Source organism: Oncorhynchus keta, chromosome 18 (assembly GCF_023373465.1).
Source record: "Oncorhynchus keta strain PuntledgeMale-10-30-2019 chromosome 18, Oket_V2, whole genome shotgun sequence".
In the NCBI taxonomy this organism is placed as follows: Eukaryota; Metazoa; Chordata; class Actinopteri; order Salmoniformes; family Salmonidae; genus Oncorhynchus; species Oncorhynchus keta.
Genome location: NC_068438.1, coordinates 2,125,311 through 2,188,763, shown reverse-complemented (window position 1 = coordinate 2,188,763; position 63,453 = coordinate 2,125,311). Strand labels below are relative to the sequence as shown.

Below are 63,453 nucleotides of genomic sequence, written 5' to 3'. Positions count from 1 at the left end.
AAACCCTCTTAGGCCTCACCCCCCCTATCTGAGATATCTACTGCAGCCCTCATTCTCCACATACAACACCCGTTCTGCCAGTCACATTTTGTTAAAGGTCCCCAAAGCACATATATCCCTGGGTCGCTCCTCTTTTCAGTTCGCTGCAGCTAGCGACTGGCACGAGCTGCAACAAACACTCAAACTGACAGTTTTATCTCCATCTCTTCATTCAAAGACTCAATCATGGACACTCTTACTGACAGTTGGGGCTGCTTCGTATGATGTAATGTTGTCTCTACCTTCTTGTCCTTTGTGCTGTTGACTATGCCCAATAATGTTTGTACCATGTTTTTGTGCTGCTACCATGTTGTGTTGCTACCATGTTGTTGTCATGTGGTGTTGCTTCCATGCTGTGTTGTCATGTTTTGTTATTATGTTGTTGTCTTAGGTCTCTCTTTATGTAGTGTTGTGTCTCTCTTGTTGTGATGTTTGTTTTGTCCTATATTTATATTGTATTTTTGTTTTTATTTTATCCCAGGCCCCCGTCCATGCAGGAGGCCTTTTAGTAGTCCGTCATTGTAAATAAGAATTTGTTCATAACTGACTTGCCTAAAAACATACAATACGAACTGGAACAGAGAGACAGGAAACACAGGGATAAATACACTGTGGGAAATCAGCTACACCTGGAGGGGGTGGAGACAATCACAAGGACAGGTGAAACAGATCAGGGCGTGACAGTTACTTCATAGTTTTGATGTCTTCCCTATTATTCCACAATGTAGAAAATAGTACAAATAAAGAAAAACACTTGAATGAGTTGGTTTGTCCATACTTTTGACTCGTACTGTATGTCAAAATGAAACAGACTGCTGAGGAATTTATTATGGACTTGACACTGAAATGTCAGTCGTAATTACGGTCAAATTGCAGACCCGCTGACACGAGATAGAATTGTCATGGGGGTGAGAGACAAGTTAATTGGTGAAAATGAATTGACACTATAAAGAGCAATACAGATGTCAAGCTAGACAGGTGACTCAGAGTTGCATACGGTCAATGGACAGTGGTATTCGTAGTGACACCGTACGAAAAGTGGAGTATGTTAGCAAAGGAAGAGCTACAGCTAAATGGCTAACTGCAAAGGACAGCACCGACAGCAGCCAGCAGCACACTTCAGGGAACCAGCCCTCGTGCGGCAGCTGTGGAGGAGAGTACAGACCTTGCCAGTGCCCAGTATATAGAAAAGAGTGTTACAACTGTGGCATGAGTGTTACAACTGTGGAACCACTTCGCACTCAAATGCAGGCAGCGGAGACAACAAAATACAGTACACTGTGTCAATGAGGACCAGGACAACAGCAGTGACAACAGAGTACAGTGAGGGGTCTTTAGATGACCTCTTTGTGGGAACAGTCACACTTGCAGGACCAGACAAGGACTGGACTGCTACCTACACGAGTAATGGACCGACATTGTGTTCAAACTTGACACTGGAGCACAGACTGAATTGTTATGGTTACAGGTAAAACCAGTGGTGAACACAAAACAAAGGAGAAGATTGAAAGCTTACAGTGGTGAAGCATTTACCACTTCAGGCACATGCACATTGGTGCTGGAGGTAGATGATGAATCTCACAAGGTTCAGTTTGACATAGTAAAGGGAGAAAAAACATGTCATGTAACTTACTGGGTCTAGTGAAATGGGTTCATACAGTGAATGGTGAAAAGACTAATGTTGAGGATGCATATGCTGATGTTTTTCAGGGAATAGGAAAACTCAAGGTTAGAGCAAATACTGTAGACCAGTGATCCATGCACCTAGAAAGGTACCATGATCACTAAGAGACCAGCTAAAAGCAGAGCTACTGAGGCTAGAGGCCTTAGATATCTCAGACAAAGTAGAAGAGCCTACTGAATGGATCCACTCACTAGTAGTAGTTGACAAGAAAGATGGCTTGCTCGGACTGTGTATGGGATCCAAAAGAGCTCAACAAGTATGTAAAAAAGGAACACTTTCAGCTGCCTACCAGAGGGGAGATATTTGAGAACATATTAAGAGCTAAATACTTCTCAAAGCGAGACGCCTCCTCAGGGTTTTGGCAGTCCAGTCTCGACAAGGAGAGTACAAGGCTTTGTACTTTCAATACTCCTTTTGGTAGGTACTCCTGTTTATTCTCACTTCAGCAACAGAAGTCTTTCATAGGACAGTCCAACAGATATTTGAGTGTGCCAGGCACAAAAGTGTACACTTTTATTTAATTTGATTTAACTATGCAAGTCAGTTAAGAACAATTTCTTATTTTACAATTACGGCATATTGACCAGATAAATACTCTTAACAGTCTAAAATAGTAGATTGATTCCTTCAACTACCACAGTCCTGTACAACCTTCCAATGTATTATATTTAAATGGTTCTAAAGTACTGTTTGAATTTATATATTGAAATGTTTCTGGTTTGCTCAGATAAATTATTCAATTTCTTTATTGCTCTGTTCTTTTGTCTATTTCCTGGTAAATATTTAGCTATCTTTCTGATCATGCATGCAGTTAATTATATATATATATATTTTTTTACATAAATGAGTTATTTGAGATGACCATGATAAGCAGTTGTCTGGCTGCACTCCTAGTAGTTTGGTTTCTGCCACTTCCTCAATTTGTACTCCCCCATAATTGTATGCTGTGTTGGCCTTTTCCTGGAGGAACAGACCAACTTAACCTTGGTTTTCTTGGTGTTCAAAACTAGTTTGCTTTGGTAAACCCACTCCCTGATATTTCCCAGAGTTTGCTGTACCTGTTGAAACAATTGTCTTGCTGTATAACTTGTAGTATCCTCTGCAAATATAGTAGCTTGAGTTACATAAGAAAGGTCGTTAGTATATAGTAAAGAAATGGCCCAAGGTAGCTGCCCTGCGGTATTCCACAGTTTAAAGCATGAGGGGAAGAAAACGACCCATTGATTATAGGTTTACTGTTTCCTGTCAGTTAGATATGACTGCACCCAATTCAATGCTGCCTCCTTAAACCCATAATACAATCATTTTGTCAATGATTTAATGATCCACTAAATCAAATGCTTCACTAAAATCTGGACAATGGCTTGTTTGGAAGAATGGGTGTTTACATTATCGCTCAGTAAATACATTTTCATTGTAAATAAATCTGCTAAATGATTGTCAATATGAGCTGGTTTTGTTATTGTTCTCTCATCAACCTCCACACTAGATGGGCGTGATGAGATAGATGTACCAAGTAAGACAATAACTGTATTCCATACCTTTGTAGAGTAATTTTTATAATCAATAAAAGCATTTTTTATTACGATTTAATTTAATGGCATAATTACATAGTGTTCTATGATTCTGTGAATATATTTCTAGTTTAGATTCTTAGGCATGGTTAACTATGTGGGCAAATATGTACCTAATTTGGCAACTCAAACGAGTCAGATGAGAAGTGTACTGTGTAAAACTACAGAGTGGTGTTGGAACAGAAAGAGTTGGAGCAGCTGAAGGCATTAACCATGCATGCTCCAGTACTGAGGTTCGGTGATGAAAAGTGCAAAACCAAAGACACAGGATATGCCTCTAAAGCAGGTTTAGGTGAAGTGTTGTTACAGAAATGTGGCACTAGATGGCACCCACTAGATGGCATATGCCTCTTGAGTGGGATATTGTTATCCACATCAGTACCAACGATGTTAGGATGAAACAGTCATCCTGGAATTGTCTCTGGCCCCCTCCCAGTTAGGGGGAGTGATGAGAGTCTCACAACTCAATCGCTGGTTGAAAACTGTTTTCTTCCCATCCCAAAAGATAGCATTTGTAGATAATTGTCCCTCTTTCTGGGACTCACCCACAAACAGGACCAGGCCTGGCTTGCTGAGTAGTGACGGACTCCATCCTAGCTGGAGGGGTGCTCTCATCTTATCTATTAACATCGACAGGGCTCTAACTCCTCTAGCTCCACAATGAGATAGGGTGCAGGCCAGGCAGCAGGCTTTTATCCAGCTTGTCAGCTTAGTGGAGTCGGCCAATAGCACAGTCAATGTAGTCAGCTCACCTATCCCCATTGAGACGGTGTCTGTGCCTCGATCTAGGTTGGGCGAAACTAAACATGGCGGTGTTCTCCTTAGCAATCTCACTGGAATAAAGACCTCCTCCATTCCTGTCATTATTGAAAGTGATTATGATATCTCACATCTCAAAATAAGACTAGTTAATGTTAGATCCCTCACTTCCAAGGCAGTTATAGTCAATGAACTAATCACTGATCATAATCTTGATGTGATTGGCCTGACTGAAACATGGCTGAAGCCTGATGAATTTAATTTGTTAAATGAGGCCTCTCCTCCTGGTTACGCTATTGACTATATCCCCCGCACATCCCGCAAAGGTTGCTAACATTTACGAAAGCAAATTAAAAAATTACTGCGTTTTCGTCTTTTGAGCTTCTAGTCATGAAATCTATGCCTCCTGGGCCATATACAGCATTCATCACTGAGTTCCCTGACTTTGTAGTCATGGCAGAAAATATTCACATTTTTGGTGACTAATATTCACATGGAAAAGTCCACAGACCCACTCCAAAAGGCTTTCGGAGCCATTATCGACTCAGTGGGTTTTGCCCAACATGTCTCCGGACCAACTCACTGGACCGAGTTTTGTCCCGTGGAATAAATATTGTGGATCTTAGTGTTTTTCCTCATAATCCTGGACTATCAGACCACCATTTTATTATGTTTGCAATCACAACAAATAATCTACTTAGACCCGAACCAAGGATCATCAAAAGCCGTGCTATAAATTCTCGGACAACCAAAAGATTCCTAGATGCCCTTAAAAGACTCCCTCCACCTACCCAAAGATGTCAGAGTACTAAAATCGGTTAACCACCTAACTGAGGAACTAAATGTAGCCTTGCGTAATACCCTAGATGCAGTCGCACCCATAAAAACAAAAAACATTTGTCATAAGAAACTAGCTCGCTGGTATACATAAAATACCCGATCCCTGAAGCAAGCTCCCAGAAAATTGGGACGGAAATGGCACAACACCAAACTGGAAGTCTTCCGACTAGCTTGGAAAGACAGTACCGTGCAGTATCGAAGAGCCCTCACTGCTGCTCGATCATCCTATTTACCCAACTTAATTGAGGAAAATAAGAACAATCACAAATTTACTGTCGCAAAGCTAACTAAAAAAAGTAGCATTCCCCAAGAGAGGATGGCTTTCACTTCAGCAGTAATAAATTCATGAACTTCTTTGATGAAAAGATCAAGATCATTAGAAAGCAAATTACGGACTCCTTTTTGAATCTGTGTATTCTCCAAAGCTCAGTTGTCCTGAGTCTGCACAATACTGCCAGGACCTAGGATCAAGGGAGAGACTCAAGTTTTTAAATAATATATCTTGACACATTGATGAAAATAGTAATGGCCTCTAAACCTTCAAGCTGCATACTGGACCCTATTCCAACTAAACTACTGAAAGAGCTGCTTCCTGTGCTTGGCCCTCCTATGTTGAACATAATAAACGGCTCTCTATCCTCGTGCTCCTAGACCTTAGTGCTGCTTTTGACACCATCAATCACCACATTGTTTTGGAGAGATTGGAATCCCAAATTGGTCTACACGGACAAGTTCTGGTCTGGTTTAGATCTTATCTGTTGGAAAGATATCAGTTTGTCTCTGTGGATGGTTTGTCCCCTGACAAATCAACTATGCATTTCGGTGTTCCTCAAGGTTCCGTTTTAGGACCACTATTGTTTTCACCATATATTTTACCTCTTGGTGACATAATGTTAACTTTCACTGCTATGCGGATAATACACAGCTGTACATTTCAATGAAACATGGTGAAGCCCCAAAATTGCTCTCCCTGGAAGCCTGTGTTTCAGACATAAGGATGTGGATGGCGGCAAATGTTTAGCTTTTAAACTCGGACAAAAAAGAGATGCTAGTTCTAGCATGGCCAGTTTGTACTATCAAGGCAAAAGGTGAGGCCCAAATGCAGACACAGGAGGCAGATGGTTGGAGTCTTACAATGTTTATTAATCCAAATGGGTAGGCAAGAGAATGGTCATGGACAGGCAAAAAGGTCAAACCAGATCAGAGTCCAGGAGATACAAAGTGGCAGACAGGCTCATGGTCAAGGCAGGCAGAATGGTCAGCCAGGCGGGTACAAAGTCCAGAAACAGGCAAAGATCAGAACCGGGAGGACTAGAAAAAGGAGAATATGAAAAGCAGGAGAACGGGAAAAACGCTGGTTGACTTGTATACATACAAGACGAACTGGCACAGAGAGACAGGAAACACAGGGATAAATACACTGGGGAAAATAAACGACACCTGGAGGGGGTGGAGACAATAACAGGAACAGGTGAAACCGGTCAGAGCGTGACAAACATAATGTCACAAAGCAAGTTAAGTTTCATCCTGAAATAACTTAATATTTCCGAGTTAATCAAATATTAGATTAGAAAGTGTTGAAATTGTCTATGGCGCTAACTAGCTAGTAGGCTAGCTGCTTATTAAAGGTAGATAAACTAGTTAAAAATCTAACATTTTCAAAAACCTGACTGTGGCGTGCTATTTAATTTGATCATGCTTTGTAAATCATTCGGTTTTATGCTATTTTAGTCCACACAACATGTCACCCAGTCACCTACAGTAGAAACAATCAAATTTGCCATGCTTTTTTTTCTTACCAGATCCGCGATGAGAAGGTTCTAGCTAGTGTATCCTTCTGTCCTTCAACTCTTGTTAGATGTAGTTGTCTGGTTTATCAGGTCCCAGGCTACAATGACTGTTATGATGATTTATTTCCAAGTTAATTATTGTCTTTTTTTTTTTGCTTTAGCGTCATCTGTACCTGATATAGAGCAGATCTAGTCTCACGTGCGGAAGTAAGCCATCTGGAGAAAGAAACTCATTGGGAGGGAGCGTAGAGCAGACCCAGAAGTTCTGACAGAACGGACATACATTTGAGCACCCAAGGACGGTCCATTTACTTTGTGCTGTTGAGTGTTATGCTATGAAATCCTGCGATTTCATTGGGGCAATTCCCTCTCATAGCAAATAGCTGGCAAAACAATCCAAGCAATGTCATGGACTATGCGCCCACGGAGACGGAGCTGCTGCTGCTGGCAGTAACTGAGGGGCAGAGTAGTAAGTATTTACAGCTTGTTTTGAACAATATATTTTTTAAACAGGAAAATGTACACATTTAGAGGACTTCTATGAACAGTTAAAACTTAGCCTATGAATTAGAATATATATACTTTAATAAAAATATGAGAACCTTTTGTTGTTGTAGACCAATCGCAAATGCCGCTGCTATAAGGCAACTTATTCCCTTTTCTTTTGACAAGTAGGGAATATTATATAGGGCAGGGATGGGCAACTGGCAGCCCCTGGTCCCGCTTTTGTAAGGTTGCAGATCAATTTCCCCCAAAAAATGAATACAAATTTGAATAAATACATTTGGAACTCAGTTGAAGTAGAATACACAGTGTGCAATTTCAAAATGTGGTTGTGCATCAGCAGGTTTTCTCTCCACCCCGTGGCAAAATGAGTAAAATCGTACAATAGTTATACAATTGCAAAATGTTCTCTTCCAACCCATGGCATAATGTGTAGAATTGCAGCAAACTTGCTTTAAAATGGCAAAATGTTCTATGCCCCTTGACAAAATGTGTAGAATTGCACAGAATTAACTCTAAAATGCACAAGGTGTGGTGCCCCCCCCCACAACACAATTTCAACTAGGGCCTCCAACACTCTGTTCGAGTGGAGGAAATGGAAGAGCTCAGCCTTTCAGAACCAGTTAAGCCCACAGCCTCTGCTTCTCAACGTCTCACATTACCTGACACAGTTCACCCGGACTCACGTGGGTGGTTGTCATGTAACTGCCATGTTATAATGAAGGTATAATCTGCCCCACCTGCCCTGAATGACGGGTCGCCACGGGTATTCCTACTGTTTTAAAAGGCTGTCAGAATGAGGTTTCAGAGACAGTTGTTGGTATAATACTATCATTATAACATGGCAGTCACATGACAACTACGCAGGTTTACACCAATAAGTGTAGTGCCCTTTAGATCTAATCCAAGGTTCTGTCTGCTTTGTGGAACAGACAATATTAGCAGAAATGCATCCGGTAGTTATCTTTGTGTCTTAGTTACCAGGGAGTATCTTAGTTACCAGAGAGCCACCCACGTGAGTCCAGGTGAACTGTGTCAGGTAATGTGAGACCTTGAGAAGCAGAGGCTGTGCGCTGAACTGGTTCTGAAAGGCTGAGCTCCTCCATTTCCTCCACTCTAACAGACAAGTGAACACTGACAGACACACAAACAGACACAGACATACAAAGACTACTGGGATGCCGCTGTGGAAGAAAATTCGCCCTTCTTCAGCTGCTGGGAAACTAGAGGCTCAGAATGTGTCCAGGTATTCTGCCTCTACTTCTCCTCTGCTTTTGCTTCTCCTGTCAGTTTGAGATTCAGTCATGAGCCACTGCGTTGTTGTTGCTTTTAACAGCAGAACAGCCGTGATTCCATGCTGGTTTTCTAATTGATTATCGCATTTTTTTTGCTCTGCTGTTTTTCAGTGTGGGCTTTCATCTCAGCATGGGGCTAACGAGGTTGAGCTGGGGTGACAGGTGGTTTGGGTTGAGGCTTTTGCGTTGTTGCACTGCAATGTTGTTGCTCTCTAAAGGAGCAGAATGCCTATTTTTCAGAGCCTGTTGACTGTTGTCAAGGGGTTGTGGAAGTGGCCTCGGTGGCACAGCTCTACATTTACCATGTAGCACTGGAAACCAAATTCAGTTGAGCTCCGTTTAAATACATTTACCCAGATTTGATAAGATTTGAATGCTGTTATTCCTAGCCCCCCTCCTATCTTCTGTTTTGGTAAACAAAATTGTAATTGCCAGATCATGCGGAATTTGTCATAAAAGTGGCTGTGTCAAGCAAAGTTTATAACCTCACAGAGAAGTTCTGCTATACACACAGACTCCCGCTGATGTACAGTAGTTATCTAACGCACATTACGTAAGGAACAACTTATTTTGCAACCTCCGTCTGCTGTGTGTTTGGTTTGTCTGGAAGGCTTTTTAGACTGACTGTATTATCTGGTGGATGTAGCTGCAAACAGGGCTTTCCTCCCTCTCACAGCATTGACTTTAAGGCTGCGTTTCTACAGGCAGTCCAATTCGGTTAGTTTCCCCACTAATTAGTCTTTTGACCAATCACGTCAGATCTTTTCACATCAGATCTTTTTCAGAGGTGATCTGGTTGGCCAAAAGACCAATTCATGAAAAAAGGATCCGAATTGGGCTGCCTGTGTGGACGCAGCAAGAAAATGGAAGGTTGGATCCCCTCTAGGTCAGAGCACCAATTACACAGGGTCTTCTTTTCTGGACTTAACCTGCGACTTTTGGGTTTTTCTTCCACAGCGTCTTTGCTGAGCTGGGGAGTGCAGGAGAGCGAGGGACTAAGATGTCGGGGCCCGAGCAGCGGGGAGAGAGATCGGACCCTGGTGTCGCAATGGTGTACCTGGGGGCTGTGTCAGAGGACAGGCCACCTCCTAAGTGGCTGGAGCGTGAGCTGCTGAGACAGGAGAACCGTCGCCACTCTGTAACCATGGGAGACCAGGTCAAACTGAGGTCACGACTACTCTACAGTGACGATCCCACACACAGCCTCAGCAAGCTCAAGGTATACCACCCTAAAGGACAGTTTTCCTGACTGAGATTAAGCCTAGTTCTGGACTAAAAAGCAAAATACGTTGTTTCCCATTATACAACGGGTGGGTCTAATCCTGAATGCTGATTGGTTAAAAATACATTCAAGCCGGTGTCTATTCCACTGGCTAAATCCATGACGTTAAAATGCCTATTTACTCTGTTCCATCTGGCTGCGCAATCCACTCTCTCATCAGCCCAGCCAAGCAATTTATAATCTTGATTTCCACTATAAAAAGCATCTAGACATTATCTCATATTTCTTTTAGACTAACATTTTGTTTTCAACAGTGGGGATTTCTATAAACCTTGCTGTCTGGCTCTCAGACATTTGCAAAATTGTTTCAATATTCAAATTCGATAGTTTTTATGACAGAAGTCGGCTTTTTAATTAATTCTCTTGAATATTTATTCTCGATGTAGGTCTTGAAAACACATTTTGGAAGATGAATGTGGTTTGATGCTGTGGGATTATTATATAGTCTGTGACTACCAACCCATTACCTTCCTCATACCCTGGGTGGTGTTACTAGGCATTGGTTATCAGCCAGCAGCAGAGGAAGGTTTGTTGGGCACCTGTTACTTAGAGACAGGTATAGACAGACGTCAAGGTTGCTAACGAATCAGTGGCCTAATTGTTCACTATTCACGAACGTGTCTCCACGAGGATGTAAAAAGCTCTGGAATGGTGGAAGTGCAAATGTAATTTTCTTTTTTGCTGGATACAAGTGACACAGACAGACAGTCTTGATGAATTAAAATACGAATTGGGTACCTAAAAAGGTAATGTTACACAAACATTTGAAGATTTGTTTTAGTTGTTTGACCCGTCTATGAATTTGAAAGTGGTTACATTTCACCAGCCCCATCCCCTACCTTTAAACTAAACTGGGCTGAAATGCTGACTGACTGACTCATAGAATCTGTATCATGATGAGTTTAACCTTAAGGTGTCAGTAGAGTAGAATTGAAGACACCCAGACACCCAAGGGAGGAATCAATTTGAGGTTATGCCAGAAATGACATTTTGAATGAAGTTGAGAATCGATTTTCTCATTACATGACAGGGCCTCTGGCAGGCAGAGAATTACCAGGACCAGTGAAGGCTGTGTACAAAAGCAAACACAATTACTGGGTCTTGCTAAAGGGATTTCCATTGAAACAAATAACAACCTTCAACCGGACTGGAGAAAGGGGAGCAACCCTGAGATTGGTAATCCCAAACTGTCACTACAGTGTTAGGAATAAATTCAGTCCATTCCAGAAATCCAGGAAGTGAATTCATGAATTGACTTTATTGAAAACGGAATTGACCTGAACCTTGGCCCCTACAGTTGTCTGTCTATCACTGTCTCTTCTTAATAGACTGTCACTGGAATTAAACATTGAACATTGCTCTATTCGATAAAGTCAGACAATAGTGAAACAGAGGAATATTGTGTGGATTCCATGCTAGCCTCTTCTGTCTTTGGTCATCTAATGAGAATACTGCTCTGCTGAAATAGCTTGGCTAGATAGCAGATTCTCTTTATAGTTTAGCTGTTAATTAAAGGGCCACTCTAAAATAGATGGAGCTACGGATGCAAGAACTGACCATTCATGAGATCAAAATGATAGTTTGAACCATGTTTTGAAGCTCAACAATGTTTGTTTATAAATTCATTACAAACAATAAAGTAAAACCACCTTACATTTTGGGGTTCTGATGGTGTCAAACAGTTGAACTAAGATCAAGAGGTTAAATGACATTAATCAACAATCAATGGTCATATATCATTAAGTAAAAGTAAAAACAAATGGATGTACCAATCCCAGATTGCCCGTTTAAGGACTTCCATGTGATAACAGGTACATTCTGCCTCAGGTAGAAATATTAATGGAGTCAGTAGTCGAAGTCAGTCAGTAGAAGGATTTGGAGAGCAATGGGGTTATGAGAGTGATGCTCCCTCCCAGTCTCATATAAATAATGATTGTCCTGCACTGCTAAACAATAAGAATGCTTTGTGGGTCTTTATAAAACATTTAGATGGTTAAATGAAATGAACCCTTATATTTTTGGTTCTTATATAGCACCATTTCTTCTAGCAGTGTGATGGCTCCTGTTAGAACCCTGACATAGTCCCGGTGTTTGATGCTGAATCGTGTGGTTACACATGTTTCAAATGCACCCAAAATGCAATGATTGATTCAATTCTCGATCTCCACAAGTAAGCTAACTGTTGATACAGTGGGGCAAAAAAGTATTTAGTCAGCCACCAATTCTGCAAGTTCTCCCATTTAAAAAGATGAAAGAGGCCTGTAATTTTCATCATAGGGACACTTCAACTAATAAAATAATATAATATAATAATATATGCCATTTAGCAGACGCTTTTATCCAAAGCGACTTACAGTCATGTGTGCATACATTCTACGTATGGGTGGTCCCGGGAATCGAACCCACTACCCTGGCGTTACATGCGCCATGCTCTACCAACTGAGCTACAGAAGGACCACCTTCTGTGACAGACTATGACAGACAGACAAAATGACAAGAAAAATCCAGAAAATCACATTGTAGGATTTTTTATGAATTTATTTGCAAATTATGGTGGAAAATAAGTATTTGGTCAATAACAAAAGTTTATCTCAATACTTTGTTATATACCCTTTGTTGGCAATGACAGAGGTCAAACGTTTTCTGTACGTCTTCACAAGGTTTTCACACACTGTTGCTGGTATTTTGGCCCATTCCTCCATGCAGATCATCTCTAGAGCAGTGATGTTTTGGGGCTGTTGCTGGGCAACACGGACTTTCAACTCCCTCCAAAGATTTTCTATGGGGTTGAGATCTGGAGACTGGCTAGGCCACTCCAGGACCTTGAAATGCTTCTTACAAAGCCACTCCTTTGTTGCCCGGGCGGTGTGTTTGGGATCATTGTCATGCTGAAAGACCCAGCCACGTTTCATCTTCAATGCCCTTGCTGATGGAAGGAGGTTTTCACTCAAAATCTCACGATACATGGCCCCATTCATTCTTTCCTTTACACGGATCAGTCGTCCTGGTCACTTTGCACAAAAACAGCCCCATGCTTCACAGTAGGTATGGTGTTCTTTGGATGCAACTCAGCATTCTTTGTCCTCCAAACACGACGAGTTGAGTTTTTACCAAAAAGTTATATTTTGGTTTCATCTGACCATGTGACATTCTCCCAATCTTCTTCTGATCATTCAAATGCTCTCTAGCAAACTTCAGACGGACTTGGACATGTACTGGCTTAAGCAGGGGGACACGTCTGGCACTGCAGGATTTGAGTCCCTGGCGGCGTAGTGTGTTACTGATGGTAGGCTTTGTTACTTTGGTCCCAGCTCTCTGCAGGTCACTCACTAGGTCCCCCCGTGTGGTTCTGGGATTTTTGCTCACCGTTCTTGTGATAATTTTGACCCCATGGGGTGAGATCTTGCGTGGAGCCCCAGATCGAGGGAGATTATCTGTGGTCTTGTATGTCTTCCATTTCCTAATAATTGCTCCCACAGTTGATTTATTCAAACCAAGCTGCTTACCTATTGCAGATTCAGTCTTCCCAGCCTGGTGCAGGTCTACAATTTTGTTTCTGGTGTCCTTTGACAGCTCTTTGGTCTTGGCCATAGTGGAGTTTGGAGTGTGACTGATTGAGGTTGTGGACAGGTGTCTTTTTTATACTGATAACAAGTTCAAACAGGTGCCATTAATACAGGTAACGAGTGGAGGACAGAGGAGCCTCTTAAAGAAGAAGTTACAGGTCTGTGAGAGCCAGAAATCTTGCTTGTTTGTAGGTGACCAAATACTTATTTTCCACCATCATTTGCAAATAAATTCATTAAAAATCCTACAATGTGATTTTCTGGATTTGTTCCCCTCATTTTGTCTGTCATAGTTGAAGTGTAGCTATAATGAAAATTAGAGGCCTCTCTCATCTTTTTAAGTGGGAGAACTTGCACAATTGGTGGCTGACTAAATACTTTTTTGCCCCACTGTATATAGTACCTCCCCATATTTCCCATCTGCTAACTAGCTAGTCATTTCACATCTGCCACACACACACACACACACACACACACACACACACACACACACACACACACACACACACACACACACACACACACACACACACACACACACACACACACACACACACACACACACACACACACACACACACAGGCAGTCCAGGAGTTTGTTAGTGTGTTTATCCCTGATATTCATTAATGACAGATCAGAGGCTCCTTGGATGAAAGGCATGAAAGGCCTGTTGCTAGGAGACCCTGTTGTCACATCTGAGAGAGGCCATTATTAACAGAGAACATGGCATGTCACCACGTCAAGGTGTCACACCGCCCTCCCCCTAGGAACATACAGAGATGTAGCTCTCCCCCACCCTCCACTTTGTGTGTGCAGTGTAAGATTGAATGTATTTGAGTGTGTTTGTTTGTCCTGTGTGTGTGTGTGTGGGTGTGTGCATTGCTGTGTCTCGGGTAAGTGTGTGTGTGTAGCTGATGTGAAATGATTAGCTAGTTAGTGGAAGTAGTTGTTTCCATTACTCCGCAAGGGCCGCAGCTTTTGTGGAGCAATAGGTAATGATGCTTCTTGGGTGGCAGTTGTTGATGTGTTCAGGGGGTCCCTGGTTCAAGCCCAGGTTGGGACATGGAGAGGGACAGAAGCCATATTGTTACGTGTATGTGTTAGTGTGTATGAGTGTTTGTGAGTGTATGTTTGAGTGATGCCTGCATCTCAGGACCACTAAAACGGGGGTCTAACCCCCACTCAACGTTGCCACCTAGTGTGTTGTTAATTAAATGGAAATTGTGTGCCATGTTAGCCAGAGTCCTCTCTCAACCTTGTCCCCTCCGCTCCACTCCCTTGTATCTCTAGCGCTCTGAGTTCATTAACTGGCTGGTAAGTGGAGTCTTGCATGGGCTGTGAGAATTGAAGGAGCAATTTGATTTGTCACCTCTCCACTGTTCTTCATTTTCCAGTAGTAATGGAACAATTCTGAAACAATTTTCCAATTCCATTATTATCTTATTGTGTATTAAAACACTGCTTTGATCTGAAGTTTCTGTTCATTCCTGTGTGGAATTACTTAAAAAAATATATCATTTGTGACACTATAATGACAAAAATGCGTCTTTTTTCCCCCAAATAGATTGAGCAGAGTGTATCCCTTGAAAGCCTGACAAAGCTCAAACTGGCATTTGAGGTACATTTCTAATATGGTTTGAGAATGTGTTGTTGGGATGACCTAGTATGGTCTTTCCTTATGGATATATGTGATTAATTCCAATCGAACCCTAGCCAATCAGAAGGCAAGATGAAGCTATTACTATAATGCATATCCAATCCTCAAATCTACAGAAGTAGGGGCTTGGGGTCGATTTGGAATTCAGTGATCCAATGCGTTTAATGACACCTTCTCCTCTGCAGGAATTTGAAATGGGTGGCCAAAGATCACTGGATGTGTTGAACTTTGGACTGATAGTGAAGAAGTGTTTGGGCTTACACAACATAGTAAGTGTCAATGGAACTGTAAAAGCACCAAGATGACGCAACTTTTAATTATAAGACAGACAGATTAATAAATGGCTGGATCTTTGTCTCTTTCATTCTCTCAATTAAATTCAATTCAATGGGCTTTATTGGCATGGGGAAACATGTTTACGTTGCCAAAGCAAGTGAAATAGAACTCTCTTCCCCCCTCTCATGCCGTCTCTCTGTCTCTGTATATGTCTCTCTCTCTCTCTCTCTCTCTCTCTCTCTCTCTCTCTCTCTCTCTCTCTCTCTCTCTCTCTCTCTGTCTCTGTCTCTGTCTCTGTCTCTCTCTCTCTCTCTCTCTCTCTCTCTCTCTCTCTCTCTCTGTCTCTGTCTCTGTCTCTGTCTCTCTCTCTCTCTCTCTCTCTCTCTCTCTCTCTCTCTCTCTCTGTCTCTCTCTCTGTCTCTCTCTCTGTCTCTCTCGCTCTCTCTGTCTGTCTGTCTGTCTGTCTGTCTGTCTGTCTGTCTGTCTGTCTGTCTGTCTCTCTCTCTCTCTCTCTCTCTCTCTCTCTCTCTCTCTCTCTCGATCTCTCTCTCTCTCTCTCTCTGTCTGTCTGTCTGTCTGTCTGTCTGTCTGTCTGTCTGTCTGTCTGTCTGTCTGTCTGTCTGTCTGTCTGTCTGTCTCTCTCTCTCTCTCTCTCTCTCTCTCTCTCTCTGTCTCTCTCTCTCTGTCTCTCTCTCTCTCTCTCTCTCTCTCTCTCTCTCTCTCTCTCTCTCTCTCTCTGTCTCTCTCTCTGTCTCTCTCTCTCTCTAAATAAAATAGTTTTCTATTTGTCACACTGTAAATGTTTCATTGTATTTTTAACAACCCTGATAACGATGTCTGGACTCAGCTATGTTGTTGTTGTCTCTCCCATCATTCCTTTGTTCTGTGAACGTCAGAACAATGCCCAGATCCAAGAACTATTCATGAAGATCGATTATTCTGGCCAGGGGAGGATTGAATGGGTGAGATGATAAGATTCATTTCCTTTACCCAGGTCACAAAATATTTATTCCCCTTAGAGTGGAATGGTGACTGCCCAAGGAAAGCAACTGACAAAATATTAAGTACAATTTCCATGAAACTGGCATTCAAAATGTTTGGGTTTGATTCCATGTCAAACAAAGTCTTTTATTTTAGCCTGATCCCAGGAATTTGGTTTGATATCCCATTTCTAGAGTATACTGTACATATATGTATATCACAACTGCTGATGATCACACTTGAGTTGCACTTCTATCCTACACCACAAATGTTTTTAATAACTATTATCTCCATTTGATATGTCTCATGTTATTTGTCATATGTATTCGCACTGCTTGCCTGCATTATTGCCTATTGCAGCTTGTGGAATAAATAAAGTACTATATTGATGTGACATTGCCCTATCTCCTGCAGGATGAGTTCTGTACGTACATGCAGTTGGAGTACACAGAGAAGGAGGAGTCAGTGTTGCGCAGCAAACAGGTGGCGTTCTCCCTGCCAGCCACGGTCAGGGCCCTAAGCCACGGAGAGCCCGTTCTGCGCGTCCACTCCACCCCCGATGGCACCATCATCACCGTCCGCGAGGATGGGGCTGTCTACTACTGGAGCCCCGAGCTCAACCTGAAGAGGAGCAAGAGCGTGTTTGTGTGTGTGTGTGTGTGTGTGTGTGTGTGTGTGTGTGTGTGTGTGTGTGTGTGTGTGTGTCAGTGAGTAGTTTTGAAGTGTGAGGAAGTAGACTTGTCCTTTTTTTATGTAGGACCACACCCTTCTCAGAGGGTGTGGTCCTAGTTTGGTCCTAATTTGGAAATGTCATAGTCTGGAAATGTGTTTTGAATTTTTCATCAATTAAATTCAATGATTTGCTTTGAATGCAGCATGAAAGACCAGTGAGCAGAAAACCAAAATGGGCAACTGATTTTATCACCATGCCACAGTACAACAAACTTATCATGGGAACAGGGTAAGAGCTGTGTACTGTCTGTTTCAGAATGTAGGCTTAGCTGAAAAGTAACTAGAGCATTACTTTTGCACAAATTCCTTCATTTTACTGTCTCGTGTTAGTGCAGTCTATTGCTACGCCCTCTCTTGACAACATCTGTGTTCCACCGCTAATCATGGTCAATTCCCAGATGGCTGAGTCTCAGTTGAACAGTGTGACCTGTTATACCCATGGTAGGAGTTAGAGGCCGTGTCCCAAATGGCACCCTATTCTCTATATGGTGTACTACTTTTGACCATGGGCACTGCTATAAAGAAGCACACTAGGACTAGAGATTAGGGTGCCATTTGGAACGCAATCAGGGACAACGTTCCTGTCGGTGTGTCCTGTGTTACAGAGACAGAGAGATCCAGTTGTATGAGCTGTCCTCTCTAGAGCCGTACTGTCAGATCAGTTCCCTGGAGACAGTCCCTCTGAGACTGGACTACTGGTGAGCCTCTAGTCTAGCACGCACTGGCAGCCTAAACATGTATCATTAATATCAGATCAAACACTGGCAGTCTAACCATGTCTCATTAATATCAGATCAAACACTGGCAGTCTAACCATGTCTCATTAATATCAGATCACACACTGGCAGTCTAAACATGTCTCATTAATATCAGATCAAACACTGGCAGTCTAACCATGTCTCATTAATATCAGATCAAACACTGGCAGTCTAACCATGTCTAATTAATATCAGATCACACACTGGCAGTCTAACCATGTTTCATTAAATACCAGATCACACACTGGCAGCCTAAACCATGTCTCATTAATATCAGATCACACACTGGCAGTCTAACCATGTCTCATTAATATCAGATCAAACACTGGCAGTCTAACCATGTCTCATTAAATACCAGATCACACTGTCTAACCATGTCTCATTAAATACCAGATCACACACTGGCAGTCTAAACCATGTAATACCAGATCACACACTGGCAGTCTAACCATGTCTCACAGATCACACACTGGCAGTCTAACCATGTCTCATTAAATATCAGATCACACACTGGCAGTCTAAATACCAGATCAGATCACACACTGGCAGTCTAAACCATGTCATACAGATCACACACTGGCAGCCTAAACCATGTCTCATTAATATCAGATCACACACTGGCAGTCAAACCATGAATCCAGATCACGCACTGGCAGCAAACCATGTCTAATCACACACTGGTCTAACCATGTCTCATTAATATCAGATCACACACTGGCAGTCTAACCATGGCAGATCACCCACTAGTCTAACCATGTCTCATTAAGATCACCAGGCAGTCAAACCATGCAGTCTAAATATCAGATCACACACTGGCAGTCTAACCATGTCTCATTAATCACCAGATCACACACTGGCAGTCTAAACCATGTCAAACCATGTCTCATTAATATCAGATCACACACAGGCAGCCTAAACCATGTAATACCAGATCACCAGATCACACACTGGCAGTCTAACCAGATCACACACTGGCAGTCTAACCATGTCTCATTAAATATCAGATCACACACTGGCAGTCTAAACCATGTAATACCAGATCAACCAGATCACACACTGGCAGTCTAACCATGTCTCATTAATATCAGATCACATACTGGCAGTCTAACCATGTCTCACTAAATACCAGATCACACACTGGCAGTCTAAACCATGTAATACCAGATCAACCAGATCACACACTGGCAGTCTAACCATGTCTCATTAATATCAGATCACACACTGGCAGTCTAACCATGTCTCATTAAATATCAGATCACACACTGGCAGTCTAAACCATGTAATACCAGATCAACCAGATCACACACTGGCAGTCTAAACCATGTCATACCAGATCACACACTGGCAGCCTAAACCATGTCTCATTAATATCAGATCACACACTGGCAGTCTAAACCATGTAATACCAGATCACGCACTGGCAGCCTAAACCATGTCTCATTGATATCAGATCACACACTGGTAGTCTAACCATGTCTCATTAATATCAGATCACACACTGGCAGTCTAACCATGTCTCACTAATACCAGATCACCCACTGGCAGTCTAACCATGTCTCACTAATACCAGATCACCCACTGGCAGTCTAACCATGTCTCACTAATACCAGATCACCCACTGGTCGTCTAACCATGTCTCACTAATACCAGATCACCCACTGGCAGTCTAACCATGTCTCACTAATACCAGATCACACACTGGCAGTCTAAACCATGTAATACCAGATCACCCACTGGCAGTCTAAACATGTATCATTGATACCAGATCACCCACTGGCAGTCTAACCATGTCTCATTAATACCAGATCACCCACTGGCAGTCTAACCATGTCTCACTAATGCCAGATCTCCCACTGGTAGTCTAAACTATGTCTCACTAATACCAGATCACACACTGGCAGTCTAAACCATGTCTCACTAATACCAGATCACCCACTGGCAGTCTAAACCATGTCTCACTAATAGCAGATCACACACTGGTAGTCTCAACCATGCTATACCAGATCACACACTGGCAGCCTAAACCATGTCTCACTAATGTCTAATCTGATCTGAGACCTGCTTTAGTGTTTTTCCTGTCTTTCTCTCCCCCGCAGCTACACCGGACCTGATGAGTGTTCTATTTTGTATGGAGACTCCCAGGTAATGTAAATCCTCTCTCTGCTTGACAACAGATTAAATTACCCGAGAGGAGAAGTTAAATGCCACTCGGCTCATTAATTATAAAGGGTTATTTTTCTCTTTCTGCTTTCTAGGGCTGCGTGAATATCATATTAATTACCTCCGTGGGGGAGACTCTGAGGTAAACATGTTTTTTTTTTTATGTTAACTTTATGCATCTATTGAACAATCACAGGAATGCATCATCATCTTAAAGGTAAATTGTTAAGTCAACAAAAAGGTATTAGGAAAAAAGGCCAATGTAACTTAAAATGGCTGTCTACTGTTTCCATGGCAATGTATAGCTTAATAGCCTAATTTGAGGTTTTGGGTGATAACAAATCTAGTATATCAGTTTATTTTTTATTTTTTTTAATGTGATACGAAGAGGGTGGTTTGCACACAAATAGAGACATTTCAAAGTATTCCTTTTTAATTTGTCATTTCTTTGCTGGTAAATAATTATGGGAATGTGATGTCGTTGAACAGATTGGTCGCACTCGCACAGAATATGTGACAGCCAAACATCTCTGTGCCAACACTGTAACTGTAAATATCATTTAGTGCTGTTTCAAACAGTTCTACATCTTTATTTGCAGAATGTGGAAGAAATTACCAAAAATTGAGAATGTGCCTAACATCGGGATAGACAACGCAGTGCTTTCTCAGAATGTGACATACATTCGATGGAAGGTCCACCAGGACTGGGTGACAAAGGTGACGTTTAGTTTTTCTCGATGCACACTGGGATACCTTTTTTGCCTATCTATGGAATAACCATTTCTGCCTGTTAGATGATTGTGAATGGTACAAAAAGAGTGACCCTCTCTCCCCATAGACTCAACATGAATACTGGCCCTGATGCACAAATATGCCCACTATAGTACTTTTGCTTGATCATTTTTACACACTTCACCAGCTGAAATGTTGTGAGTCAATAAGTATTCAGCTCCCTTGTTATGGCATGCCTAAATAAGTTCAGGACGAAGAATGTGCTTAACAAGTCACATAATACGTTGCATGGACTCACTCTGTGTGCAATAATATTGTTTAACATGATCTTTGAATGAATACCTCATCTCTGTATCCCACATATAATTATCTGTAAGGTCCCCCAGTCGAGCAGTGAATTTCAAACACAGATTCAACCACAAAGACCAGGGAGGTTTTCCAATGCCTCGCAATGAAGGGCACCTATTGGTAGATGGTTATAAAAAACAGACGTTGAATATCCCTTTGAGCATGGTGAAGTTATTAATTACACATTGGATAGTGTATCAATACACCCAGTCACTACAAAGATACAATAATCCTTCCTAACTCAGTTGCCGGAGAGGAAAGAAACCCTCCAGCGATTTTACCATGAGGCCAGTGATGACTTTAAAACAGTTACAGAATGTCATGGTTGTGATATGAGAACTGAGAATGGACATTGTAGTTACTCCACAATACTAAACTAATTGACAGTGTGAAAAGAAACCTGTACAGAATAAGAAAATATTCAAAAACATGCATCCTGTTTGCAACAAGGCACTAAAGTAATACTGCCAAAAATGTGGCAAAGCAATTCACTTTTTTTCCTGAATACAAAGTGTTGTATTGGATTTGCCCCAAACATAACACATTACTGAGTACCACACTCCATATTTTCAAGCATGGTGGTGGCTGCATCATGTTATATTTATGCTTGTCATCATTAAACATGTTTTATTAAAATAAGGAGAATAGAGCTAAGGACAGGCAAAATCCTTGAGGAAAACCTGGTTCAGTCTGCTTTCCAACAGACACTGGGAGATAAATTCCCCTTTCACCAGTACAATAACCTAAAACAAAAGGCAAAATATACACAGGAGTTGCTTACCAAGATGACATTGAATGTTCCTGCGTGGTCTAGTTACAGTTTTGACTTAAATTGGCTTGAAAATCTATTGCAAAACTTGACCATGACTGTCTGGCAATGATCAACAACCAACTTGACAGAGCTTGAAGAATTTGTAAAATAATAATGTGCAAATATTGTACAATCCAGGTGTGTACATTTTTTTATTAGAGACTTATCCAGAAAGACCCACAGCTGTAAACACTACCAAAGGTGATTCTAACATGTATTGACTCAGGGGTGTGAATAATTACACTTTACAATTCTGTATTTCATTTTCAATAAATTTGCAAGCATTTCTGAAAACATGTTTTCACTTTGTTATTATGGGGTATTGTGTGTAGATGGAGGAGACAATAATCAATTTAATTCATTTTGAATTCAGGCTGTAACACAACAAATGTAGAATAGATCAAGAGGTATGAATACTTTCTGAAGGCACTGATGTATATTTTCATAATTTTTACACACAACAATACCTTGAGATTTCTTTTACATTTTAGGTGAAATATTTTCCAGACATTTGTGCGATTGTTTCCACCTCCAATCATGAAGCCTCTTCCCTCGTCATAGGTAATTACTCATTGTCACATCCATATTCTCATCTCAGCTGGATGTATTCAAGTTCAAACTCACTTCTGGTGTGCAGGCCCTTTGGTCTGATGGTCTAAATACATTTATGGTTCAATACTTGTCTTCAACATTGCCAATTATTATTATTATTATTAACAATTGTCCATTAAAATAACAGAAATACAGTGTAGACATTGTTGATGTTGTAAATTACTATTTTAGCTGGAAACGGCTGATTTTTTAAAATGGAATATCTACATAGGCGTACACAGGGCCATAATTAGCAACCATCACTCTCCTGTGTTCCAATGGCACGTTGTGTTAGCTAATCCAAGTTTATAATTTTAAAAGGCTAATTGATCATTAGAAAACCCTTTTGCAATTATGTGTACTGATTAAAGAAGCAATAAAGCTGTCCTTCTTTAGACTAGTTGAGTATCTGGAGCATCATCATTTGTGGGTTCAATTACAGGCTGTAACGGTTCTCTTGGTGTGAAGGAGAGTCGGACCAAAATGCAGCGTGTAGATTGCGATCCATGTTTTAATAAACAAACGTAACACGAATCTAAATACAAACACAACAAAAACAATAAACGTAACGAAAACCGAAACAGCCTATACTTGTGTACACTAACACATAGACAGGAACAAGGACACTAAGGACAATCACCCACGACAAACTCAAAGAATATGGCTGCCTAAATATGGTTCCCAATCAGAGACAACGATAAACACCTGCCTCTGATTGAGAACCACTCCAGACAGCCATAGACTTTGCTAGATCACCCCACTAGCTACAATCCCAATATATACACACCACATACAAAAACCCATGCCACACCCTGGCCTGACCCAATACATGAAGATAAACACAAAATACTTTGACCAGGGCGTGACAGAACCCCCCCCCTAAGGTGCGGACTCCCGAACGCACCTCAAAACAATAGGGAGGGTCCGGGTGGGCGTCTGTCCATGGTGGCGGCTCCGGCGCGGGACGTGGACCCCACTCAGTCAATGTCTTAGTCCCCTCTCCTCGCGTCCCTGGATAGTCCACCCTCGCCGCCGACCATGGCCTAGTAGTCCTCACCCAGAACCCCACTGGACTGAGGAGCAGATCGGGACTGAAGGGCAGCTCGGGACTGAGGCAGCTCGGGACTGAGAGGAAACTCAGGAGTGAGAGGAAGCTCAGGCAGGTAGATAGATCTACCAGATCCTGGCTGACTGGCGGATCTGGCGGATCCTGGCTGACTGACGGATCCTGGCCGACTGGCAGATCCTGGCCGACTGGCAGTTCTGGCAGATCCCGGCCGACTGGCGGATCTGGAAGAGTCTGGTTGACTGGCAGATCTGGAAGAGTCTGGTTGACTGGCAGATCTGGAAGAGTCTTGTTGACTGGCGGATCTGGAAGAGTCTGGCTGACTGGCGGATCTGGAAGAGTCTGGCTGACTGGCGGATCTGGAAGAGTCTGGCTGACTGGCGGATCTGGAAGAGTCTGGCTGACTGGCGGATCTGGAAGAGTCTGGCTGACTGGCGGATCTGGAAGAGTCTGGCTGACTGGCGGATCTGGAAGAGTCTGGCTGACTGGCGGATCTGGAAGAGTCTGGCTGACTGGCGGATCTGGAAGAGTCTGGCGGATCTGGAAGAGTCTGGCGGATCTGGAAGAGTCTGGTTGACTGGCGGATCTGGAAGAGTCTGGTTGACTGGCGGATCTGGAAGAGTCTGGTTGACTGGCGGATCTGGAAGAGTCTGGTTGACTGGCGGATCTGGAAGAGTCTGGTTGACTGGCGGATCTGGAAGAGTCTGGTTGACTGGCAGATCTGGAAGAGTCTGGTTGACTGGCAGATCTGGAAGAGTCTGGTTGACTGGCGGATCCTGGCAGACTGAAAGATCTGGCTGCTCCATGCTGACTGGCGGCTCTGGCTGCTCCACGCTGACTGGCGGCTCTAGCTGCTCCATGTAGGCTGACAGCTCTGGCGGCTCCGTGCAGACTGGCAGCTCCTTGCAGACTGGCAGCTCCTTGCAGACTGGCAGCTCCTTGCAGACTGGCAGCTCTGGCAGCTCCTTGCAGACTGGCAGCTCTGGCTGCTTCATGCAGACTGACAGCTCTGGCTGCTTCATGCAGACTGACAGCTCTGGCTGCTCCATGCAGGCTGGCAGCTCTGGCTGCGCTGAACAGACGGGAGACTCCGGCAGCGCAGGAGAGGAGAAAGGCTCCGACAGCGCTGGAGAGGCGAGGCACACTGTAGGCCTGATGCGTGGTGCTGGCACTGGTGGTATTGAACCAAGGACACGCACAGGAAGCCTGGTGCGGGGAGCTGCTATCGGAGGGCTGGGGTGTGGAGGTGGTACTGGATAGACCGGACCGTGCAGGCGCACTGGAGCTCTTGAGCACCGAGCCTGCCCAACCTTACCTGGTTGAATACTCTCGGTCGCCCTGCCAGTGCGGCGAGGTGGAATAGCCCGCACTGGGCTATGCATGTGAACCGGAGACACCGAGCGCAAGGCTGGTGCCATGTAAGCCGGCCCAAGGAGACACACTGGGGACCAGATGCATAGAGCCGGCTTCATGACATTTGGCTCGACGCTCAATCTAGCCCGGCCGATACGCGGAGCTGGAATATACCGCACCGGGCTATGCACCCGCACTGGGGACACCGTGCGCACCACTGCATAACACGGTGCCTGCCCGGTCTCTCTAGCCCCCCGGTAACCACAGGAAGTTAGCGTAGGTCTTCTACCTAGCGTAGCCCTACTCCCTGTGAGCCCCCACCCAAGAAATTTGGGGCTGACTCTCGGGCTTCCATCCGCTACACCGTGCTGCCTCCTCATACCTGCGCCTCTCAGCTTTCGCCGCCTCCAGTTCTTCCTTGGGTCGGCGATATTCTCCAGGCTGAGCCCAGGGTCCTTTACCGTCCAGTTCATCCTCCCATGTCCATTTCTCCAAGTTGTGCAGCCTCTCCCACTGCAGCTGCTGCTGCTCCTGCTGCTGCTGCCTCTGTTGCCTCTCCTGTGGCTCCTGCCTGTTGACACGCTGCTTGGTCCGTTTGTGGTGGGTGATTCTGTAACGGTTCTCTTGGTGTGAAGGAGAGTCGGACCAAAATGCAGCGTGTAGATTGCGATCCATGTTTTAATAAACAAACGTAACACGAATCTAAATACAAACACTACAAAAACAATAAACGTAACGAAAACCGAAACATCCTATACTTGTGTACACTAACACATAGACAGGAACAAGGACACTAAGGACAAACTCAAAGAATATGGCTGCCTAAATATGGTTCCCAATCAGACACAACGATAAACACCTGCCTCTGATTGAGAACCACTCCAGACAGCCATAGACTTTGCTAGATCACCCCACTAGCTACAATCACAATATATACACACCACATACATAAACCCATGCCACACCCTGGCCTGACCCAATACATGAAGATAAACACAAAATACTTCGACCAGGGCTTGACACAGGCTCACAATGGCCAGAAACAAAGACCTTTCTTCTGAAACTCTTCTGAAACCAGTTTGCGTTCCCTTCACAGAACAGAGCAAACGGGGTCTAACCAGAATAGAAAAAGGAGTGGGAGGCCCCGGTCCACAACTGAGCAAGAGGACAAGTACATTAGAGTGTCTAGTTTGAGAAACAGACGCCTTGACAGTTAAGTCCTTAACATGGTCCTTCTGTGGCTCAGTTGGTAGAGCATGGCGCTTGTAACGCCAGGGTAGTGGGTTCGATTCCCGGGACCACCCATACGTAGAATGTATGCACACATGACTGTAAGGCGCTTTGGATAAAAGCGTCAGCTAAATGGCATATATTATTATATATTATTAACTGGCAGCTTCATTAAATAGTACCCGCAAAACACCAGTCTCAACGTCAACAGTGAAGGGGCGACTCCAAAAAGAAAAAGCCATATCTCAGACTGGCCAATGAAAATAAAAGATTAAGATGGGAAAAAGAAAACTGACACTGGACAGAGAAACTTTGCCTAGAAGGCCAGCATCGAGCCAGCAGGAGTAGTACACAGCGTTGCACGAGATCTTCATTTTCTTGGCAATTTCTCGCGTAGAATAGCCTTCACTTCTCACAACAAGAATAGACTGATGAGTATCAGAAGAAAGGTCTTCGTTTCTGGCCATTTTGAGCCTGTAATCGAACCCACAAATACTGATGCTCCAGATTCTCAACTATTCTAAAGAAGGCCCGTTTATTGCTTCTTTAATCAGAACAACAGTTTTCAGCTGTGCTAACATAATTTCAAAAGGGTTTTCTATTGATCAATTAGCCTTTTAAAATGATAGACTTGGATTAGCTAACACAACGTGCCATTGGAACACAGGAGTGATGGTTGCTGATAATGGCCCTCTGTACGCCTATGTAGATATTCCATTTGAAAATGCTACAATAGTCATTTACAACATTAACAATGTCTACACTGTATTTCTGATCAATTTGATGTTATTTTAGGATGTTTATAAGTGACCCCAAACTTTTGAATGGTAGTGTCTGTCTGTCTGTCTGTCTGTCTGTCTGTCTGTCTGTCTGTCTGTCTGTAAGAGTGTAGGTATGCTCATATATTAAACAGCATATTAGTGCTTTTATGTTTAATTGATATAGTTGAATGTATCACTTATGACTTTGAAACAACAAAATCCGATCTCATGCCCAGGCTGCGTTCTCCCGTCCACCAACATCGAGCAGCAGATGAGGGAAATCAGGGAGGTGTGTCGGGATGGGAAGGCCAAGAGAGCCCTTTCTAATAACAATGGGTATCCTCAGCCCCGGGCACCATGTGACCAGACCGTCTTCAATGTCTACAAGGGCGTCATGACCTTTGACCTCAGCAAACAGCACAACCTGCTGGTGACCGGAGGGATGGACAGGGTGCTGCGTCTGTGGAACCCCTACGTTCCTGGGTGAGGAAACCCACAGGAAACTCTTATGTCTCTCAATGCTACTGGGTGTACAGGCTTTTCATCCAGCCCTACAGTAAGGCACTGGCATGATTAAAGGGACACTCTGTTGTTGTTCTTTAACAGGAAGCCCACAGGTGTGTTAAAGGGCCACTGTTGTTGTTCTATAACAGGAAGCCCACAGGCGTGTTAAAGGGCCACTGTTGTTGTTCTATAACAGGAAGCCCACAGGCGTGTTAAAGGGCCACTGTTGTTGTTCTATAACAGGAAGCCCACAGGCGTGTTAAAGGGCCACTGTTGTTGTTCTATAACAGGAAGCCCACAGGCGTGTTAAAGGGCCACTGTTGTTGTTCTATAACAGGAAGCCCACAGGTGTGTTAAAGGGACACTGTTGTTGTTCTATAACAGGAAGCCCACAGGCGTGTTAAAGGGCCACTGTTGTTGTTCTATAACAGGAAGCCCACAGGTGTGTTAAAGGGACACTGTTGTTGTTCTATAACAGGAAGCCCACAGGCGTGTTAAAGGGCCACTGTTGTTGTTCTATAACAGGAAGCCCATAGGCGTGTTAAAGGGACACTCTGTTGTTGTTCTATAACAGGAAGCCCACAGATGTGTTAAAGGGACACTCTGTTGTTGTTCTATCTTCAATCCCACAGGTGTGTTAAAGGGACACTGTTATTGTTCTATAACAGGAATCCCACAGGTGTGTTAAAGGGACACTCTGTTGTTGTTCTATAACAGGAATCCCACAGGTGTGTTAAAGGGACACTCTGTTGTTGTTCTATAACAGGAATCCCACAGGTTGTTAAATGGACACTCTGTTATTGTTCTATAACAGAATCCACAGGTGTGTTAAAGGGACACTCTGTTGTTGTTCTATAACAGGAATCCCACAGGTGTGTTAAAGGGACACTCTGTTGTTGTTCTATAACAGGAATCCCACAGGTGTGTTAAAGGGACACTCTGTTGTTGTTCTATAACAGGAAGCCCACAGATGTGTTAAAGGGACACTGTTGTTGTTCTATAACAGGAATCCCACAGGTGTGTTAAAGGGACACTGTTATTGTTCTATAACAGGAATCCATGACCAAATCGTGTGTTAAAGGGACACTCTGTTGTTGTTCTATAACAGGAATCCCACAGGTGTGTTAAAGGGACACTCTGTTGTTGTTCTATAACAGGAATCCCACAGGTGTGTTAAAGGGACACTGTTATTGTTCTATAACAGGAATCCCACAGGTGTGTTAAAGGGACACTCTGTTGTTGTTCTATAACAGGAATCCCACAGGTGTGTTAAAGGGACACTCTGTTGTTGTTCTATAACAGGAGCCATTTGTTACAGGTGCCCCTAAATAGTTAAAGGGACACTTTATTGTTCTATAACAGGAATCCCACAGGTGTGTTAAAGGGACACTCTGTTGTTGTTCTATAACAGGAAGCCCACAGGTGTGTTAAAGGGACAGTTGTTGTTCTATAACAGGAAGCCCACAGATGTGTTAAAGGGCCACTGTTGTTGTTCTATAACAGGAAGCCCACAGGCGTAGACTAAAGGGACACTCTGTTGTTCTATAACAGGAAGCCCACAGGCGTGTTAAAGGGCCACTGTTGTTGTTCTATAACAGGAAGCCCATAGGCGTGTTAAAGGGACACTCTGTTGTTGTTCTATAACAGGAAGCCCACAGATGTGTTAAAGGGACACTCTGTTGTTGTTCTATAACAGGAAGCCCACAGGTGTGTTAAAGGGACACTCTGCTCCCATCTTCTACCTCTTCATCTCCTCAGAGGAAAACCGTATATTTTCTGTCTCTATGGACAACACTGCCAAGGTGGGACACCATTTACTTCTCCTTCGAACTACAACTTATTGCCGGACTTTCCTCAAAATTGGTCTTCTGTTGAGATAAATCTACACCCTAGGCCATCAGTTTGGTAGATGCAGCTGTAGGACAGAATCCATGAATGGAAAAGATGAGCACCATGTAATGTAATCTAGACTCGTAGTGCTCATTTTTTCCATTCGTTTGGGGTTGAAAAGTGGAGGCATGTAGCTGTATCTACACAACCGATAGCGAGGGACATGAACTCATCTTAACCTTAGACTACTTTTGAGGTCTGAGAACATCTGAAAAACATTGGCTTTGGAGTGTAATGGCCTTTTAAAAAGTTGATGACTGTCTGTCTTTCAGATCTGGGATATCCATGACCAAATCTGCCTCATCACAGCCCACCCCAAAGCCAGCCTCATCCGTGGAGACATGTCTGCATGCCTGTATTCTCCTTCCATCAAGGCACTGTACATCGCAGCAGACTCACTAGCGCTGCTCTCTCTCAGGACCAGGTCAATTACTTTGCTACTGGGCTGTATCTTAAATGACCCCCTATTCCATGTATGACGCACTACTTGACCTCTGGTCAAAATAAGTGCACTTTATAGGGAATAGGGAGCCATTTGTTACCGTTAGGGTGCCCCTAAATAGGGAATATACTGTCAACTTTGATGGGACTGGGAGCCACAAAAAAACAGAAATCAGCACGAGGGGCTGCAGTGGCTCGTGGATCTGCGTACCCACATCCAAAACGTCCACGGGGGGCAAATGTTTGCAGTTTTTAATATGATAACTGAGGATCAATGAGCCCCACTCCGGGTGGTAATTTGACCATGCTTACTAAAAGTTTAGATAGCTGGCCGCTAGACTAAATGACCAATCTAAATAGTTTTTGCTGACCGTAGCGAATTGAGTGACTGCTGATGCACAACCAAATGTCAAAATTGCACCTTGTGTATTCTATTATTCTTTCTCTCAACAGTAAGTTGACACCCCGACTGAATTCCAAAATATACACTACCGTTCAAAAGTTTGGGGTCACTTAGAAATGTCCTTGTTTTTGAAAGAAAAGCAAAAATGTTTGCCCATTAAAATAACATCAAATTGATTAGAAATACAGTGTAGACATTGTTAATATTGTAAATGACTATTGTTGCTGGAAACGGTGGATTTTTTATGGAATATCTACATAGTCGTACAGAGGCCCATTGTCAGCAACCATCACTCCTGTGTTGTGTTAGCTAATCTAAGTTTATCATTTTAAAAGGCTAATTGATCATTAGAAAACCCTTTTGAAATTATGTTAGCACAGCTGAAAACTGTTGTTCTGATTAAAGAAGCAATAAACGGGCCTTCTTTAGACTAGTTGAGAATCTGGAGCATCAGTATTTACAGGCTCAAAATGGCCAGAAACAAAGACCTTTCTTCTGAAACTCATCAGTCTATTCTTGTTGTGAGAAGTGAAGGCTAGTCCATGCGAGAAATTGCCAAGAAACTGAAGATCTCATGCAACGCTATGTACTACTCCCTTCATAGAACAGTGCAAACTGTCTCGAACCAGAATAAAAGAGGAGTGGGAGGCCCCGGTGCACAACTGAGCAAGAGGACAAGTACATTAGTGTCTAGTTTGAGAAACAGATGCCTCATACGTCCTTAACTGGCAGCTTCATTGAATAGTACCCACAGAACACCAGTATAAATGTCAACAGTGAAGTGGTGACTCCAGGATGCTAGCCTTCTAGGCAAAGTTCCTCTGTCCAGTGTCAAAAACCAAGCCATGAGGTCGAAGGAATTGTCCGCTTTGAGACAGGATTGTGTCGAGGCACAGATCTGGGGAAGCGTACAGAAAATGTCTGCAGCATTGAAGGTCCCCAAGAACACAGTGGCCTCCATCATTCTTTTTTATTATTATTATTTTTTCTTCACCTTTGTTTAACCAGGTTGAGAACAAGTTCTCTTTTACAACTGAGACCTGGCCAAGATAAAGCAAAGCAGTGCGACAAAAACAAAGACACAGAGTTACACTTGGAATATACAAACGTACAGTCAATAACACAATAGAAAAGTTGTATACAGTGTGTGCAAATGAAGTAAGGAGGTAAGGCAATAAATAGACCATAGTGGTGAAGTAATTACAATTTAGTAATTAACACTGGAGTGGAATGGGAATTTTTAAATAAAAGAAGATTGGATCCACCAATCAGGGGAGGAGTGCCTTGGTCAGGGAGGTGACCAAGAAACCAATGATCACTCTGACAGAGCTCTAGAGTAACTCTAGAGATGGGAAAACCTTCCAGAAGGACAACCATCTCTGCAGCACTCCACCAATCAGGCCTTTATGGTAGAGTGGCCAGACGGAAGCCACTCCTCAGTAAAAGGCACATGACAACCCACTTGGAGTTTGCCAAAATGCACTGAAAGACTCTCAGACCATGAGAAACAAGATTCTCTGGTATGATGAAACCAAGATTGAGCTCTTTGGCCTGAATGCCAAGCGTCTCGTCTGGAGTAAACTTGGCACCATCCCTATGTTGAAGCATGGTGGTAGCAGCATCATGCTGGTGTGGATGTTTTTCACCAGCAGGGACTGGGAGACCAGTCAGGATTGAGGGAAAGAAGAACAGAGCAAAGTACAGAGAGATCCTTGATGAAAACTTGTTCCAGAGTGCTCAGGACCTCAGACTGGGGCGAGGGTTTACCTTCCAACAGGACAATGACCCTAAGCATACAGCCAATACAATGCATGAGTGGCTTCGAGACAAGTCTCTGAATGTCCCTGAACCTGGACTTGAACATCTCTGGAGAGACCAGAAAATAGGTGGGCAGCAATGGGCCCCATCCAAACTGACAGAACTTGAGAGGATCTGTAGAGAAAAATGGGAGAAACTTCCCAAATACAGGTGTGCCAAGCTTGTAGCGACTTGAGGCTATAATCGCTGACAAAGGTGCTTCAACAAAGGGTCTGAATACTTATGTAAATTTGATATTTCAGTTTTTTATTTTGATTAAATTAGCAAACATTTCTATAAGCCTGTTTTTGCTTTGTCATTATGGGGTATTGTGTGTAGATTGATGAGGGGAAAAAAATATTTAATCAATTTTAGAATAAGGCTGTAATGTAACAAAATGTGGAAAAAGTCAAGGGGTCTGAATACTTTCCGAATGCGCAGTACATGTTGCCCATCCCTGAACTAGGGCAACATGAGAGGGAAATATACTAGGAAAGTACATAAGTACATAGAATAATATATTAGGATCATACGGAATAATGCTACAGATGAGATTTGTTTTGAGATTTGTTTCAGATTTGTTATCATAAATTATTCAGGTTGAGGTAATGGTTTTCACACCTCTCCTTTTCTCACTCGTTCAACTCTTCTCTTCACCATCTCTCTCTCCTCACCATTTATCTTCTCCCCTCACCATCTCTGCTCTTCTTTCTTCTCCGTTGCTCTCGTCTCTACTCCTCGTCATGTCTGTCCCCTCTTCTCCTCAACATCTCTCCTCTGTCCTCTTCACCGTCTCTCTCCTCCCTTCTTCTCAACATCTCTCATCTCTTGTCCTAACAATCTTCCTCTCCTCTCGCCTCCTCACCATCTCTCTCCTCTTTTCTCCTTCAGTCCCCAGCCCCAGGGACATCTGATCGTGTCTCACATGGAGCCTGTGTTGTGCTGCGGCTATAGCCACGAGTTCAGACAGGTCGTCAGCTGCACAGAAGGATCCGTAAGTTTTAAGTAATTCTCACCTCGGAACCCTTTATTTATGCCCCTCTTTTAAAAAAAGGGGAACTTTAGTTTCTCAGACTTTATTTCAACAGTTGGGAAGGAGACGGACAGAATCCCCGTTACAGGGGCATTGTGCTGTCCGGAGTCGGCTACATAGACCAGTACACCAAACTCCGGCACTGAGACCTTTTCACCCAGGACATAATTCCAGCAAATGCTGCAGTAGATACTGGTCCCACAGAAATAATTATGTACACATAGAACTAGTAATAGTAATTTAATATGATCTCTGTGGTCCCACCCATACACTATATAAAGATTTACTGAACACTACACATATATTGTATAGGATATGTCATTGGTCACACCACATGTTGTCTAACTGATCCTAGGTGGTGAAGGTGTGGGATTTCGACACAGGGAGCCATGTGTTTGAATTTGGTGGTGCCCACGGACAGTCTGCCATTACCTGTATGACTTTTGACCCCAAGGGAAGGAGGTATGGAAGCTCTTTTTAATGACTGATTATTGCTACGTGATATTTTCCCATAAGTGCAATGTGACCATACTGTTGCCTACCTAAACGGCAGCTCAGAGTCGTGGCGAAAACGAGGAGTGATGAAGAGTTTGCACTGCAGATGGCGTTTTGCTTGGATTGTGGTGTTTGCCTTACTTTAATCAAAATAGAACTTCAAAAACAAATGTGTTTGAATGAATGTTTGAAGGAAAGAAATAAGATGAAACTTCCTCATTACAGACTGGTCACTGGGGGGAGAGATGGCATTCTAAAGATCTGGAACTTTAACAATGGTCAGTGTCTGAAGATACTAAAAAAAGGTGAGTACATTCTAATTCATATCTCACAGTAGAAAGGTGGTGTTAGCAGCATTACAGTGTTCAGGGTTTTGGCCTTCTCTCTGTTATATGCTACGTGAGGTGATTTGGTAACACTTTACTGTGGCCCCCTTATGTATGCATTCATAAAGCCATTATTACAGCTTTATAATACATTATAACATCTGTCACAGGCAGTTGTAAACATTATGAACAACAGCATAAGTCATTATGAAGGTAACTATAATTGGCATTATAGATGACAGGCTAATTTGTTGTTGTCCCTTATGTCAACTGCCTCCATAACACAGGCTATATAACCACTAATGTGCTATAATAGTTTCACATTAACATGTCACACAGATGGGGAGTCCAACGAGGTGTGTGACTGCACCTACCTGACAGTCCACAGAAACACGTGAGTAGAACCAATGATGACAACTGTTGATTTGAAGGGAATAATGATTCATCTTAACCTTGTGAAATACATTTTTCCAGGTATGTGATGTCTGTTGGATGGGACCGCAGGATTGACGTCTACTCTGTGAGTATAGACGTGAAGAAGAACTATCTTTATAGTTATAGATAGGCCACCTATTTTCTATGTGAATGATATCACTATTGGATTCTATACATTTATTGACTCCAATGACCACTCTTCCCCTTAGGAACTATTCAACCTTATTGCCTTGAGATCTCATTTGCATTTTCATTACCTTCTGCATTCGCCTCGCCAGGGCAGGGACTACCTGAGTGTCTACACCGGTAGCCATGACAAATTTTAAGATTAGGACTTCACAAAAACACATACAAGACAATCTTTGAAAACCCTTCAAGAGTATATTCTGAATATATTATCAGCGAGGAATATAAACGCCCTAATAAGCTTGACTGCCTCTTTACTCTGCCATACATAAGTAATACATTTTGAAGTCGTTGAGTGTTTCCTTGGTTACCAACTTACCATGTAGCCTATCTAACCTCACGATCACATTTGTCTCTTCTTCTACACTATTCTTCAGTATAAGAGACTTCTAAGCATTAGAGGAAGAGGTGATATGTTCTGAAGAATTGACTTTCTATAGAATTCCATATTCCACAGCACTTCAGTGATACTCACACTCTTCTAGGCCTGTAGTACCAAAGGTACACACAGACCTGTCCACAGAGCTGTAATTCCATCCACCGTTGATTCTGAGAGCATCGGCAACATCATAAGAGCTGGTTTTCAAAGACAATCCTTCTCCATAAGTAACCTCTATAACCGCTTTTTTAAATAAAATAACAAACACCACATAACTAGGAGGCATAGTAATCCCGTTCCCAGTCACTTCCGTCCAAATTGCCTGGGGATGAGGTCCGAGGCACAGAGACCAGAGCTGTAGAGATTGGCAGCCCACTTTACCAAGTCACAAAAAGGGCATCAGAGGGACCCAATTAGAAATGCACACATGCCTCATCTCATTTCTACTCTTCAACAGTAGACGGCTGGTTGAAGATCCTCATTTCAAAATGTTGACTTGCATGCCCTGTATGTTTCCATGCTAGGATTCACCAGACGAGCCTCACCACATCCAGAAGCCTCAGCCCTCATGGCAGGACGATCTGGTGAATAAGGAATGAATGAGGAACATGAATAGGGAACTAGACATGCAATGCCATTCAGAATATATGGGGTTAATCTAGAGTCAGGCCCTCCCTGTCCATATAGTCTTATTCATTGTGATCTAAAAGGGATCTGCACCGGTAGCCATGACAAATGGATCAACTGATCCTAAATCAGTAATCCTACGTTACGGCCCAAGTTGTCAGCCCCAGTTATCTTTGATATACTACTGCAGGTCATGGATGGGGAGCTCCAGTCCTTGGGGGTCTGGTTTTCTCCTTTGCCTGGTACCTAATTCATCCATCATGCCACTGATTCATCCATCATGTCACTGAGTAATATACACTTGCGTTCTAAGGTTAATGATTTAAAATTAGACACTGATTTGGAAGAACGCACCAAAAACCTGCAGACACTCAGGCTCAGAGGACTGCCCATTCCTGCTGTCGACCATTCAAGCTCTTGTTGGCCAGTGATGTAGAGCTGGCGGGGACGAATAAAGAATAGAATACAATTAAATTCAATACAATAGAATTATAGAAATGGAAATATAGAATGGACTAGAATTGAATACAATTATAGAATATAATTGAATGGTCTTACTGTGTTGTCTCCAGAGGAGGGGCCACATAGAGGACATCCTGTGTGTGGCCCAGTGTCCCCCCTCCCTTCTAGCCACCAGCAGCTATGACGGGGAGGTCATTGTGTGGAACCTGGTCTCCGGACACATCCAGTGTCGCTTTGCCAGCCCTCTGCAACCTGACTGCTGCCATGCCCAAGGTCAGATCACACTATCAAACCGGAGTGGTTCGCCTGCATGCCATAGAGTGTAGCTAAAGCCTACACTCTCAGAAGAAAAGGTACTGATTTGTACTTAAATGGGTACAAACGCTTTAGGGTACATCCATTGTACCATTAGTTATGGGTAACGAATTGTACCCTTGCAGTTTGTACCTTAGAAAAGACAATAGTGTACAAAAGTGCACCTTTAGAAAAGGTGCAAATTTGCCTTTTTAGGATACCACCACAATGACAAAGCCATTTGTGCCTATAAGTGTACACACCACTCCAATTGTCTGAATGTAGCGAAATAAGCAGGTGTCTTCGAGTTGGACTCAAACCCAGGTCCAGCAACTGGCAAGACAACAACTTAACCATTTACGCCATGAGGCCCGGACTGCTTGATGAGGTAGCAAGGTGTTGGGTGAAGGGCGCTACCATATTAATAAAAGCTCTTGTCAACTGCTCTTATGTTAGCCATTATAAAGACTTTAGACAACCTGAATTAACATAACTATAGAACACTTCAACTGGTACAACACTTCCACTCATGGATGGGTGGCCAAAAAGAGCTAACTGAAAGCCCCGCCCCCACTAAGCCACACCTCTAAAGAGATGGCACAGGTGGATTCATTATTGTTCCTTGTGTCGGTACAAATATATATACCTTTCTTCAATACATTGTTAATTTGTACCTTTTCTACTAAGCAAAGGTACAGATCACCACCAATCATTAGTGTGCCCTACATTTGTACCCTGGGAAACAGAAATGCACCTTGACCGTACCCTTTTTTATTTCGAGTGTAGAACAATTCTCAAGGTAAATACTTGTTTTTCAAAGCTAAATGAGTAATATGCAGCGTAAAGGGACTAGGTTAAAAGGGAATAGGAAAAAAATACAAACTGTGGGGTGTTTGTGCCCTATAAGGGATGGATACCTGTGTTCCCAGCATCATCTTCCTGAGGAGCCGAGCATTACATGCTAAGTTCTCCTCCGCTGCATGCCTCCTGTCCTCAGGACCCACAGGTGAGTGCCAGGAATCATGAGTTTGATTCCCGCTGGTACTACCCATAGGAAAATGTATGCACACATTACTTTAAGTCGATTTGGATTAAAGCGTCTGCTTAATGGCATATGATATATTATAAGAAACAACATGTATTCTAATATATTGTGCAGTGCAATTCACAGAGGAATATGTTCTAATGATGTGTTATTTTACGTCTTCAAACAAAGGTTGCATTCATTTCTGGAACGTGCTCAACGGTGGGAAATTATTGGCCAACTTCGAGGCAGTATGTGTTACCATGGCAACTTTCCATCTGCTCCTTTTTATGTTAAAACCTATGGATTGTTCTAGAAACCAGCAATAACACCATTTTATTATAGTACCTTTCCTGAACAAGCAATTATAAATGATTACTCAATGTGTATAAATACTTTGAAATATATCAGTAACTGTAGTAAATGCTTAAAATGCATATTGTAATGCTAACATGTTATAAATGATAGGCTACTATTAATAAATAAGCACCATGTACAATATACAGTGGGGCAAAAAAGTATTTAGTCAGCCACCAATTGTGCAAGTTCTCCCACTTTAAAAGATGAGAGAGGCCTGTCATTTTCATCATAGGTACACTTCAACTATGACAGACAAAATGAGAAACAAAAATCCAGAAAATCACATTGTAGGATTTCCTTTGAAGATCCTTTACAGATCTCCTCTAGAGCAGTGATGTTTTGGGGCTGTTGCTGGGCAACACATACTTTCAACTCCCTCCAAAGATTTTCTATGGGGTTGAGATCTGGAGACTGGCTAGGCCACTCCAGGACCTTGAAATGCTTCTTACGAAGCCACTCCTTCGTTGCCCGGGCAGTGTGTTTGGGATCATTGTCATGCTGAAAGACCCAGCCACGTTTCATCTTCAATGCCCTTGCCGATGGAAGGAGGTTTTCACTCAAAATCTCACGATCAGACGGGCCTGGACATGTATTGGCTTAAGCAGGGGGACACGTCTGGCACTGCAGGATTTGAGTCCCTGGCGGCGTAGTGTGTTACTGATGGTAGGCTTTGTTACTTTGGTCCCAGCTCTCTGCAGGTCATTCACTAGGTCCCCCCGTGTGGTTCTGGGATTTTTGCTCACGTTCATTTTGACCCCACGGGGTGAGATCTTGCGTGGAGCCCCAGATCGAGGGAGATTATCAGTGTTCTTGTATGTATTCCATTTCCTAATAATTGCTCCCACAGTTGATTTCTTCAAACCAAGCTGCTTAGCTATTGCAGATTCAGTCTTCCCAGCCTGGTGCAGGTCTACAATTTTGTTTCTGGTGTCCTTTGACAGCTCTTTGGTCTTGGCCATAGTGGAGTTTGGAGTGTGACTGTTTGAGGTTGTGGATAGGTGTATTTTATACTGATAACAAGTTCAAACAGGTGCCATTAATACAGGTAACGAGTGGAGGACAGAGGAGCCTCTTAAAGAAGAAGTTACAGGTCTGTGAGAGCCAGAAATCTTGCTTGTTTGTAGGTGACCAAATACTTATTTTCCACCATAATTTGCAAATAAATTCATCAAAAATCCTACAATGTGATTTTCAGGATTTTTTTTCTCATTTTGTCTGTCATAGTTGAAGTGTACCTATGATGAACATTACAGGCCTCTCTCATCTTTTTAAGTTGGAGAACTTGCACAATTGGTGGCTGACTAAATACTTTTTTGTGAACGTTTTGAACCAAGTGTAACTAAAGGAGTATGTTCTTCAGTCTAGGTTCCAGCAGCGGATCACTAAACTGGCAGTGACAAAGGATGACACCTCACTGTATGCGGCTGATCAACTTGGCTATGTCTATGTTTATGACATAAAGACATACGCTCTTGGCTCAGAGAGAAGCCCACCGAGAGGCAAGATAGTTTTTTCAACTCGTTAGAACAGGTCTGATAAGAAGAGATCAAAAGACAGCATGATTTATTTCGATCTATGAATTCAAAAAGTCAAAAGCAACTTTATTTATTCAGCTGAAAACTACTGGCGTGCCCATACTGGCAGCATCACCGGGTACGTGCAGCCCCTAATCGGGAACACCCTCTCAAACATAAACAAAATTGTGCTTCACATTTCGCTCATTTTGCTCACTCCCTCCCATCTTTTTACTATCTTGTCCAGATTGCAGATTGTTGACGATGACCAAGTACTGCTCACCTCATCTATAGACTGCACTGTGCGCCTGTGGAGTGCTGACGGAGAGTTTATAGGTCGGGTTAAAATCACACAGGTCTTTTGTCCTGTTGTCTACTCCTACTCTGTATACACTTTTTATGATTTATGTTTTAGGATTAATGTTGAGTAGATAGGGATATGTTTCGGGGATAGATGCTTCCCTTGTATAGACTATAATTACAAGGGCACAAGACGAGATGCAGATTCAGGAGGCAGAAGGTTGGAGCCTTAGATGTTAATTAAGCCAAAAAGGGGTAGGCAAGAGAATGGTGTACAGACAGAAAGTCAAAACCAGTTCCAGTAGGTACCGAAGGGCAGGCAGAATAGTCAGGCAGGCGGGAATGGAGTCCAGAAAACAGGCAAGGCTCAAAACCGGGAGGACTAGCAAAAGAGAATAGAAAAAGGAGTACGGGGAAAAAAACACTGGTTGACTTGACAAACATACAAGACGAACTGGAACAGAGAGACAGGAAACACAGGGATAAATACACTGGGGAGAATAAGCGACACCTGGAGGGGGTGGAGACAATCACAGGAACAGATGAACCAGATCAGGTTGTGACAATAATTGCCAGTGTTATAATTATGGTATTTAGATCAGTTAAACACAACCTTCATACTACAACTCCTCCTTTGTACGAACATCATCATGTACCTTTTTTCTAACTCTCAACACTGACCAATTTAAAGCAAAAATGATTGAAAGTGTTAAAGTACAAATGGTTTCTCTCTTTCTATCTCTTTCTCCTTAGGGACGTTTGGGCAGCGGGACAATTGGAGCATACACACCCCTTCCTCCTGGAAGCATCCTGCCGTTCCCTATGAGATCCTGATCGACCCTCTGAGCATGCCAGCTCACCGCATCCTGGAGGGAGAGACCAGAGTGTCCGATGTCAATAACGCTGACCACTCTGAGGCCACTAGCACCGAGCAAAAGGTACGTAGGTCATTTCCGAGCGTCTTCATCAACACTGCCAGAGTGGAATGTTCAGGGTAAATGTGCATGTACAGGGTAAATGTGCATGTTCAGGGTAAATGTGCATGTACAGGGCAGATTTGGAATCTCTCCCTCTCCTTTTGTTTCTATCCCAATTTCCTCTCTCTATCTCATATTATTTTTCTCTCTGTCACTCGCTCTCCTCTCCTTCTCACCTACTCTCTCTCTGTCCCTCTCTCTCCCTCTCTATCTATCTCCCTCTAGCTCTCCCTAAGTCAATGTCTTCATCTCTCTTCCTTTCCCTCTCAACTTCTCTCTCTTGCTCCCCCTCCGTCAATCTCCCCTCCCTCTCATCCTTCCTCACCCTCTCTCTCCCTCTAGCTCTCCCTACTTCAATCTCTTCATCAACTTCTCTCTCTTGCTCCCCCTCTGTCAATCTCCCCCTCTCTCTCTTCCTTTACCTCTCATCCTCCCTCACCCTCTCTCTCCCTCTCTGTCTCTCTCTTGTCTCTCTCTATATGTTACTGATCTGCCTCTTTCGAAATGTAATTGCAGTCCAACTCGCCCAGCAAGCTTAGACACCCTCCACTGTCCTTCAGCGACACAGACATCATGGAGGAGATGAAAACCTCTTGTTACACAGAAGAACATGGGAAACGGTGAGTGAGCCACATTACACACATCATACAGTAAATAGTAGGCAAGCAGATACAGGTCTAGGCTCAGAACACGCCATGGGAATAAATACATTTCTGCCGGCAGTAAATTGTCTGCTATCTCTCACATTTCAGACTCCGACATGAAATATTCAAGCATACTAACAAGCCACCCAATCATGGCGGACCCAAGGCCTACCACACTCTCAAGTACTTTGATATCGTCGACACCCCAGCCACCTGCGAGAGGCCCGATCTTTCCCTGGCTGGCATAGATCCTTTCATGTCCAGCTTTGTGGAGCAGGAGTTGACTGAATTCCAATAAGATCCCAATTGTAACAGGAACTCAAACTGTGACCATAGGTCCTGTGCACCATGAACTCAACGTGCTTCAAGGGCAGAGGAGTTACAACACCATCACAAGTAATCAGAAGAGCTGAAATGTGAGCTGTTGCACAACTTTAAAGAGTTGCACAGTCCTGGATTGATTAGGGGAGACCGGGGTTTGTTGTCACACTTTTTTACTAATTAGTGTATTTCTCAGCACCAGTATATCTTACAAGACTATTTTCAATAAGATTAAGACCAAGGTCTTGGGTTGAAATGGGGACCATGTCTATCCTCTTATCTTATTCCAACATGGATTTATAAGCCATTAAACATTCTCTGTCCACTTGTGACAACCTGGGCCCAGATTTACAAAACACTTCTTACGCAAGAATATAAGAAGCTTCTTAAGAAAAAAAAGAAGTAAATAAGATAGTTCGTAAGTGCAATTCCTCAACAATATCTTAAGATGCAATGATTTTCTTACGAACTTCTCAAATATGTATTTACAAATCTTCTTTACCTGTCTGGGAACAGAGTTCACAGCCAGTGAAATTGCAGGGCGCCAAATACAAATCAACAGAAATCTCATAAATCAAATTTCTCAAACAAAAAAAGTATTAGGCACCATTTTAAAGATAAAATTCTCGGTAATCCAGCCACAGTGTCTGATTTCAAAAATGCTTTACAGCGAAAGCTCCACGATGTTAGGTCACCACCAAGTCACAGAAAACCCCAGCCATTTTTCCAGCCAAAGAGAGGAGTCACAAAAAGCACAAATAGAGATAAAATGAATCACTAACCTGATCATTTTCATCAGATGACACTCATAGGACTTCATGTTACACAATAAATGTATGTTTTGTTCGATAAAGTGCATATTTATATCCAAACATCTCATTTGACATTGGCGTGTTATGTTCAGTAGTTCCAAAACATGCAGTGATTTTTGCAGAGAGCCACAGAAATACTCATGATAAATGTTGATGAAAATTCAAGTGTTATGCATGGAACTTTAGGTAAACTTCTCCTTAATGCAACCGCTGTGTCAGATTTTTTAAAAACTTTACGGAAAAAGCATAATCTGAGTACAGTGCTCAGAGCCCAAAACAGCCAAAAGAAACATCTGCCACGTTGCACAGTCAACATTAGTCTTAAATAGCATTATAAATATTCACTTACCTTTGATGATCTTCATCAGAATGCACTTCCAGGAATCCCAGTTCCACAATAAATGTTTGATTTGTTCAAAAAAGTTAATTTATGTCCATATACCTCCTTTTGTTAGGGCGTTTGGTAAACAAATCCAAACGCGCGTGAAAGTCCAGCGGAAAGGTCGGACGAAAATTCCAAAATGTTATATTACTGGTCGTAGAAACATATCAAACTATGTATAGAATCAATCTTAAGCATGTTTTTATCATAAATGTTCAATAATGTCCCAACTGGAGAATTCCATTGGCTGTAGAAAAGCAATGGAACGAGAGCTACCTCTCATGTGAAATGCGTGTGACCATCGCGTGACTGCTGGCAGACCTCTGACTCATTCCCCTCTCATTCAGCCCCCCTTCATAGTAGAAGCCTCAAACAATGTTCTAAAGACGGTTGACATCTAGTGGAAGCCTTAGGAAGTGCAACATAACCAATATCCCACTGTGTATTCGATAGGGGCTGAGTTCAAAAACTACAAACCTCAGATTTGGTTGTTTGGATTTTCTCTTGGGTTTTTGCCTGCCATATGAGTTCTGTTATACTCACAGACATCATTCAAACAGTTTTAGAAACTTCAGAGTGTTTTCTATCTAATACTAATAATAATATGCATATATTAGCATCTGGGACTGAGTAGGAGGCAGCTTACTCTGGGCACGCTATTCATCCGGACGTGAAAATACTGCCCCCTATCCCTAAGAGGTTTTAAGATGGTTGTTGCTCGGCTACCGTTTTAGCTAGCTATCAATGGCAATCATGTTAGCATATTTGTTACTGAGATTACTGTTCTAAAACATGTTCTTGGGTTTAAAATAATCAATACTGAATCTTTCAGATAAAGTTTGAGTAAATTAAACATGTTCAATTCCTTTCATGAGCTTTTCTCTCACTGCCCTGAGTTTAAGACAAGGGTTTAGCTATCTTAGAATTTAGAACATTTCCAAGAACCTTATTTTCTAGAATCAAATTTCTTCATAACTTTTTGCTTATGGGGTCCCGCTAGCTGGACAACTTCCGGTGAAACTGGAGGGCGCGCAATTCAAATAAAGTCAAATAAATATTATGGATTCTAAACATTTAGGTACATATAAGTGTCTTATATCGGCTGAAAGCTTAAATTCTTGTTAATCTAACTGCACTGTCCGATTTACAGTGGCTATTACAGCGAAAACATGCCATGCGATTTTGTGGATGGCGCCCCAAGTCAAAATATTTTTCCACCGGCACAGGTTTCATGCATTCATATATAAAGATTAAATATTCACTTACTTTTTGCTATAACATGTAGTGTCGTTTTGTTAGATAAAATCCTTCTTTATATCCCAAAAAGTCTGTTTAGTTGGTGCCATTGATTTGAGTAATCCACTTGTTCAACTTGCAGAGAAAGGAATCTGAAAATCTATCCCTAAACTTTGTTTCCACAAGTCAAAATACATTTCTATTTACTCCTCAGATACCCTAAAATGTAATCAAACTATAATATTTATTTCGGAAAGAAGTATGTTCAATAGCGAGCGCGAACACGGATTTCCAAGACTGTGTCCTTCTATTAAAACTGTTATTTCGTATTCGTTTTTGAATTTACAGGCCTGAAACCTTGATCATAGACTGCTGACACCCTGTGGAAGCCATAGGAATTACATCCAGGGATACATCCTAATTTACAATGTAACCTTTCTCTTGCATTTCTAAGAGGATTCTGGTTTGGTTTTTCTTTGGATTTTCTCCTACCATATTTATTGTGTTATATTCTCCTACATTATTTTAACATTTTATACAAACTTCAAAGTGTTTTCTTTTCAATGATACCAATGATATGCATATCCTGGCTTCAGGGCCTGTCACGACTTCCGCCGAATTTGGTCCCTCTCCTTATTCGGGCGACGTTCGGCGGTCGACGTCACCGGTTTTCTCGCCACCACCGATCCACTTTTCATTTTCCATTTGTTTTGTCTTCATTGTACACACCTGTTTTCCATTCCTATAATTATATGTTCCTTATTTAACCCTCTGGTTCCCCCATGGTTTTGTGCGTGTTTGTTCATTGTAAATTGGTCTGTATTTGTGAGCTTGATTATTTTCCTTCTTGGAATATTTGATGTTTTGAGTAAAGTTATGTGAATGACTCATCTCTGTGTCCTGCGCCTGACTCCGCCTTACCTGCCACATCTAGACGCCTTACAGGGCCTGAGCTACAGGCAGTTTACTTTGGGCACGTCATTCAGGCGGAAATGGAGAAAAAAGGGTTCTAGCCCTGAGAAACATAAGAAATCGCCCAACAAAATTTCCCAAAACCTTTGCGAAGAATAGCACCTTTGCTTAACTTTCTTCTTAAATCTATAGTGAAGGAAAACGTGGCATTTAAGAAGAAATATCTTTTTACGAAGGTTTTGTGAATCATCCTGGGGTTGGTTGTCCAATTTGATGAAGCTGGAGCTGTTTTGCCTCGAAGAATGGGCAGAAATCCCAGTGGATAGACGTGCCAAGCCTATAGAGACACCTTAAGAGACAGGGTTTACTATTTGTTTTTCAGCAACAATCTAACCAATTTACAAAGCAAAAGTATTCATCCCCTTGGCGTTTTTCCTATTTTGTTGCATTACAACCTGTAAGTTAAATGGATTTTTATTTGGATTTCATGTAATGGACATACACAAAATTGTCCAAATTGGTGAAGTGAAAATGAAAAAAATTACTTGTTTAAAAAAAGAAAGAAGTAAAATGGAAACGTGATGCGTGCATATGTATTCACCCCCTTTGCTATGAAGCCCCTAAATAAGATCTGGTGCAACCAATTACCTTCAGAAGTCACATAATTAGTTAAATAAAGTCCACACGTGTGCAATCTAAGTGTCACATGATCTGTCACATGATCTCAGTATATATACACCTGTTCTGAAAATCCCCAGAGTCTGCAACACCACAAAGCAAGGGGCACCACCAAGCATGCGGCACCATGAAGACCAAGGAGCTGTGTTGTGGAAAAGTACAGATCAGGGTTGGGTTATAAAAAAATATCAGAAACTTTGAACATCCCACGGGGCACTATTAAATCCATTATTCAAAAATGGAAAGAATGTGGCACCACAACAAACCTGCCAAAACTCATGGACCAGGTAAGGTGGGCATTAATCAGAGAGGCAACAAAGAGAGCAAAGATAACCCTGAAGGAGCTGCAAAGCTCCACAGCGGAGATTGGAGTATCTGCCTATAGGACCACTTTAAACCATACACTCCACTGAGCTGGGATTTACGGAAGAGTGTCCAGAAAAAATCCATTACTTAACCTCTTGCTCCTACCTGGCACGCAGGCGTCCCATCTCGAGCTCTGGAAATGCAAATGCGCTACGGTAAATGCTAATAGTATTAGTTAAGACTCAAACGTTCATTAAAATACACATGCAGGGTATTGAATTAAAGCTACACTCGTTGTGAATCCAGGCAACAAGTCAGATTTTTAAAATGCTTTTCGGCGAAAGCATGAGAAGCTATTATCTGATAGCATGTAACACCCCAAAAGACCCGCAGGGGATGTAAACAAAATAATTAGCATAGTCGGCGCTACACAAACCGCACAAATAAAATTCATTACCTTTGACCATCTTCTTTGTTGGCACTCCTAGATGTCCCATAATCACTATTGGGTCTTTTTTTTTATTAAATCGGTCCATATATAGCCTAGATATCGATCTATGAAGACTGTGTGATAAACGGGAAAAAAATAGCGTTTCATAACGTAACGTCATTTTTTAAAATTCAAAAAGTTGACGATAAACTTTCACAAAACACTTCGAAATACTTTTGTAATGCAACTTTAGGTATTAGTAAACGTTAATAAGCGATCAAATTAATCACGAGACGAAGTGTTTTCTATAGGGGTCCGTCTTGAAATACTGTCCGTGTATTTCTCAACCAAAATATCCGGTCGGAGACCGGAAGAAATGGGCTGTCTCTTGTTCGTTTGACCAAGACAAATCCTAGGCAAATGACAAGACTGTTGACATCGTGTGGAAGCTGTAGGTACTGCAACCTCAGCCATATTTAATGTCTTTCGCCCATAACAATGGGTTGAAGCGGCGGATGGATATATTTTTCCACTTTCAGTGATCAGATTTTCCTGCACTTTTCAATGAAACGCACGTTCTGTTAAAGTCACAGCCGTGATTTAACCAGTTTTATAAACGTCTGAGTGTTTTCTATCCACACATACTAATCATATGCATATACTATATTCCTGGCATGAGTAGCAGGGCGCTGAAATGTTGCGCGATTTTTAACAGAATGTTCGAAAAAGTAGAGGGTCACCTGAAGAGGTTAAAGAAAAAAATAAGCAAACATGTTTGGTGTTCGCCAAAAGGTATGTGGGAGAATCCACAAACATATGGTAGAAGGTACTCTGTTCAGATGAGACTAAATAAGACTAAAATGTAGCTTTTTTGGCCATCAAGGAAAACAATATGTCTGGCACAAACACCTCTCATCACCCCGAGAACCCTATCCCCACAGTGAAGCATGGTGGTGGCAGCATCATGCTGTGGGGATGTTTTTCATCGGCAAGGACTGAGAAACTGGTCAGAATTGAAGGAATGACGGATGGCGCTAAATACAGGGAAATTCTTGAGGGAAACCAGTTTCAGTCTTCCAGAGATTTGAGACTGGGACGGAGGTTCACCTTCCAGTAGGACAATGACCCTAAGCATACTGCTAAAGCAACACTTGAGTTATTTACGGGTTACTAGGTGTGGAAAGTAGGAGTCAGGTGCAGAGAGCAGAGGGTTAAATAATAGACTTTATTTTCTCTGGGCACAAAAACGGTCACGCCAAACACAGGGCGCAGAAACACTGACCCGCCCAAGCACACAGGGCAAAACGATCCGGAGAGAATATACATCCAACACCGACAGTGAACATAAGATAATCCAGCGCAAACCCCAGCGGGCCTAACAGGCTTACACAGACCAGAAATCAAGAAACACAAAAGAAACAGGTCCAACTAATAAGACTAAACCAACAGACAAGGGAAAAGGGATCGGTGGCGGCTAGTAGGCCGGTGACGACGACCGCCGAGCGCCGCCCAAACAGGCAGGGGAGCCACCCTCAGTGGGAGTCGTGACAGAGTGATTTAAGGCGAAACATTTAAATGTCTTGGAATGGCCTAGTCAAAGCACAGACCTCAATCCAATTGAGCATCTGTGGTATGACATAGAGATTGCTTTACACCAGTGAAACCCATCCAATTTGATGAAGCTGGAGCTGTTTTGCCTTGAAGAATGGGCAGAAATCCCAGTGGATAGATGTGCCAAGCCTATAGAGACACCCCAAGAGACTTGCAGCTGTAATTGCTGCAAATGGTGGCTCTAGTTATGCACGCTCAGGTTTTGTTTTTTGTCTTGTTTGTTTCACAATAAAAAATATTTTTTGTCTTCAAAGTCATAGGCATGTTGTGTAACTCAAATGATATTCACCCCCCCACCCCCCCCAAAAAATCTATTTTAATTCCAGGTTTAATAAGGCAACAAAATAGGAAAAATGCCAAGGGGGTGAATACTTTCGCAAGACGCTGTAATCAGTTCAGTACAGTAGAGCACAGTATTATACAATACAGTACAGTAAAGTAGTCTATTCAGTACAGAATCATACAGTAAAGTAGTGTAGTTCAGTACAGTACAGTAGAGCACAGTGGGATACAGTACAGTAGTCTATTCAGTACAGTAGTGTACAGTAAAGTTGAGTATAGTACAGTAAAGTAGTCTATTCAGTACAGATGCGTGCAGTAAAGAAGAGTATAGTTCAGTACCGTACAGTACAGTAGAGCACAGTAGGAAATTAGTACAGTACAGTAGTCTATTTAGTACAGTAGCGTACAGTAGAGTATAGTTCAGTACAGTAGGATACAGTACAGTAAAGTACTGAAAATTAAATGTAACTGTACTGTAATCTAATATACTGTACCGTACTCTAATGTATTTGACTGTACTCTACTTTGCTCTACTGTACTATACTGAATTAAACTGTACTGTATTGCACTGTACTGTACTGCACTATACTGCACTTTAATATACTATATATATATATTCTGAATATATATTCTGAATTAACCTCAACTCAACTCTACTGTACTGTATTCTACTTTGATCTAGTGCACTGTAATCTACTGAATTAAACTGCACTGTCCTGTAATATACTGTACCGTCCTCTGCTGAAATAAACTCTACTGGACTGTACTGTGCTATGCTGTCCAAACTTGTGAAATATACACATCTTTTAACTTCTTGGTGACAGGGGGCAGTATTTTCACGTCTGGATGAAATGCATGCCCAAATCCAACTGCCTGCTACTCATCCCCAGAAGATACTCTCTGAAGTTTCTAAAACTGTTTGAATCATGTCTGTGAATATAACAGAACTTATTTAGCAGGTGAAACCCCAAGGACAAACCATTCAGATTTTTTTTCAATGGGGTTTCATTGGGAATCCAATGGGATTCCCAATTAATTACAAAAGTAGTTGGGAATTACAAAAGTAGTTTGAAATGTTTCGGCATCGTTTACAGGTAACTTTTTAGAAATTTTTTAGTCACGTTGCGCAAGTTAGAACCAGTGTTTCTCTGGATCAAACGCGCCAAATAAATGGACATTTTGGATATATATCGATGGAATGAATCGAACAAAAGGACCATTTGTGATGTTTATGGGACATATTGGAATGCCAACAAAAGAAGCTCGTCAAAGGTAAGGCATGAATTATATTTTTGTCCTGCATTTTGTGTCGCGCCTGCAGGGTTGAATATGCGGTGCTATCCTCAGATAATAGCATTGTTTGCTTTCGTCGAAAACCCTTTTTGAAATCTGACATGTTGGCTGGATTCACAACAAGTGTAGCTTTAATTTGCCGTCTTGCATGTGTGATTTAATACAAGTTTGATTTTTATAGTAATTTGTTTGAATTGGGCGCTCTGCATTTTCCCTGGCTTTTGGCCAGGTGGGACGCTAGCGTTCCACATATCCCAGAGAGGTTGAAAACATACGAAAAATCTGTATTCTAGGCGTCTTTTCCAAGGTAATTTAGCCTACTGGGTACATTGTTACAATGGGGATGGTTCTCACAATGTGACAGAACCCCAACCACCCCTCAGATGGGATAAATATGCTTGTGAAAAATGAGAATATTCTTCATATCACAATGTGACAACCGACCCAAACCACCCCTCAGAAGGGGATAAATATGCTCGTGAAAGATGAGAATAATCTTCTCATCACAATGTTTTGTGAACCTGACCTGAATTGATCACACGACTGACCTCTCCTGTAGAGGACACACATTTCTATCTTGAAAATATTACACAAAATAAGCACTTTGACAACCAACCCCGGTCTCCCCTACTACCTACACGGACTGTTTAAGTGCTTGTTTTACATACATACATACATACATACATACATACATACATACATACATACATACATACATACAAAGATGTGAAACCAAATACCCCTTTGTAGCTGGTTATCATAATACTGTATAGGGGGAATCAAATAATGTATTTACATTTGAGTCATTTAGCAGATGCTCTTATCCAGAGCAACTTACAGCAATGAGTGCATACATTTTAATAGAGACACCTGAAACCCCACCTCTTTAAGGAATACCTAGGATAGGATAAAGTAATCCTTCTCACCCCCCCCTCCCCTTAAAATATTTAGATGCACTATTGTAAAGTGGCTGTTCCACTGGATGTCATAAGGTGAATGCACCAATTTGTAAGTCGCTCTGGATAAGAGCGTCTGCTAAATGACTTAAATGTAAATGTAAAATGTAATACTTTCTTCGTACTGGTCTCCCGTGGGAATCAAATCAACAAATATGGCGCTGCAAGTGCTGTGCACTACCAACTGAGCTCTACCGGAATAATATGATTAATACATTAAATATTAGTTCATATTTTATTTCATTGCACTAATGCTAGTGAGCAATTGCACTCATGCTAATTAGTAACTTCCTTCAAACTATAGATATAAATAACTAATTAAAATCCAAAATGGAAGTGTTTCAGATACAGTATACAACTGCTACAATAAAGCAGCATTAAGCAGTCTCACAAAGTAGGGCACAAAGTAATTTTGAACAGTATGTAATCTTGTTTACAGAAAAAAGCTACTAAACTGGTTCATATTTGAAGTATAAATGTATTTTATAACATATCCAACAAACACTATATATACCAAGGTATGTGGACACCTCTTCAAATGAGTGGATTTGGCAATTTCAGCCACACATGTTGCTGACAGGTGTATAAAATTGAGCACACGGCCATGCAATCTCCATAGACAAACATTGTCAGTAGAATGGCCTTACTGAAGAGCTCAGTTACTTTCAATGTGGCACTGTCAAAGGATGCCACCTTTCCAACAAGTCAGTTCATAACATTTCTGCCCTGCTAGAACTGCCCCGGTCAACTGTAAGTGCTGTTATTGTGAAGTGGAAACATCTAGGAGCAACAATGGCTCAGCCGCCAAGTGGTTGGCCACACAAGCTCACAGAAAGGGACCGCCGAGTGCTGAAGCAGCAAGCTTAAAAATCGTCTGTCCTCAGTTGCAACACCCACTACCTAATTCCAAACTGTAAAGTTTGGTGGAGGAGGAATAAGGGTCTGGAGCTGTTTTTCATGGTTCGGGCTAGACCCCTTCCAGTGAAGTGAAATCTTAACGCTACAGCATACAATGACATTCCTGATAATTCTGTGCTTCCAACTTTGTTGCAACAGTTTGAGGAATGCCCTTTCCTGTTTCTTCTTCAGTGTGGAAGAACTTGACTGGTCTGCACAGAGCCCTGACCTTAACCCCACCGAACACCTTTGGGATGAATTGTAACGCCGACTGCGAGCCAGGTCTAATCACCCAACATCAGTGCCCGACTTCATTAATGCTCTTGTGGCTAATGTTCCATATCAGCAATGTTCCAACATCTAGTGGAAAGCCTTCCCAGGAGAGTGGAGGCTGTTGAAGAGAGTGGAGGCTGTTCTTGCTGAGAGCTCCTCCAACATCCTGGGTCTCCTCTCAGCTTTCGGGTATGTGTCTTCCACAGGCACACCCACGTTCTGCAGAGAGAGAGAGAGAGAGAGAGAGAGAGAGAGAGAGAGAGAGAGAGAGAGAGAGAGAGAGAGAGAGAGAGAGAGAGAGAGAGAGAGAGAGAGAGAGAGAGAGAGAGAGAGAGAGAGAGAGAGAGAGAGAGAGAGAGAGAGAGAGAGAGAGAGAGAGAGAGAGAGAGAGAGAGAGAGAGAGAGAGAGAGAGAGAGAGAGAGAGAGAGAGAGAGAGAGAGAGAGAGAGAGAGAGAGAGAGAGAGAGAGAGAGAGAGAGAGAGAGAGAGAGAGAGAGAGAGAGAGAGAGAGAGAGAGAGAGAGAGAGAGAGAGAGAGAGAGAGAGAGAGAGAGAGAGAGAGAGAGAGAGAGAGAGAGAGAGAGAGAGAGAGAGAGAGAGAGAGAGAGAGAGAGAGAGAGAGAGAGAGAGAGAGAGAGAGAGAGAGAGAGAGAGAGAGAGAGAGAGAGAGAGAGAGAGAGAGAGAGAGAGAGAGAGAGAGAGAGAGAGAGAGAGAGAGAGAGAGAGAGAGAGAGAGAGAGAGAGAGAGAGAGAGAGAGAGAGAGAGAGAGAGAGAGAGAGAGAGAGAGAGAGAGAGAGAGAGAGAGAGAGAGAGAGAGAGAGAGAGAGAGAGAGAGAGAGAGAGAGAGAGAGAGAGAGAGAGAGAGAGAGAGAGAGAGAGAGAGAGAGAGAGAGAGAGAGAGAGAGAGAGAGAGAGAGAGAGAGAGAGAGAGAGAGAGAGAGAGAGAGAGAGAGAGAGAGAGAGAGAGAGAGAGAGAATTATGATTTATTTTTTTACATCGATGCTTTTGGAGTCATTCAGTGATCCATCGTATGACTCGGTACAGAAGCAGCCAATTAGTGATTGCTCTCTGCATTAAGTCCATCAAGGGATTTGGAGAGAATGGTTCTAATAAGTCAAATTACTTATCATCCACTGATGCCCTGTGATGGCCATGCCTAATACTGCCAGATGCCAGCTTAATGCAGGTCAATTAAAACACACTGTATTTCTTGGCAAAGAATCTACTACAACCTCTACTAATGTCTATGTTTCAGCAAGTTTAATCTGAAATAAGGTTTTGTACAGATAGATTCAGTCTTGTGGATATTGAATGTTTGTAAGGCCAACAGGCTGTAACATTCTGGTGCATTTCTTCATTTTTTTCAAGAGTGGATTGGGACTTCCTACTAGTGTTAATACTGATAGTGTTGGTACTGATAGTGTTACAATACTTCAGTGCTCAAGAACATCAGATGGGCCCTGTCGTGCCAAATAATGTCCTCTAGTCAAAAAGTGTCCCCTCCCTGCGTCACAATGGGATTCGATAAACTATTAGCGTCTGTTGCTAGCTATATCAACGGTGTTGTGACCTAATGATTTGAATTTCGGAGATCATTACAGCCTACATGACGTTCATCCCTGCTATGCAAACAAGGCTGGTTTTCCACAACAATTCCGCTATTCAAACAAGCTTTTTGTAGCTAATATGATGAAAACGTTACTTCAAACTTAATTGCACTTCATACAATAACAGCTAGCTAGCTAGCTGACACTAGCTATATAAAACCGTCTGGTTAGCTGGCGAGCTAGCTGGCGAGCTGACTAGGCAGGCTGAGATAAATACAGTGCTTTCAGAAAGTATTCAGAACCCTTGACTTTTTCCAAATGCTGTTACATTACAGCCTTATTCTAAAATAAAATATATACACAGAATACCCCACAATGACAAAGCAAAAAACAGTTTACATTTTCTGGGGCAAATGTATTAAAAAGAAAAAGAAGAATACCTTATTTACATAAGTATTTAGACCCTTTGCTACAAGACTCAAAATTGAGCTCAGGTTCACCCGGTTTCCATTGATCATCCTTGAGAGTCCACCTGTGGTATATTCAATTGATTGGACATAATTTGGAAAGGCACACACCTATCAATATATGGTCCCACAGTTGACAGTGCATGTCAGAGCTAAAACCAAGCCGTGAGGTCGAAGGAATTGTCCGTAGAGCTCCATGACAGGATTGTGTCGAGGCACAGATCTGGGGAAGGGAACACAGTGGCCTCCATCCTTCTTAAATGTAAGAAGTGTGAACCACTAAGACTCCTCCTAGAGCTGGCCGCACAGAGGAGAAATCAGGGAGATGAGCCTTGGTCAGGGAGGTGACCAATAACCTGATGGCCAATCTGACAGAACTCTGGAGTTTTCTCTGTGGAGATGGGAGAACCTTCCAGAAGGACAACCATCTTTGCAGTACTCCACCAATCAGGCCTTTATGGTAGAGTGGCCAGACGGAAGCCACTCCTCAGTAAAAAGGCACATGACAGCGTACTTGAAGTTTGCCACAAGGCACCAAGATTCTCTGGTCTGATGAAACCAAGATTGAACTCTTTGGCCTAAATGCCAAGCGTCACATCTGGAGGAAACCTGGCACCATCCCAATGGTGAAGCATGGTAGTGGCAGCATCATGCTGTGGGGTTGTTTTTCAGTGGAAGGGACTGGGAGACTAGTCAGGACTGAGGCAAAGTTGAACAGAGCAAAGTACAAAGAGATCCTTGATAAAAACCTGCTCCAGATCACTCAGGACCTCGGACTGGGGCGAAGGTTCACCTTCCAACAGGACAACGACCCTAAGCACATAGCCAAGACAACGCAGGAGTGGCTTCGGGACAAGTCTCTGAATGTCCTTGAGTGGCCCATCAAGAGGCTGAACCTGATTGAACATCTCTGGAGAGACCTGAATATAGCTGTGGGGCAACACTCCCATCCAACCTGACAGAGCTTGAGAGGATCTGCAGAGAAGACTGGGAGAAACTCCCCAAATACAGGTGTGCCAAGCTTGTAGCGTCATACCCAAGAAGACTTGAGGTTGTAATTGCTGCCAAAGGTGCTTCAACAATGTACTGAGTTACGGGTCTGAATACTTACGTAAATGTGATATTTAAAAAATCATCCTTCATGACTGCTACCAGGTAAAACAGAGCCAAGCAACCAGCAGACAGTAGCAACGGACGCTTTGGTTCATTACGTAGGCCGGTCACAACTTAGCAATTTCGACAGCCCTAGCAACGGAAGCTAGAACTTATTGAATCCCATTGTGACACTGGGGGACACTTTTTGGCCAGGAGTCACTGTTTGGCATGACAGGCCCCTCCAGTTTATGTCTGAGGTAGTACACATATTCCTCCACAGCATTTTTAGCATTGCACCTTTCTCTCTGTTGCTGGTCTTGTATGATCATTTTCCCCGGCAGCAGTCAAAACCAGGTGTTACTCATCCCAGCAATGTCCAAAGTCAATGTTTGCTGTACATGTGAAACACTAACAGACACAACAGAAGAACAAATTAATCAAAATGATTATATAGATGTGATTGGCTAAATTTGACCCTACAAAACACTTCTGTATATCAGTGGACAGTTTTTGTTTCCCACCATTTCCTTTTTTCTGTCAATTGTTTTTGTTATGGGAGATAGATGGAAACACACATAGGAGTAGGGGGATTTGTAAGAAAACTAAACTAAACTCTCCCATCAGAAGGCACACAGTCGGGTTGGCTGGACCTCTTTGTCTACCGCATGCTGGATATGCCTGCTGTTCGTTGTGTGTATTTAGTCCTAGTCCTAGAAGCAGGGTCCCCGGGAACTAGCTATGACATTTCAGCACATTACCAGCAGGCAAAACTGGTTGAAATGACATAAATTGTCTGAAATTACATAAATAGTTTGACATGATGATTACATCATTTCAACCAGTTTTGCCCAATTCTGCCCAGGGGTTTTTTATCTTTTGTCCACAATTAAAAGTCATGGCTCTCTAAAGATCAAGTATAGCATTATGCCTACAGGGTCCAAATGACCTTCATTAAACTGTAGCTTATTTCTGCTGTTATTGCCAAGGCTTTAGCTCAACTGGCTAACACAGTTGTGACACTCATGGGACCTGGATTCGAAGCCAGTCAGTCACACTGACGGTGCATTTCCACTGGCAAGCTTTGTACCAGTGTCACCAGTGTTTTGTGTTTCCACCTCTGAGTCCTGGCCCCAAAGAAGTCCAAATGTCTTGGGCCATGGACCTACCCTGACATGGGGCCCAGAGAGGATGTTGTACCGGTCATCCAGGTCTTCTGATAGGTACTGGGGGCTGCTCCACTGCTCTAGGACATTCTCCTTAGGTTCAGACTCCAGGATCTTGCTTGCAAGGTTAGGGGTCCATTTGTTTTTCAATTCAGTAAATTTCAGGAATTTTATTAAAATTCAATGAATGAACTGGGGGTTAAACATTGTTTAATTCATGAAGGGAATTTCCTGAATTGAAAAGTGAATTGACCACACCGACCGTGATCACCCGATACAGCTGCCGAGGACACATACCCACTATAACATTTGTTATCACTTAGACTCTCTCACCTTCACTTTATAATAGATTTCAAAATTGCAATTTGAAATAAAAAAAAATACTACTGTACAATGAAATCACATGATCATGTTATATTTACCAATCTTTGCCTCTGGTTAGGGCAGAGAAATGCCAGGTCTACATAAAAAGCTTCTATAACTGAAGGATTCTTCCTTTATATAACGTGATCACTTGGAGAAAGGAAGGGGAGGGTTTTTTCCAAACACCTCATGATATCTGGAGATTAATATAACACATACCAGCATTTCAATATTGAAACCAATCATTTTCTGAGACATGGATATGTATTTCTGAGTAACTTGCTTACAATGTTGCCTCATCACCCTCAGTGCTCAAGGAGAGCAATATCGGGAAAGGGATGACATCACTGATGGAGAACTCACGCACACTAATTGCAGGTGAGTGCATAGCACACCCAAAATATAAGCTTGTTTAAGTCATTCAGCAGACACTCTTATCCAGATCGACTTACAGGAGAAATTATGGTTAAGTTCCTTTCTCAAGGGCACGTCACCTAGTCGTAACCTTACAGTTACATGGTGCAATGTAGCTAGCTACCTAGCCATCCCAGAGAGAGCATTGCATTGCATTTCCGGTCACAACTTGCAGACTTGTTTAAGTGCTGCTGTGTGTTTTGTTGCTAACCTTACTTTGCTACCTGACAACTTTACGTTTTTTACTAAGCGTCCGGGTTAGAGTCCTGCTCCTTGAAAGCGGCAGCTCTACCCTTTTGCTCAGTGTGGATGTTGCCTGTAATCCATGGCTTCTGGTTGGGGTATGTCCATACGGTCACTGTGGGGACGACGTCATCGATGCACTTATTGATGAATCCACTGACTAATGTCAGTGTCAAATTCCACTGACTGATGCCATAGGAAGAATCCTGGAACATATTCCAGTCTGTGCTAGCAAAACAGTCCTGTAGCTTAGCATCTGCGTCATCTGACCCGTTCTGTATTGAGCGAGTCTCTGATTCTTCCTGCTTTCGTTTTTGCTTGTAAGCAGGTATCAGGAGGATAGGTTTATGGTCAGATTTTGGTATTTGGTATTTTATTCGGATCCCAAATATCCATTGAAAAAGCAGCAGATACTCTTCCTGGGGTCCACACAAACAAGTTCTCTATATAATACTTTACTTTTTCTTGAATTTGTTCTGGATTTGGGGACTATGAAAAGACCCGTGGTGGCATGTCTGGTGGGATAAGTGTGTGTGTCAGAGCTGTGTTCAAATTGACTATGCAAACAATTAGGGATTTTCAACACATTGTTTCACATAAAAGAAGAAGTGATGCAGTCAGTCTCTCCTCAAATCTTTGCCAAGAGAGACTGGCATGCATAGTATTTATATCAGCCCTCTGATTACAATTAAGAACAAAACATGCCACTGTGTTCTGGGCCAGCTGCAGCTTAAATAGGGCTTTCCTTGCACCACTGGACCACACGACTGGATAAGAATCAAGATTAGACAAAACTAGAGCCTGCAGAACTTGCTTTTTGGAGTGTGGTGTCAAAAAAGCAGAACATTTCTTTATTATGGCTTGACCTCTCACCATCTTTGCAACTGCTGAATCTATATGTTTTGACCATGACAGTTTACAATCTAAGTTAACACTAAGTAATTTAGTCTACTCAACTTGTTCAGCAGCCACACCAAAGCTCTTAGTTTTAGAGATGTTCAGGACCATTTTATTACTGGCCACCCATTTCAAAACAGACTGCAACTCTTTGTTAAGTGTTTCAGTGACTTAATTAGCTGTGGTTGCTGATGCATATATGGTTGAATCATCAGCATACATGGACACACATGCTTTGTTTAATGCCAGTAGCATTTCATTGGTAAAATTAGAAAAGAGTAGAGGGCCTAGAGCGCTACCCTGCGGTACAGCACACTTTACATGTTTGACGTTAGAGACGTTTCCATTAAAGAAAACCCTTTGAGTTCTATTAGATAGATTACCATATCATGGATTCAGAGCTGAGGTTGAAAAGCCAAGTTTTTTCAACAACAGGTGGTCAATTATATAACAAATTATATCAAAGGCTGCACTGAAATCTAACAGTACAGCTCCCACAATCTTCTTACTATCAATTTATTTCAAGTTCTCTCACGTCACCCCGCTCCTCCGCTCTCTCCACTGGCTTCCAGTTGAAGCTCGCATCCGCTACAAGACCATGGTGCTTGCCTACGGAGCTGTGAGGGGAACGGCACCTCAGTACCTCCAGGCTCTGATCAGGCCCTACACCCAAACAAGGGCACTGCGTTCATCCACCTCTGGCCTGCTCGCCTCCCTACCACTGAGGAAGTACAGTTCCCGCTCAGCCCAGTCAAAACTGTTCGCTGCTCTGGCTCCCCAATGGTGGAACACACTCCCTCACGACGCCAGGACAGCGGAGTCAATCACCACCTTCCGGAGACACCTGAAACCCCACCTCTTTAAGGAATACCTAGGATAGGATAAAGTAATCCTTCTCACCCCCCCCCCCCTTAAAAGATTTAGATGCACTATTGTAAAGTGGCTGTTCCACTGGATGTCATAAGGTGAATGCACCAATTTGTAAGTCGCTCTGGATAAGAGCGTCTGCTAAATGACTTAAATGTAAATGATGTAAATGTAGACTTATTAGCCACTTCTTTTGCCCCATCTCTTTCAGCCATACAGTTTTTCAATTCCTCATCAACCCATGGAGCATTAACAGTTCTAACAGTCAGTTTCTTAACAGGTGCATGTTGATCAATAATTGGAAGGAGAACTTTCATAAATTCATCAAGTGCAGCGTCTGGATGCTCCTCATTAATCACATCAGACCAACAAATATTTTTAACATCCACATAAGAGTCACAGTTAAATATTTTGTATGATCTCTTGTACAGTATTTTAGGCCCAGCTGTTGGATCTTTTCTGGATATAGCCACTATATTGTGATCACTGCATCCAAGGGGTACGGATACAGCTTTAGAACAAAGTTCTACAGCATTAGTAAAGATGTGATTGATACATGTGGATGATCTTGTTCCTGTAGTGCTTGTCAACACCCTGGTAGGTTGATTCATGAATTGGACCAGATTACGTGCGCTGATTATAGTGAGACGCTTCCTCTTGAGCGGACAGCTTGTTGAAAACCAGTCAATATTCAGGTCCCCAAGAAAGCAGACCTCTCTGTTTACATCACATATACTATCAAGCATTTCACACATATTATTTAGTTACTGACTGTTAGCACTTGGTGGCCTATAGCAACACCCCAAAAGAAAAGGCTTTAGATGTGCCAAGTTAACCTGCAACCACAACACTTCAATAACACTTGACATAAGATCTTCTCTAAGAATTACAAGGATATGGCTCTGAATATATACAGCACCCCCCCCTCCCCATAAGCATTTCTGTCTCTTCTATAAATGTTATATCCTTGCACTGCTACTGATGTATCATCAAATTAATTATCTAAGTGAGTCTCAGAAATGGCTAATATTGTATTTGAATGTTATCTGATGTTACATATTAATATGGGCAATTTTCAGCCCTTTCCTGTGTAGCTTATCAGAGATAGACATAATATTGAAAAGAGCAGACAAAGCAAGAGAAAAAAAACATACATTCATTAGTCCATTAATCAATTGGTGTGTGTGTGTGCTGCGGGGTTGAGGCTACGAACCGATAGGCTTGGCTCTCTCATCCCTTCCGGGGGGTTCTGGAAGGGAGGGTGGACAATGAACCTGTCGTAGCGGATGTAAGCAATTTCTCCACACGCTCTGGCAGCTTTCATGGCTGGGATCAGTTCTTTCCTCTTCTGGTGCACAGAGGGAGAGCGTTGTATGCGTCTCTGTATGTGGAGTAAAGGTAGTCTAGTTTTTTTTTCTCTCCTCTGGTTGCACATGTAACATGCTGGTAGAAATGAGGTAAAACGGATTTAAGTTTAAAGTCCCCGGCCACTAGGAGCGCCGCCTCTGGATGAGCATTTTCTCGTTTGCTTATGGCCTTCTACAGCTCGATGAGTGCAGTCTTACTGCCAGCATCAATTTGTGGTGGTAAATAGACAGCTATGTAAAATATAGATGAAAACTCTCTTGGTAAATAGTGTGGTCTACAGCTTATCATGAGATACTCTACCTCAGGCGAGCAAAACCTTGAGACTTCCTTATTATTAGATTTTGTGCACCAGCTGTTATTTACAAACAGACACAGACTGCCACCCCTTGTCTTACCGGAGGCAGCTGTTCTATCTTGCCGATGCACAAAAAACCCAGCCAGTTGTATGTTATCTATGTCGTTGTTCAGCCACGACTCGGTGAAACATAAGATATTACCGTTTTTAATATCCTGTTGGTAGGATAGTCTTGATAGTAGCTCATCCATTTTATTATCCAATGATTGTGTAACGAGTGCGCTGAGAGTCGGGAAGCAAGTTCAGGGAGTGACTGTTTTAATATATAAAAGAAACAATGATGCTTCCCTTAGGTGAGGTGTTATTCTGTAATAAGTGTGCTGAGAGTCAGGAAGCAAGTTCGGGGAGTGTGTTTTAAGAAATAAAAGAAACAAGGAACACAAACAACGCACCGACATGAAAACAGAGTCAATGACACCTGAGGAAAGAACCAAGGAGAGTGACAGATATAGGGAAGATAATCAAGGAGATGATGGAGTCCAGGTGAGTGTCATGAGGCACAGGTGCGCAAGACGATGGTGACAGGTGTGCGGGACAAACAGCAGCCTGATGATCTAGAGGCTGGAAAGGGAGTACACGTGACAGTACCCCCTCCCCAACGCGCGGCTCTAGCCGCAGGACGCCGTCAAATGTTATGAACCCGGGGATCAGGAGCAGACTCGTCAGCCCTGCTGATGCGCAATAACCTGTCACGCCAGCTGAAGCATGGGAACCTGTTTAGTCAGTTGGGATGCGGGAACCTGACAGATTGGTTGAGGCAGGGGAGCCTGGCGATCCGGCTGAGGCATGAGAACGTGACAAGCTGGTGGAAGCCGGGAAGCCTGGCGATCCGGCGGAGGCATGAAAGCCCGACGAGCCGGGTGAGGCAGGGGAGCATGGTGATCCGGCTGAGGCATGAGAGCCTGACGAGCCGGCTAAGGCAGGGAAGCCTGGCAATCTGACAGATATAGGGAAGATAATCAAGGAGGTGATGGAGTCCAGGTGAGTGTCATGAGGCGCAGGTGCACGAGACGATGGTGACAGGTGTGCGGGATAATCAGCAGCCTGATGACCTAGAGGCCGGAGAGGGCGTATACGTGACAGATTGCACTTTGGCTAATAGGATTGATGGTAGAGGTGGATTACCCACTCGCCGTCGGATACTTACAAGGCACACTGACCTACGTCCCCGATATCTCCGTCTCTTCTTCATGCGAATGACGGGGATTTGGGCCTTGTCTGGTGTCTGAAGTAAATCCTTTGCATCCGACTCGTTAAGGAAAAGATCTTTGTCCAGTACGAGGTGAGTAATCACTGTGCTGATATCCAGATGCTATTTTCGGGTGGCAGAAACATTACGTACAAAATAAGTTACAAATAACGCAAAAAGAACACACACAATAGCACAAAACAGCAACCATCAACTCTTGCGCCATCTCATATAAAAATGGAATCTCTCCACACCATGGCAAAATGGCTTCTGCTGAGGCGCGGGAACCTGACCAGCCTGCCAAAGGCGTAGGAGCCTGCCGAGCCAAACGAGTCTTGTGAACCTGACAAACCAGCTGAGGCATCCTCGGTAGACTCGGCAACGGACGCTTGACGGGGCAACCAGGTCTTGTAAACCTATTGAGCCACCTGATGCATGGGAGCCGTACAAGCCGCCTGAGGCGTGGGAGCCTGACGAGCCAGCTGAGGCGTGGGAGCCTGCCGAGCCGGCTGAGACATAGGAGCCTGCCGAGCCAACTGAGGCATCCCTGGTTGCTCTGGTAGCGGCACCCGGATCCGACGTCACCTACACTCACAAAAACCTCCCTGATGCTCCCCCTTGGTGAGGCATTATTCTGTAACATGTACGCTGGGAGTCGGGAAGCAAGTTCAGGGAGTGACTTTCAATAATAAATATCACAAGGAACAAAACATGAAACACAAGTAGCCAAAGAAAAGAACCAAAGGGAGTGGTTGAGGTGATTGAGTCCAGGTGAGTCTGATGAGGCGCTGATGCACGTAACGATGGTGATTGGTGTGTGTAAGCACTCTAATGACCTCGAGAGCCGGAGAGGAAGAATACATGACAGTATTGCAAAATGAGTAGAAATGTATGAAATGTTTCATAAAATTGCAACCTTTTCTCTCCGCCCCATGGCAAAATATGTAGAAATGCAAGAACTGAACTTTAAGAGGGGGGCCACTAAAATGTTTTGCAGCGAGGTGGTGGGCCCCCCAACCAAATCTCGCTTAGGGACCCCAAAAGGCTAGACCCGGGCCTGTTAGTAATGATCAACAATCAGATTTTTATTTTTTAGAAAAAGTCAAGGGACGTGAATACTTTCTGAAGGCACTGTATGTTTTTGATTCCAATTCTAGCACACATGATTCAACTAATCAGTAAGCCCTTATGTGAAATGGCTGGGGAGCACCGAAATCCCTTTTGAGAAACACGAATTGTATGAACAAATATGCTGTGTACTACATGCAATTATGTTGTCTTAAAAGAGAGGGTGTCACACCAACTAGAAACAGTATACATTAGCGTCTGCCTCTTCTGCGTTGAATGTAGCGCTGACTTCCCTTTTGAAGAACTTGCTGTGTTTTCATGGAGGGGATTTACGTGTGTGGTTCCTCCGAAGATGTCTTCGAGCTGGAACTGGACCTTCTCCATCACTGCCACCAGAGGAACACACGCTCAGGATACAGCTCCTCGAACTTGGCCCTGTTCATCAGCCAATAGCGCAGAGTCATTCCAAAAAGGGTCAGGACCCTGGGTCATGTTCAGTAGGACACTTTTCTGTGTCACTCCATTTCAGTCCCTTTTCTCCCATTTTGTGCCTACTAAACATGACCTCATGGTGAGTTTTAGAGACTGTGTTGCCATGGCCACACCTGTTCATCAAGTCTTGACTGTGGAGACACAGTGTGGACATGTTCAGTTGGCACAAAACAGGTGAAAATGTTTTGCTACAGAGTGAAATTTGGTGAAATTACCTTAAATAATACTTTATTAACTTAAATTTTAAAAAGTATCCTTTTCGCTTTCAAAACACTATCTTGTTCATCTTCCCACAGACATCCACATCATCCATAAATCACTCCATGTTTAGAAGGAAGTCTGTTGAAATGCTGCTCATCAACAGTGTTGGGAGGTAGTGAGCTACATGTACATGCTTGGTGGTAGTTGAACTTGATTCAAATCTTGGTAGTGTGAACTCTGCACAGAAATGCTCTTCCAGCAACCAGTCAGTATCTGCCTCCCAGGTAAGGGGGAAAAGCTGTGGATAAAAATACAGTTAGTGTTACAATGCTTCACAGAAATTAACAAACATGTTTTCCTTGAAAGGGAAGTTCAGTATTTTACAACTTAATGTTAGATCGGTCCTCACCCTGAAAGTAGTTTATAGACCAGGAGAAACTGTAATCCATGGTT

At 42.7% G+C, this 63,453-nt stretch overlaps 1 protein-coding gene and 1 long non-coding RNA gene across 8 annotated transcripts in view; one reads left to right on the top strand and one right to left on the bottom strand.

Moving 5' to 3' along the window:
- Nucleotides 1-6,791: 6,791 nt before the first annotated feature.
- wdr95 (WD40 repeat domain 95) lies at nucleotides 6,792-44,522 on the top strand. Of its 7 annotated transcripts, none has more exons than XM_035791438.2 (30): nucleotides 6,792-7,159; nucleotides 9,443-9,704; nucleotides 14,899-14,952; nucleotides 15,177-15,260; nucleotides 16,164-16,229; nucleotides 16,663-16,893; nucleotides 17,124-17,209; nucleotides 17,586-17,678; nucleotides 19,835-19,880; nucleotides 19,994-20,040; nucleotides 20,498-20,615; nucleotides 22,281-22,350; nucleotides 27,027-27,273; nucleotides 28,991-29,096; nucleotides 29,457-29,608; nucleotides 32,717-32,819; nucleotides 33,214-33,320; nucleotides 33,579-33,658; nucleotides 34,019-34,073; nucleotides 34,154-34,199; nucleotides 35,204-35,263; nucleotides 35,879-36,041; nucleotides 36,970-37,068; nucleotides 37,279-37,337; nucleotides 38,807-38,945; nucleotides 39,060-39,099; nucleotides 39,208-39,296; nucleotides 40,014-40,198; nucleotides 40,754-40,857; nucleotides 40,990-44,522. In XM_035791438.2, exons 1-30 carry the CDS (start codon nucleotides 7,095-7,097, stop codon nucleotides 41,177-41,179), a joined length of 3,246 nt encoding a protein of 1,081 aa, XP_035647331.1. In that variant the 5' UTR covers nucleotides 6,792-7,094; the 3' UTR covers nucleotides 41,180-44,522. The 7 variants fall into 7 exon arrangements, 6 of the variants coding, with proteins under 6 accessions (XP_035647331.1, XP_035647335.1, XP_035647337.1 ...); XM_035791442.2 differs by having other exon boundaries at nucleotides 6,794-7,155; XM_035791437.2 differs by lacking the exon at nucleotides 6,792-7,159 and adding an exon at nucleotides 8,249-8,436.
- A 17,851-nt stretch (nucleotides 44,523-62,373) lies between these two features.
- Nucleotides 62,374-63,453, bottom strand: part of LOC118396916 (uncharacterized) — a 3,097-nt gene continuing 2,017 nt past the window's right edge. The window contains exons 3-4 of the long non-coding RNA XR_004828278.1: nucleotides 63,410-63,453; nucleotides 62,374-63,298 (exon numbers count right to left, since the gene is read on the bottom strand). The exon at nucleotides 63,410-63,453 is cut by the window's right edge and continues 137 nt beyond it. This is a non-coding gene — a long non-coding RNA (uncharacterized LOC118396916). The remainder of the gene's footprint in view (nucleotides 63,299-63,409) is intronic.

What these genes read in the sequence shown, in the direction of transcription:
- wdr95 (XM_035791437.2), top strand. Translation starts at nt 8,369, where the DNA reads ATGCCGCTGTGGAAGAAAATTCGCCCTTCTTCAGCTGCTGGGAAACTA. An exon ending in TCCGTGGGGGAGACTCTGAG is followed by an intron (nt 20,041 to 20,497) that starts GTAAACATGTTT and finishes CTTTATTTGCAG; the next exon opens with AATGTGGAAGAAATTACCAA. An exon ending in TCTGAAGATACTAAAAAAAG is followed by an intron (nt 33,659 to 34,018) that starts GTGAGTACATTC and finishes CATGTCACACAG; the next exon opens with ATGGGGAGTCCAACGAGGTG.